General features: G+C 46.1%; 3 protein-coding genes across 7 annotated transcripts; 1 reads left to right on the top strand and 2 right to left on the bottom strand.

Moving 5' to 3' along the window:
• The first annotated feature begins 743 nt into the window (after positions 1-743).
• DLGAP5 (DLG associated protein 5) lies at positions 744-20,152 on the top strand. Of its 3 annotated transcripts, none has more exons than XM_053946646.1 (20): positions 744-776; positions 1,347-1,404; positions 3,497-3,746; positions 4,938-5,146; positions 5,562-5,666; positions 6,089-6,173; positions 7,870-7,968; positions 8,716-8,786; positions 10,426-10,718; positions 11,093-11,211; positions 11,294-11,411; positions 11,799-11,884; positions 12,426-12,586; positions 13,294-13,386; positions 14,782-15,001; positions 16,001-16,214; positions 16,570-16,627; positions 17,713-17,866; positions 18,218-18,267; positions 18,936-20,152. In XM_053946646.1, the coding sequence occupies exons 3-20, from the start codon at positions 3,506-3,508 to the stop codon at positions 19,056-19,058; spliced, it is 2,499 nt and encodes an 832-aa protein (XP_053802621.1). In that variant the 5' UTR covers positions 744-776; positions 1,347-1,404; positions 3,497-3,505; the 3' UTR covers positions 19,059-20,152. The 3 variants fall into 3 exon arrangements, with proteins under 3 accessions (XP_053802621.1, XP_053802619.1, XP_053802620.1); XM_053946644.1 differs by having other exon boundaries at positions 745-776; positions 11,291-11,411; XM_053946645.1 differs by lacking the exon at positions 744-776 and adding an exon at positions 857-878 and having other exon boundaries at positions 11,291-11,411.
• Positions 20,153-21,110: 958 nt separating this feature from the next.
• Positions 21,111-25,904, bottom strand: LGALS3 (galectin 3). Its single transcript, XM_053945656.1, has 7 exons — positions 25,844-25,904; positions 23,572-23,625; positions 23,405-23,427; positions 22,676-23,122; positions 22,437-22,525; positions 22,009-22,177; positions 21,111-21,369 (listed from the first exon to the last, which is right to left on the bottom strand). The coding sequence occupies exons 3-7, from the start codon at positions 23,420-23,422 to the stop codon at positions 21,214-21,216; spliced, it is 879 nt and encodes a 292-aa protein (XP_053801631.1). The 5' UTR covers positions 23,423-23,427; positions 23,572-23,625; positions 25,844-25,904; the 3' UTR covers positions 21,111-21,213.
• A 9,014-nt stretch (positions 25,905-34,918) lies between these two features.
• MAPK1IP1L (mitogen-activated protein kinase 1 interacting protein 1 like) lies at positions 34,919-48,649 on the bottom strand. 3 transcript variants are annotated; one of them, XM_053945829.1, is made up of 4 exons: positions 48,628-48,649; positions 39,299-39,326; positions 38,051-38,764; positions 34,919-37,611 (listed from the first exon to the last, which is right to left on the bottom strand). In XM_053945829.1, the coding sequence occupies exons 2-4, from the start codon at positions 39,320-39,322 to the stop codon at positions 37,600-37,602; spliced, it is 750 nt and encodes a 249-aa protein (XP_053801804.1). In that variant the 5' UTR covers positions 39,323-39,326; positions 48,628-48,649; the 3' UTR covers positions 34,919-37,599. The 3 variants fall into 3 exon arrangements, with proteins under 3 accessions (XP_053801804.1, XP_053801802.1, XP_053801803.1); XM_053945827.1 differs by lacking the exon at positions 48,628-48,649 and adding an exon at positions 47,535-47,603; XM_053945828.1 differs by lacking the exon at positions 48,628-48,649 and adding an exon at positions 47,143-47,244.
• Between the last annotated feature and the right edge of the window lie 12,709 nt (positions 48,650-61,358).

The following is a 61,358-nucleotide window of genomic DNA, read 5'->3' as shown; positions in this document are numbered from 1 at the left end:
AGGAGCAGGGGCTGTTCTGCCTCCAGAGGACACCTGAGCCTTGTGTGTCCCTGTCTGCAGGAAGGGCTCAGAGACAGACCAGGCTCTGCTCCGGGGGCCCAGCAATGGCACCAGAGCAACGAGCAGGAACTGACGCCCACAAGTTCCACCTGAACACGAGGAAGAACTTCCCTGTGCAGTGACTGAGCCCTGAACAGACACCAGAGAGGGTGTGGAGCCTCCCTCACGGGGGATATTCCAGAGCCATCTGGACACAGTCCTGTGCCCTGTGCTCTGGGATGTCCCTGCTGCAGCAGGCAGATGGGACCAGATGAACCACTGCCGTCCCTTCCAGCTCTGTCCGCTCTGGGATTCTGTGGGTGGTAGGAGGCCTCATCGCTATCCCTGAGTCCTGAAGACTTTGGGCTTTGCAAGCCCAAACCGGTGCCAGGCGTCCCTCAGGCACAGGCGACCCCGCCGCCATCTTAGCGCCCCCGCGCCCCGTGGGGAGCCAAGGGCAGGCCGCGCCCTCCGCGGCTTCACCTCCCTCACTCCGCCAGCCAATGAGCGGCAAGTGTAGGCGGGGCATTTCCCCAAGAAGCCAATGGAAATTAAGCGTGGCCATGGGGCGACCAATAAGCAGCTCGCTCTGGGGTTCCGGCGCTGCCAATCACCGCGCGCGGTGAGGCTCATTGGGAGCGGGCGGTCCGCGCTGGCCAATGAGCGTTGGCGGGTGAGATTTGAAAGCGAGGCGGGGCGGCGCGCGGCGGGGCTGCGCGGGGCCGGGGCAGGGACAGGTAATGGCGGCCCGGGGGGCTCGGGGGTCCCGGGCGGGATTTGGGAATCCTGGAGGGCCTTTGAGCCTTCAGGGGGACCTCGACTCGCCGGCAATGAGCTCCGTAAGGGGTCCCGGCGTGGGGGTCTCGCCTGGCGGTGGGCTGGCAGCGGTGCTGCTTCTCTGAGTTGCGGTGGGAACACCCGGGGGTGCTGAGGGGACAATCCTGGGGGCACCCCGCACAGCCGGGCCCGGGCTGTGCCCCACAGGCTGCTCCGAGCCCCGGGGCCCGTCTCGAAACCGTTGAGTCCAGGTTTTACTCAGTCTCTCTTTAAAAGTCGCGATGTTTGCTCTTCCTGTTCTGTTTTCTCACTATTCAGCCTAAAATGTTTTCATGCTCGTTTTGCTCTTTGGTTCATGGGGTGTTGTTGGTCAAAAGTGTCTCTTTTCCTTTGCTGCTATTTATCAAAATACATGATCAGCTTTAATTTTTGGTCCTATACGCTAGCCAGTCACAAATCCTTTGTGTCTCTTTCTTGCTAATAGTCTTTACTTGAGTTTATGCCAATTTAAATACCTATTAATCTTCCAGGCTCCTGTTTGGGCAAGATACTCCACAGGAACAGTAACCTGGGAAGAAGAGGAGACAGGTATTTTTGTTCTAAAAACACATCTTTGGGATATTGAGCATGACATACATTTTTAATGAGTAAGGTAACCTTGCTGTACTTAAAGAACATGGTTAAGGGTACATTTAGGAACTTTGTACTGAAAAAGGATGAGTGTAGAGAGTAAACTGCTGCTTTGAGCAATATTTATCATCCACTGGGCTCAAAAGCCTGCTGCTTCTAGGACACAGATAGAGATGTATTCCCACTGTTTTCTTTATGGCTTTCTGTAATGCCATGTAATTGCTAACAATTCTGTAATGACTAATTCTGTAATTACTAGCAGGATCAGTTCAAATGTGATTGTTGGAGATGCTCATTAATTAGCCTCCCTTAATCACTTAAATGTAAATCAGGGCAAATATGACCTACGAACTGCAGTGGAGTTTTTTGCATTCATCATTAACTGGCATTTTTAATCAATTTCTGAAAGCTGGAATGCAAGATGCAGGCTGAAGCCCAAGATATTCACACTTCAGGTGGTGCTGGTGTGGACCAGCTCTTCCAGGATTGTGTGGAGGAGATCTAGTCCCTTGAGTTTTGATTTTTATTCCCCTTTGCTCTTTAACTTCCACTGACCATTTTTCTCTCCTGACAAAAAGGAGCACAATGCACTGATTTTGGTTTCTGTCCAAGCAAATTTTGGTTTCTGTTCTAAGCAAATCCAGGGGGTTGTGCAGGTGCTGTTGGTGCAAGTTCCCCCCTCCATGAACATTTGAATGGAGTAGGGAACAGGGAGCTGCCCCTGCCAGCACTGATGGCATCTGAACAGGCTTGGGCTGTATTCCTTCTTTGAACAGCTCAAGTTCTCTCCTTGACTACTTTTCCTAGAAATATATTCAGTTTATTTATGCATTATTTACATTTTGCTGCTTTTTTTTTTTTTTTCCTTCTAACATTTGGGTTTTCCAGCTAGGCTGCTGGTTGAATTTTTGGCTTTTGGTGGCACATGGATGGGAGGGGGATGGACTTTAAGAAATCCTGCACACCCATTGTCAAGGCTTTTCAGTACAGTTCACTGATGGTGCCTTCAGTTTGATCAGAGCATGCTGTCCTGAAATGAAGAGCCTCAGAAAATTATTAATTTACCAATTAATTAACCAATTTACCAATTAATTAATAACTGTTGGATGTTTAGTTTAGCTCTGTCACCCTGCTTACTGTTGTCTGTAAGTGGTGGAAGATGAGATGTGTGAGGTGGAAAACCCTGGACAAGGCAGGTTTCAGTGGATAACAGAATCCCAGAATGGTTTGGGTAGGAAGGGGCCTTAAAGCCCATCTTGTTCCCATTCCCTGCCACGGGCAAGAACACCTTCCACTATCCCAGGGTGCTCCAAACCCCATCCAGCCTGGCCTTGGACACTTCCAGGGATGGGGCAGCTACAGCAGCATCTCTGGGCAATCTGTGCCAGGGCCTCCCCACCCTCACAGAGAAGAATTTCTTCCCAATATCCCATCTAACCCTGCCCTTTGTCTGTGTACATCCATTCCCCCTTGTCCTGTCATTCCAGGCCCTCTCCACCTCTCCTGGAGCCCTTTTAGGTACTGTTAGCACAGCAAGTGCAAACCAGCTGACAATTGGCTTAAGGCTTCCCCAGGGTAAAAAAGATGGGGAAAATTCTTGAAATAACCACTATTGTATTGCAGTTGCATCCTGGAAACATCCTGGTTCTGAGTACTCTGCTGCATGGCAAAATTCCTTGCTATCAGATAGGTCTAATCTAAATGGAATGTTGCTTCCAAGTATTGTCCTACAGCCCTGTCATTTACTTGCTCATCTCCTTAATGTGGAAAACAACTGTGGAGAAAGCATGCCAGCCAATCCCAGGCATGGGTGCAGTGTCCCCTCCTAATTCTGTGCCAGACTTGGTGACCACTCAACACCCAAACCCTGGAATGAACAAAAATAATGAGAAATTGCTGAAAGAGTCGTTGCTGAAATTGTCATTTGAGTTTTCTCTGGTCACATACAGAAATAAAGAATTCAGTGCTTTGCTCATAACCTGCAAACTTTAACAAAACTGGAAAACAAACTGGGACAGTGTTTTCCTAATCACTGTGATTGTTGTCTAAGGTCATCAGGATGGCTGCTACTTCCCAGTTTGCCAGTAGATACAAGAAGGATTTGAGTACAGAAGCCCTCAGAACCAAGGTTGCCCGCAGGAAATCCATCCTTCAGAAGGAGAACAGGCACAAGCTCTTCGAAAAGGGCCGGCAGCTCGGGCTGGCAGATGTCAATGTTCAGCCCTCCAAGGAGAGGGGAATTCCTGAGCTCAAGGAAACCAGGGAGTTGTGCTCTCAAGAGAGCAGCAGTGTGAAACAGAGTAAGTAAAGAATTGCTATAGATGTTTTTTTTTTAAGTGTTAAAAATTACAAGTAGGTTTAGTAGCATTATCACAGAAACCTAATAGCAGTCAACATTTTAATTTGACAAAAAAGTTCAAGATTTAAAACCCTGTCAGCCTTTCCAAGTGTTAAAATCAAGACAATAAAATCTTAATACAGCTGTACCCTCCTCACTGCTCCAGTGGTATGAATGAAGCTTTGCTCTGATTTGTCTGCAGCAGCAAAAGGAAGAATGCATTTTGTTATTAATATTCAATAAGAAGTGCCTTTATGATTGCTTTGTCCTTTAGGATGTGAAAAACTCCAGTCTAAAATACCACCTAGCATATAACTGATGCCTGTCACATGCTTAGAGTGTGCTTAGCAATGGACAATTTTATATTATATATAAAATTATTAATGGGTAAATTCACAGTATGATTGTATTTTGAAAATGGCTAGTTTTTGACAACTTATTTTCCTCTCAGAAAATGGAGCCTGCATATATGCTGAATTCTGCTCCCTGGCTCTCCTGGATGCTTGTGGTCTAAGAAATTGAGTTAATGTTTTAAAATGTTAACAGTGTTTTTTAGAAATACTTTCACCTTAAGTATTTTGATAGAAGAAGATTTTAGTAATTTTGTGAAGATTATTGGAGTTCAGTCTGTATGTAACAGTATCAAATATGAAATTTAATAAATTTGTCTAGATTATTTTTCATAAATTTCAACTTTAAGTGGATATTAATTGTTTAGATAGACATAATTCAAGTTTGGCAACATCTTAAGTTTTTATTCTTTCATATAACTTCTGCCTCATTTATTGTCAGCCTGAGTCAAACTTTGGTATCTAAAGCTGAGTTTTCAATGACATTGCAATTGTTTGATAGAGAAACTGGTACAAATAAACCAAATAAGAAGATCAGGTGTTAATTTTCATATCAGTAACCTTGCAAACCTGTGAAATGGGAGTGAGTTTATAGGTGAAGTCTATTTGTAAGTTAAAATTTACCATTGAATTCCCTTCTAGTAGGAAGGGTTAAAACACTTTAGAGATTTCAGTCAGTTCTGCTCTTTGACTTACGTTCCTCTTCTAGCTTGGCAAAGTTTTTTGGAAATTTCTGACTTGTGGTTGGCTCAAAAACCATCTTCATGATTTTGTAACACGTCTGTCTTGCATGCCTGCTGCAGAAGCAGCCCCAAATGCAGCCACCAAGAGGATGAACGAGCGCAGGGAGATGCTCCAGCGCTACAAGGAGGAAAAGGAGCTTCGCAAGCTGCAGGAGCAGAGAGAGAAAGCCAAGAAAGGGGTGTTCAAGGTTGGGCTGTACAGACCAGCTGCACCTGGATTTCTTTCACTTGCTGCTGAGGAACCTGCAGTAGCAAAGCCAAGAGAGAAGGTAACAATGGTGATATTTCATATCTAAATTAATTGCATCTGTGTGCTCCATTTGTGGCTATTTGTGTTATTTCAAATAAACTATTTTGCAAATGCTTTGTTAATGTTATGATAAGGGAGTAATTTGGCTCATTCTCTTTTCTAAACAAAGCTGGAAATAGTACTAATGATATGTGGATTTTTGTATTTGTGACTATGTTCAGCTCAAAAACTGGAATGATTCATCCACAAACGAAAGAGCTGTGTTATTTTAGAGCTAGTAACTTGTTCATATTTAGTCAACTCAGCTTTGAAAGCTTTCCAGATTGCACACATTTTGCACAGACATGTTATTCACATTTATGCTTCTTGCTTAGTCTCTGTGACAAAGGGAAAAAAGAGTTTATTAACTCTCATTTCCTTGGGGATGTTTCCAGGCAGCTCCTGCTTTCTCTGGGAGGATTACTCGGTCAAAAGCCAAGATCCAAGAAGGAAAAAGTATAATACCAACTCTGATACCAACTGCATCTAAGTCCTCTATGGTTTGTTTTTTATATGTATATATAACTTTAGTGAATAAATTTGGAGAAAGGGATGCAATTTCAGACTCAGAGGAGTATCTTTACAAGTTTGATTAGATCAGTACAAGCAGAAAAGAGCACAGGTTTTCTGGATCTGTTTGTCAAGCAAGTTTTTGAAGATACTTAAACTGTTGCTTAAATATTTTTCTTCATTCTTTTTCTGACAATTTATTAACTAGTTGGATAATGCACAATAACATATCCCTAAACCAATCTATTTTAACTTATCCATAATGTCTCTCTACTTTTTAAAGCCCCTTGTGCCAAATAATTCGACTTTTTCCTCTACTGTAATCTGGGATAGATAGATGAGGAAAGAAATTGGGCTACTGAATTTCTGGAAATCTGATACTTCACAAAAAACCTGGTTTTCTTTCTCATAGGTCAGTGCCCACGGGCAGAGCGTGCGCTCTACACAAGCAGGACATAAACAGATGAGTACAGCCAAAGGGGCTGAAAAAGAGAAAGGTATGGAAATACAGCTGAACCTGAAAGTTGGGGTTTTCTGGGGGGAAGATCTACAGTACCCTTTTGGGTGTAGGAAGGAAGGAGGAGATTTTAAGATGGCCATTCCTACCAAGGGCAGCAGCTGGCAGATTATCAAGTGTGTGGCTCCAGGGGTCACATGAGCTTGTTGCCTCCATAGGCTGGAGGAAATGGAATGCAGGATCCTGACAGTCCTGGTTACTGATTATTCCCCCTGGGAGAGGGAAAAGAAACAGGTCAGTAGGCAAATTGCACAACTGCCAGATGCCTCAGCTCCTGGAGCTGTGCAGAGGTTTCTGTTTGCCTCAAGAAGAATATCACAGGTAGTGACTGCTCTTAGAAAAGAACAAGTGCCTTCTGTGTCTGTCACTCTCTGTGCCACAATTATAGATATTTCTTAAGAAAAAAGCAATTAAAAATCAACAACCTGTGCCACCTTTAAGGGATTAGAATACCTTGGGTCAGAAACTCTTCTTCATAGCTCAGTGATATCCTTAAGTAGATAGAACCAAGTCATGTGGAATGCTGATGTTAATGCAAGATATTCAGTAATTCAGAGTGAAATTACTTTCACATCATTAATCTAATCAAATCAGCAAGCAGCAGACTTTATTTAAATTAATTTCAGTAGTGCCTTTGAATACTGAAAAGATGTATTTATTAGTGTTTGATATAAGAATTAAAATGTTTAATTTTTCAAAATGGTCATCCATTGATTATTTCTGTTTAAAATTGATTATTTCTTTTGTACTGAATCAAGGATATGCATTATATGTACTTAAACTTCCCTGCCCATGGCAGGGAGGTTGGAATGAGCTGATCCTTAAGGTCCCTTCCAACCCAAACCATTCTGTGATTCTTTGAAACACCAATATAAAGATGTTTGGGAAGTGAATGTTTGATAAATCCAATGTTGTAGTTATTTACCCAGTGATTTTTTTCCCAACTTTTCATTCTAGCTTGTACAGAATCACAGCTTGACAATAAAGACAGGAATAGCATTAACAGTAACCAAGTGGGGATTTCAGACAGGCAGGGAATGGAATAAAGAGCTCCCATGAAATTTGTCTGTGCAGGGAAGATGCTGTCATTTTAAAGGTCTGTTAGAATCAGTGCTAAAATACAAAGATGAAAATGATGAAGATGGGTAATACAGTGCATGAACTTGTCATATTTCATAAAATATTTCAGAGCAGATTAGTCTTAAGAGTACTTTGTTAGATTGCATTAAATTCTGACCTTAGAAATCATTCATATAATGGCCAGGGCATCACTTTGTTACACCAATGGTTTGCTTTAGCTTCCAGCTGTGCAAATAACCATGGCAAAGATATTAATCTAAAAAAACTTCATCTGTAAAACAGGGAGGGCCTTGACTCTGCTTGCAGGGAGCAGTGGGAAGCATTCCTTAGCTTTGTGCATGGCATCAAACACACTGGTACCTTGATGGAGCTGTGCAGTAAAATCACCTCCAGTCAGGTTCCCTCAGTGCATTGCCTGGATGCCAGGGCCAAGCTGTGCTCTGAACTGACCCCAAAACCACCCAACCCTGTTCATTCTGGCAACTGGTAACTGCAGGTGCATTTTTTCTGATTTCTAGAAAATGGAAACTTTCAGTTATTACTTGAGTGCAGCTCCTCATTAAACTTGGGATCTCTGGGATTAATCTCTCTTGCAGTGTTGCAGACTGCAGCCCAACCAGCCCCCAGTGTGAGAGTCACCAGAGCAGCTGCCTCTGCAGCCAGGCAGGTGCTGAAACCAACTGCTGCTACTGCTGGTAAGTGAGGCAGAGTTGTGTAGCTCAACTGTACCTTAGACTGCATTTAAGTCATGCCAAATTATCATCTAAGAAAAGGACTAAATGCTGGATCACTCAGACTCTTGGCTGGAGCTCTAGTGCAGTATCTACATCAACATGTTGAAACCAACACTGGACAGTTTCCCACAAAACCCATCAGTGTGGAGCATCCATGTCCACATGGTAATTACAAACTCAGAGAACGAAGCCAGAACTGGTAAAGATTGCCCCTTTGGCTGTTTATTAAATATGTTATTCATAATTATTAAATATGTGAGCAGGAACATCTCTGGAAGAGATGAGAGCCTTTGTTTGTCAGATGAGGAATTTCTCTTTGTGTTTGCCTGTTTACTAGAATTCAGTCCACCAACAGAATTCCTATGCCATATAGAAATGAAAAATCTAAACTCAAACTGGCTTGACACTCTCTCTTCAACCTTTTAGGAAATAAGGTGACTTTTATTTTAACTATATGGCAAGATCTAAAGATTGATGGCTTAATGAACCTGTTTTCTTGGTGATACATCTGTTACTAGGCTGTTAAATCCTAGGCAAGGTTTTCTTTTGAATGAACTTTCGCAATGCTCTTTCTTCCCTCTAACCACCTCCCACCCAAGAAATAAAACAGTCTCTATCTTTAGCAACTGGATTTTTATGGCAGTGTTTTGGTGAAAGATTACATGAATCAGCTGCCTTTTTGACCTCTGGGAGTGTCTCTTTTTGTAGGTAACCAGTCACAGAGAAAGGCAGCAAATGTAGGAAAGCAGAAGAAAGCTGTCAAACCTGATCCCATAAAGGTAGGTCATGTAATAGTTGAAATGGAAAAGCAGTAAAACTAATTTAAGAGCTAATAACTGTGTCATTGTAGTTGAAGTGCTCAAACATAAAGTAATAATTTCAGTAATAAGCTAGAATTTGGGAAGGAGTTGTATGTATTTATACTGCCATATTTTAAAAATTAAGATCAAATTTTGTGCTCATATAGAGTCACAGGATACTTGGAAGAGACCCACAAGGATCATCTCTGTCCAACTCCTGGCTCTTCACATCCAGGAATCCCACATGGATGTGGACATGACTGATGAATGATGTGATTACTAATCAGGATTTGGACAATGATTTAAAATAGACAAGAAGTTCTTGCATGACATATATCTGATGTTTTAACTAGTCCAAAAAAAAAAAAAAAAAAAAGGGCAGCTTTGATGGTTTAATCTAGCAGCTGTAAATTTTGTGCAGTTCATTCCTTTTTGAAGTGTATTCTGAATGGATCCTTTTCCTGCTCAGGTAACAATATGAGACTCTTGAAGCTAAGAAATAAACACAATTTTAGGTTTTAAACCACCAAAAAATAAAGGTGGAAATGCTGTTCTCTGCAAAGTAGAACACTATTTTCTGCTAAAGGCAGTCATTGTGGTTCTTGGTGTCATCACTTCCAGAATTTTTTATGCATTTATGTGCAGACAGTTCTGTGCAAGAGCTATCCATGATTTTTTCCTTCTTTTGCTCCACTTTTCCCTCTCACACCTCCCATCTCCACCTTGTTCCTGTAACTGGAGCTGTGCTTTAGAGTGTTTGAGATTGTGCAATCACACCCAAACAGGAGGTGAGAGCACTTGTATCTTGCTTGGACAAGCACCTCTTCACAGGCAGGAGTCCCTGCCAGTTGGTAAACTCTTGCTGTATCCACAGGCAGATCATTTGAAAAGGCTGGCTAAAAGCAAAATTCAAGGTTTACATTCCTAGCAGAGGTGACTGAAGTATAACAAGACTTTCAGTGGATTGAAGATGCATATTTTCTTGAAAAACACCCAGAGTTTTTCTGGCTGGCTTGAGCTAACAATCTCAATTAGATATCTCAGAAATGTCTTCTGTGTGACTATCTGGTCACTCATCTCATAAGAATGTGAATTATTGTTTAATTTTTTTCCTCTCTTTTAATGACATTCTGTAGTGGTAACTGCACTTGTCTTGGGTTGCATTCCTCAGCTATCAGCCTATTCCAGCTTGTTTTTCAGTCTTTGGACTGGAGTATGTGCATAAACTATGATTATTCAACAGTCCTAGTTGGATTTGGAGACAGTAATTCTGCTCTTGAGGATTTTATCACCTTAAAGCTTTTTTTTTTCTAGCAATGGGAGCAAGCATTTGTCAATTTTAATTATTGTTTTGGTTGGTAAGGTGTTCTGCTTTAGCCCCTGGAGTGAATTGTTCCATTCTATGTAGTGAAGTGTTAACTTCTGTCTCTAGAATGATTTGCAGGTATCAAAAATGGTTGGATTTGTTGGTAACTCATCACTTCTGTCCAGGTGTGCTGTTTTAGGAGCTGATTTACCTTAATCTATTCCCTTCCTGATGGCTTTCAGACACTCATGTTACAATTCAGCCCATTCCTATTGGTTTGTTGTTTTGATTTGTCTATCTATGCTGTTACAGATCATTTCTTCTACACATGAAGTGGAGACAAGTGCTGGAGTGGATCCAGGGCTGAAAAGTTCTGCAGCTGATTCCAAACACTCAATGCCAGTAGAACTTCAGCAAGAGCAAACCTCAGTGGAAAACAACAATTTTTCTCCAAGGAGACCCAGAACACGCTCCTTTGCACCTCAAAACTTTGTGTTTCAGCCTCTGAGTGGATTGGCAACCTACACTGTGACACCCATGTCTCCTTCAAGGGCAAATGCTTTTTTGACACCCAGTGCTGTCTGGAATTTTTCAAAATCTCCAATGTAAGAGTCTTCCTTCTAATGGGGCCTAAAATGCAAGTGAACCTCTGTGGGGATGCAAAAAACTTTTTTTCTATGGAAAGATTCATTTTGTAACAAAGTGTTGTGGTGTTGTAACACCTGATCCTCATGGGTTCTATCATTGCTTAAATGTGGACTTAACACAACAGCAGATATGGATATAATCCATTATTCTGTCCATGCTTGAGGAGCAGCTGTCAAAGACTCTGCCCTGTATCTGTCTGCATTGATTTATTTGAGTTCTCTAGTGTTGTGTGGAGGTTTCCCTTCTAAACTGTGCATTTCTGTGAAATTGGCCATATTTGATGTCACTTTCTCAGTGTGTCTTAACTAAACGTACTTTTGTCTTTTTCCAGCAAAATATTTGAAAAATCCAGTGAAACTAAAGCACAAAAGCCTAATTTAAAAAGTCAAACTTCACCTTTTGTTGAAGGCATTCAAGAACAGCAAATGACCACAAGCTTGAAAGGAGGAGGTAGGAAGTTCACATTTAGTTTATGCTGATGCTTTTAATTATCACCAGATTCTGATGAAATTCCTCTCATACTTTTCAGCAGGTGAATCAGATGAGAGAACTTCCAGTCAGAGATCAAAGAAAACAGCTCCTGTCTCAACAGCACTTGCAGTGAAGTCAGATGATACAAGAGAGCAAGAGCATGATGTGCCCTATTTCAGGTTTGGGCTCACTTGTTTCACTTCCCTGATGTCCATGTAAAGATTCTTGATAAGAAAAATGAGACTTCTTCCATTGATCACCTTAATTTAATGGTGATTGATGTCTGTCAGCTGTGACCTGAGCAGGCAGACATTCCTGTTTTCCTTTTTGTACCTTAACTGCAAGGAAAGTATGTAAACTTCTGGAGACTGACACCTTGTCCTAAGGATCATGAGCTTGAAAGCAGCAGAAAAGAAACTGCACCTCAGCCACTCAGCAAAATAAAACAATCTAATCTTCAGCTCAAAGACTCTGGATTCTCTGAGAGCAGAAGGATATTATCATTAACAGCCACAAGTCAGGAAAGGCTCCAAATCCTTATTTTTTCTCTACCCCTGTATTTTCAGAAACATTCTTCGGACTGAGACGGAGAGGCTGCTGTCTCAGTGCCTGCAGTGGGAAGGGAACCTTGAGCTGGACATTCCAGAGGATGGTAAGAGTGAGCTGCAATAGGCACCAGAAAGGGGGGTTCTGGGATCTGAATGGGGCAGAGAGAAGGACATGTATGTGCTGTTTGCAAAATAGCAAAAGAAATCTGCAAAGCTGTACTAGAGGAAGTTTAGAGTTGGATCTGCCCCAAGATACAGAGTCTCCTATTCCTAAACTTTGTGTAGCACTTGCAGTGATGGTGATTGATAAAGTGAATGAAGTGCACATCAAAATAGTTGTTCTATTGTCAGTCAATATTTAAATGTGTGAACTTTAACCAAGCTGAGTTTTAAAAATAAGATCAGTTTTTAATGTGGAATAAGTGCCCTTACCTGGGAAAATATAGATGATTCCGGCAACGCTTATCTTTAAGACTTGAGAGAGTAATTTTTTTTTGAAAGAAGCAACTTCAGAGCATTTCAGTGGACAGGAAAGCTCCATCTGAATTGAATTGCAGGTTTGCAATAGGTGGGACAACAAATTCCAGACTCCTCAAACACTTATTTATCCAAGATATCCTGTATTTTTTTCCTTGTTGCTACCAGCTAAAGACCCGATTCGCTCCACAGTTGGTCAGACAAGGCTGCTCATAGGAGAAAGGTTCAAACAGTTTGAAGGACTGGTTGATAATTGTGAATTTAAAAGAGGTGAAAAAGAAACAACATGTACAGATCTGGATGGATTTTGGGATATGATTAATTTTCAGGTATGTATTTGCATGTTAACTTAGTAGAATAAAACTGATGGAGTTCTTTATGAGCCAAGTATTGAAACTTTTTTGGTTCTGTTTTTTATCTTTAATGTAAAAAATGCAGGATCTTGTTTTAACACCTTGTGACAGTGAATAGTTGCTGTTGGGATGAGTTACAATTCATGAACCGGTTCTTCTGTTGTGTCTTCTTGTGGCCTGTGTGCCTTGTCTGTCTCTGGAATGACTGTTTGACCAAATCTTATTCTGTTTTGGAGTGAGGATAGTCACAATGTCTACTTGTGAAAATTCCTGAAGCTCACCTGAAAAGTAGGGGTCCTATGCTTCAGTATGAGAATAATGCAGAAATTACAATAACTCTGTTTAGGGCTGAGCTTAGGTTGTAGAAAATCTTCATCTCTTTTCCTCTGTTAATGCTTTCTTTAGTTTCAGAATGAAATATAATCTGAATTATCAAAAAAGCTCTCAACAGTATTTGTAAATCAGCACTCAACAAAGGAGTTTGTAAGTAGATAAACTAAATGCAGAGATGGATTTGTTATGGTCCTAGTCACAGGTTTTGACCTCTGCAGAAAGCATAAGAGTTTGATCTGCTTCTTCAGAAGTATTTGAGAGATGTTTCCCACAGGATGGAAGACTGTGCTTGTTTGAGTAAAGGTTATTTTACAATGTATCCTTTTGCTTTCCTTAAATGTGACCAACAGATTGAAGATGTGAATAAAAAATTTGATAATCTGGTGAAGCTTCAAGACAATGAGTGGCAGCCACTTGATGTCCCAAGCAAAGCAGTTGCTAAGGTATGAATAGCCCCTAAAGCACATCTTGCATGGTGGCTTCTTTAGATATATTGAATATTAAATGAAATTCCTCTCAGGGTGCACCCTTCTCCCTCACCTCTCTTGTATTATCTGGTGGGTTTAGTCCTAGATGCCTCTTTTGGCTGGTAAGATTAGAACTAAGTATTAACAATGACTTTTTTGGAGTCATTGATTCTTTGCTAGTAAGACAAAGCTCTTAAATTTAGGATATGAACTTACTCTTCAGATGTAAAACAATTTATCTGGGCCACTGACTTAACTGGAAAGTAAACCACACAGGAATTTGGGAGTGACTGCCAGTTTTGAGCAGGGAGTGCTGAGTTGTGTTGGTGTCCCATTAAGTCAACACCATGGGTGGCTTTAAACTGCTGCTTCTCCAAGCACAAATGGATCTGACACTCTCCAAAATAAGTTAGTGCTTATTGCAAAATAAGCTGTAATGTGAGTTGTTTTATCTACTCTTTGGTTTGAAATATATAATTGCTTCTGACTGAGTGTTGAGTTGTATTTGCATTGCCTAAACTCTGTGCAATTCCTTGAGACTGCTTAACTAATCATAACCTTGAGATGAAGGTGGATAAGAAACTCCAGGCATGGGAAAACAGAGGGAATGTGGTCTGTGGGAGCTGCTCATAAATGCCAGAACTCTTCAGGTGGCACAAAACAAAACTTCCTTTGGAAAACTGAATGCTAAGAGAGGCTTCAGTGAATGCCTGGAGTCTGTCCTGTGGTTACACTCTGTCCCTGCCACTAGGAGTCCCTGCATGCCAGTGCTTCCAAAATCTTACTGAATTTATTAGGAAAAAAGTTATATTAAGGATTTTTGAACTGCATATTCATTTGGAAAAAAAATTATTAATGTTGTCATCACAGACTTACTTTAACAGCTGGATGGCAGCCCAAGAGATGCTGGGGCTGGGCAGAGGCCTTGATGCATAAAATTGTAGAATTGTTGAGGCTGGAAAAGTCACAGAGTCCAACCAGCACTGGCAGTGCCACCACCAACCCCTGTCCCCAAGTGCCACATCACATGGCTTTCAAATCCCTCCAGGGATGGGGACTCTGCCCTTCCCTGGGCAGCTGTGCCAGGGCTGGACAACCCTTTCAGAGAAAATATTTTTTCCTGATATCCAATCCAAACTTCCTTTGGTGCAAATTAATCCAGTTCCTCTCCTCCCGTTCCCTGGGAGCAGATCCTGAATCCCACCTGGCTGCTCCCTCCTGTCAGGGAGTGCTGCAGAGCCACAAGGTCCCCCCTGAGCCTCCTTTTGCTCCTTGCTGTGTCTGTGCCAGCAGCACCTGTGTAGAATGTGGAATGTGGAATTGCTCCTCTCCAGAATTTCCAGGTGTGACCCAGCTTTCTTACCATTCCAGAAAAAAGCAGTTCCAAATGGAGTGGCCAAGCCCAAGGTGGAAGCAGCTGCCAGAGCTGCTGCCCGGAGCCGCCTGGCTTCTGTGAAAGCAGCCATGAGGGACAAAATGAAGCAGGGGGCAGCTGCTGAGGGTACACATCAGGAGAGGCTGCCAGAGGCAGAAAAAGTGGTTTTTGAAGCAGGATTTTTCAGGATTGAAAGCCCTGTGAAAAACTTTTCAGGTAGGTGAAGCTTAATCGTGATTTCTGTGTTCTGAAAGTACCAAAGAGAGTTTAATCCATTTCACTGGGGAGAGGAATTTGTGCTGTTTATACTGGCTACAACTCCAGGACTGGACACACTGTTTCAGCCAGTGACTGATTACATCAGGGCTCCAAAGTAAACTCGTGTACATGAATGTGCTGATTTGAGTGGTTATGGCAGCATGAAATCCCTGCTTAGACAGAGGTGAAATAGCTGGTTCATGTTTTTCCAGCATAAATTTAATAATGAAATTCTAATCTGAGCATTCCCAGATTCAGCTGATGAGCTTCTTCATCAAAGTCAATGCCAGCTCACATCCTCTAATTGTAGGACAGGAATTTGGATTTTTTTTAAACTAAACCTCTTGCAGTGCTGTCTTCAAAGCTGCAAATAAGTCCACTCATAATCTGTGCTCATGTGGATAAGATTGTAACATAATCCAGTTTGCTATAAAAGCTGTTTAATAGTTCAGGTTTTTTAACAGGTGCTCAAAATATAACTTCATTTTCAGCATTTTATCTTAATGACATCTATGTGCAGCCAGTATTTCCAGTACTTCTGCTTCTCTCACATTTCTAGTTCATAATTTGATTTTAAATTCCCTTTTTTTTGGCACAGATCTCTCTTCTCATGACAAAACTAGCAATTTTTTTTTCATGTGCCTCTTGTTAGTAGGAGGGAACTTCTGAAAAGCTTTGAGCAACTCTGGGTTTAAGCCAACTCCAGCAGAGAATCTGTTATAAGCATCAGTTCTAAATCTGTGTCTTTTAAACTCTATTAAAATTGCCTAATTTGAAAGATGGAAGTTAATAATTTCAATTTCTCTTTGCAAGTGTATATAAGATTTCCATCTAATATTTGTATAAGATGATTCAGCAAGCAGAAAACAATTGTGTCCCTGGTTAGAATCATAATGATCAGTTCATTTCAGCTTCTGGAAACTGGTGTAGGAATGAAATATTAAACACATTTTCCAGGTTTGCTTCCAAGGACCCCTGGAAAACTGGCAAATCCAAGATCATCCATTAGATCTTTGCTTGCTTCTCCTCTCTGTGACCCTGAGGATGCAACTGCAAAACAAACCCCATCAGGCCTCAAAGGCTTCCACCCAGCACAAAGTTTGAAAACAGACCAACTTCCCACTGAACAATCTCCCCCACTGGATAAACTCCCTGATGGTCTTGAACAAAGGTAGGCATGTTAAAGCAGCTCTTAATTAACCTTGTACAAATCATGTTAGAGTTGGAACTGAAAGACATAATGCTAAAACCCATTTAAATGTTCCCTTTTGATTTGGCAGTGATAAAGTTTGCAAAGTACTTGTGACTTTTCCTTCCCTTATGCAAATATTCAGAGCTTTGCCCAAATGTAATTTTGCTGCTGGGGTAGAAGTTTGTTTGCCCAGGAAGTTTGAGTTTGATGTAGCTCACCAGTGCCAACCAAGGCAGCAAAACTGCAGAACAAACTGTAAGATTAGTTGGACAAGTCAGAAGGTGATTGATGAAGATGATTGAGAAGAATGAAAATGTTTTGGTTTCTCTTGCAGCATTTCTGTGGTTGCAGAAGAAATGTGTCTGGTTGCTGGCACAGCAGAGGGAAATAAGGTAAGTCATGCATTGTTCATGGATGTGCTTTAAATACTCTGTTTTTACTAGCAAAGGAAAGATTCCTTTGATTACCCCAGACACTTGGACTTCTGATCAAATCCTCCCTTAGAAATCTTGTGTATTCCTCAGGGCAGTGCTTTTTACCTCTGGGTGGACAAAGGTAGGGACTGCTGCAGTTTGGGCACCTTGTCTTGCTCTTTAGAGCTGAATTTGGAGGTCCTGGCTGCTCCAGGAGGACACTTGTCACTTGGACAAGCAATGTTCCTAGAAGTCCACCACCTCCTGTTTTCTGGTGTGGATTTTTTAAATGCTTGTGCATTTATGGACCCTTACTAAAAGCAGCAGCACTCAGTCCTCAGAGCATCCTCCACAGCAGAGCACTGGACTCTTAATCTCCTTAGAGGTATAGCAAGAGCTAATCCAAGTGTCAGAAATGCATGTCCTGAAATGTCTGAAGACTTGGTGACATTGTCTGTGTTTGAGTAGCCTTAAAAAAGCAGGAATGTGGCCCCTAATTCAGATGATACTGTGCTACCAGTGAAAGTCAGTGCTTTGGAGTCAAGCATCCTGTAGTAACTTTCATTGGAAATGGAGTCTTTAAATTTAATTTGTTACTGCTTGGATGTGTGCATGACTGCAGCAGTCAGTTCCCCTCCCATCCCCCTGCATCTAATATATATTTTAAAAATCCTTGTTACTAATTTTTTCTTGTGGCTTTTACTTCATCCTTTCTCTGTTAAAATGAGAGTTAGTGATTTCACTCTCTGGGGAAACCTTTCAGTGCTGCTGATGGTTTTTTTCTGGAGGAAAAGTCACCAGATAACACTTGAAGTTCAAAACCTTTTTTTCCTGTGGAAGAAATTCCCTTATACTGTCAGAGGGTTTTTCAGGCTTTAAAGGGTGTTTGGTATATGAGTCACAGCCTTAAACACTGAGCCTTGGCCTGCCTGTGCCTTGTACAGTGCCTGGAGTTAAAACTCCATCTCTGCTGAACTGTCCATAAAATCTGTAGGTTAGATGTGTGGACTTGGTCTGACGTAACGAGGATGTGGCTGGGAACAGAGAAAATCCCTGTTTTTCAGGTCCTGGGAAATTCTAGCAGTGAATCAAAAGCAGTGGATGGCATGGAAGAGATGGAACTGTCCGCTGCAGAACAAGGACAAGACATCATCATGTGCAGCCCAGAGAAGGAGACAAACTCTGCTCAGTCTGGAGAGCCACAAATGCATCAGACAGGTGCTTATCTTAGAGCTGCATGGTGCAGCTTGGGTGGCATTGCTGAGGCCTTGTGGTTATCCTAAGGATTTATGATGGTCTGAATATTACTCTTTGAAATCAGAGTGATTTGTGTGTGCTGTTAGAAAAGCCTCCCTTAGCTTGGTTACACACGTTGCACATGAGCAAACAGTGCCCTTGGATTTCTCTGTACAGTTTCTGAGGGATATGTGAAGCAGAAAGCTAATATAAAGAAATAAATACAGTTTAGAGTTTGAATTTCTTCTTTTAATAAATACAGAAGAGAATATTGTTTTTTCAGCTTTGGCAGCATCAGACTAATTTTTTTTTAATTATATACTTATTTTTCAGATGTTTCATGCAGTGATTTGACACTCATTGACAGAAATCCTTTTGATATGGTAAGTTGACCTTCAAGTTTATTTGACTAAGGCAAGCTGTGTGTTGCAGGACTGTTCACCTTTGCTGCAAACTCAGTTACTGCACAAAGAAAATTAAACTCTTAAAGATGTTATCGAGCCAATTGATGTAGCTTTAAATACAAACCACATTCCTGCTGTCTCCTTGCTGGGCTCACACTGGTATTCCTTATTGCACATGATGAGTGTAGGATGAATCAAGTCATTTGTATCAGGACAATGTCTGATTCTTCTCAGATTGAGCCTTTAAATTGTGTTTCTTACAAATTTCCTTGTAGATATTCACTAACAGCCTTTCTTTTTCTTCCTGGAATTTTTTAAGTCTACCCCAAATCTTTTTTAATCACCTCAGCATTTAGAGCTGGAAGTAACATTCAGCAGGGAAAAGCAGGTGTGCAAAAGCTTTCACATTTAATACAATTAATAGAATTTGGGTGTAGGTTTTCTTGTGAAAAATCCTCTTTAAAACACTGATTACTGACTTGAGTAAGGAGTGTCTGTCTTCAGCACGGACCATGTGTAATCACTTTTTATTTTATGCCTGAGAAATAAGCTTGTAAAATTACTCTTGGGGAAATCAGAGTCCTTCCAGTGCTCTGTGGTTTAAGTGTTCCTCAAACCCTGACTCCACACTCTGGCTCCTCCCACAGCCAATACTGGATGCTGAGTTTCCCTTCACTCCAGTCAAGACCAAAGCCCAGAAGTTTGCAGCAGCTGAAGTATTCAGTGACCTCATCGTGTTTTCTCCTGTTGGTCCCTCTGGGGATCAATGAAAAGTGACTTGAAATGCAAAATATGTAAATTCTATGAACAGGAAGCCCACAGAGGGTATCTGGAACACAGTCTGCTACCCTGGAACTGTGTTGAGAGAGGAAGAGTACCCATGGTAATGGATCTGATACTGGGGTTTGTATCACTTGATGGTGCAGTTGTGATGCACCAAAGCTCTCTGTACATCAGTAGTGGGCTGTGTTCTGGTGATCCCTGCTGTATCCTCTGGCTGTAAATTCTGACTGCAACCTGAAGCATTTTTATGTTGGTATCATTTAATGTATTTCCTGTCTCCTCCAAGTTGTAAAACTGTTCACCTTTAAGCTTTTCTACCCTGATCTGACTGACCTCATAACTTACTGTTATTACAGGGTGCCCACCCCACCAGCTGTGCCTGTGCCCTGTATCTGCTGGGAGGGCACCTTTTGGGGTGAGACCCAGGCTGTTCCCTCCCCAGAACACCCTGCCATGCCCTGGGGGTACCTCTGCACCCCCAGGCTGCAGTGTCTGGTGTGTGAACACCTGCCTCAGCACCAGCTCTGGCAGGGTTGGATGCATGCAATTCTTTCCTGGGAAAGTTTCCCTGGTGTGTAACAACCACTGGATTTGTAATATCAGAAACTAGCTCAGAAGAAGGATTTCTAAGTTAGCTAATACCTTTTCTTGGTGATGTATTGAAATAGGCATTGATATTATTTCCTATAAGGATGCAGTTTTCTATTGAGTCTCTTAAGGACCCATGTTTTCTACTTGTTTTTGACATGTTTATGCTCAGTCTCTTCTCTCATCTTGTTCCTTGTGCATTCCCCATCCAGACTGTAAAATATTTCTGCATAAGGAGCATGCCAGTTCTATAGACTGTGGATTTGAGAAGTAGCATTACAGTACCACCAGTTGTTGTATTTTTAACAAGTACCTCACTGGACTTCTTCTTGTACTGGTGACCAGAGTGTAACACACATCCTTCCACCAGCCTTGATCCCAAACCAAGCAGAGATTTCAGTCCCTCAGCAGAGAGTGTTGCTGCCACTGCCAGGGGTTTAGTTAAAACCTGGAAGCTGTGTACTGATTACACTGAATAAAGAGAGGAAGCTGATGTGTGCTGGAATCCATTTTCTTAATTTCTAAACTCCAGTTCTAGGGATCCTTTCAGGTATCTTTTAATGACTTTTCTGCTGGGGAATGGTTTGGGTTGGGAGGGAACTCAAAGCCCATCCAGTTCCACCCCTGCCATGGGCAGGGACACCTTCCACAGACCAGGTTGCTCCAAGCCCCATCCAACCTGGTCTGGAACACTGCCAGGGATGGGGCAGCCACAGCTTCTCCATGCTGCTGGTAGCAGTGTGCTGCTCTAGACTGCTGCATCTGCTGGAAATTTTAAGGACTGTGCTTGTAACTTGGCTCTCAAAGTATAAAAGGAGTCACTGTTATAAAACAGCATGAGCCACCTCAGAGAAAGCTTTGGAAACTTCAGTGGTGGCTGTTGCACTGTTCTTGTTTTCCAGACAAGACTGCCGTGACTCACAGCAAAGGGAACATACTTCTGTTTTCTTTTTTTACCAGCCTGACTCACAGGGTGAACTTGCCAATAAACCTCCCCACCCTTGAAACTGCTCTTGACTCACACAGGGGCAATGAGTGGGGAGCAGCACAAGCCTCGTGACCCATTCATGGAGTACCTAATACTTGGAGGGATGGGATCTCCCTGGGCTGGGAAATGTTGCTGGTTTGGGCCCCCAGAAATGAAGGACAGGGATGGCTTCTCCAGCTACAGTCTACAGAGAGATTTTGCTTCCTCCAGCTCTGAACCCTCTCCTGAAATGCCTCATCCTAATCAGGCTTGGAGGCTGTCAGGTTTTCTCTGTGCTTCCTCGAGGATTGCTGCCCCTGTTCACAGGACCAGAGGCAGAATGCCACAGGCTGCTTTCCCAAGCTCCCCTCCACAGAAATGAAACTCCTTGTTGCTGTCTCTACAGCAGGAGTTCAGCTCCTTCCACATCAAAACTCAGCTTGCCTGGAGCGTGCCGTGTCTTTCGAGATATTATTAAACCAAATTTGACAGGTCAAATGTTTTATTACCTCACAGTGACATGGTGAGAAGGCACTTGTGTTACACCCTGAAAGAGCTCAGAGCTTGCCCTGAGTTCCTCCCCCCGGTTAGATCATGGTGGGCAGGACGCTGGTGAGGGCGATGTCGCCCCCAATGCAGAGCTTGGTGACCTCGCTCAGCCTCTTCTCACGGAAGTTGTACTGCAGCAGGTGCGCGTCGTTCACGGCCACCTTGAAGTGATCCGTCTCACAGAGGATCTGCAGCTGAAATAAAAACCCCAAATCAGCCCCAAAACCCAACTGGATTTGTTCGAGGAGAAGATTTAAGCCACACACCCGAGCAGGCTGGCACTGGCTGGAGGCTGCTGCCAGCTGAGTCCAGCCCTGGGGCATGTGGAGGAGCTGGTGCAGCAGCTCAGCTGCAACACCAGCGACCTTTGCCTTCCCAAAACTCTCCTGTGCTCTCCCTCCTCCGTCTTTCAGCCCAGTTTCTGCCTCCTCATCCCTATGCCAGTCCCTCAAAGCAAGCCTCTACATTGTGAACCTCCTTTGCAGGACAAAACATCTCGTGAGGAGCTGCCAGCAGGGAAAACATCTTACAGAAACCTGTCCAACCACTGTGCAGAACAACAGTGTCAATAAGGAGGGTTTCATAATCCATGGGGATACCAGAACGGGGGAGAAGTTCTGCCCTGGGCAGCTGGAGCTGCAGGAGGGGGTCAGAAGAGCTGGGAAGGTGCTGTAGGGACAGCCAGGGAAGCACATGGGGTGGCTGCCCCAGAAAAACCCCTGGGAGCTGATTCCTGTGCAAAAGCATCATTGTCCTTACACAGGTCTTGCTGCCCAAACCCTCTCAGTGCTTTTGGGGCACTGAGACTGAGCTGGGATGGGTTTTTCGGGTACCTTGAAGGGTTTTCCAGCTTCAAATGGAAACCTGGGAGCTGTCCTCTCCTCCTTCCCCCAGGTATTTTGGAACATGGAATTGCAGACGATGACTTTCCTGTGGTCTTCGTTGAAGCGGGGGTTGAAGTGGAAGGCAACGTCATTCCCTCTCTTGAAATCCAGTGCAAACCTGCAAAAACAATAATGGAGTTGCTGCTTTTGCCACAAAAGCCCTGAATTCTGTTACAGGGCTTCCCAAAAATAGCAGAGAGAAAACCCCACAGACCCCACAGGGCAACAACAGGGCATTTACACTTTTGTTTGGTGTAATATTTAATATTACACCAGGCAGGGGTTATTCAGGAATGGAAAGCAAATTCCAGCCCCCCTGCTCCAACCAGCAGTGCCCCATGGAAGCCCCCCACCCTCGGAGCTGGACCCCCCAGTACCTGTCTGGGTTGGGGTTCACAGTCCCAGTGATGGTGATGAGCAGCCGAGGGACGAGTCCTGCCTGCAGGGGCAGCTCAAAGGGCACTTTCTGGGAGACAACAGGCATTTGTTGTCAGCAAAAAAATCATGTCAAAGGCCCAATGCCACCCCTGAGGGCAGCCAGCCCCAGGCCCCTCCCGTGGCCAAGCAAAATCAGCCACTGAGGACACAGAAACCCTCATAACGATGGAGCCATTACCATTGGAGGGGTTGGTCCTCCCTGAGGAGCAGCTGGTCCTCCCTGAGGAGGAGTTGGTCCTCCCTGAGGAGCAGAAGGCCCAAATCCAGGGCCACTGGATGGTTGTCCTGGGGCAGGAAATGGCCCCGTGGCTGGTGGAGCTCCAGGGAATGCTCCAGGTGCTCCTGGACACGCTCCTGGTCCTGCTGGTCCTCCAGGATAAGCTCCAGGATAAGCTCCAGGTGCTCCAGGATATGCTCCTGGTGCCCCAGGGTATGCTCCTGGTGCCCCAGGACAGGCTCCAGGTGCCCCAGGATAGGCTCCAGGTGCCCCAGGATAGGCTCCAGGTGCCCCAGGATACCCTGGGAAGGCACCAGGAGCTGCTGGTTGGTTGCCCCAGGAGGGCCAGCCCTGGGCTGGGGGGGCACAGGGGGCCGGGTTGTTGCTGTTGGCCAAGGCATCAGATAACTGGGGACAGAGGAGAGGACAAGGGTCAGCTGGGGGAGATTCCTCCTGGGATCACACTGAGGTCTCCAAAGTCCATCTTTGGTAGCCTGCAGCGTGGCCAAGGGCAGGAGCTCAGCTCTCAGCTGCTCCCTGGGCTTTGCCAGAAAACTGCTGACAGAACTGGAGAGGGTTTGGGGACTGAGCAGCTCAGCAAGGACGTGTTCCCTCCCATCCCAGCCAAAGGTCTCTGCTTCAAGGCCACAGGCACAGCCCCCACGGTTTTTTAAAGAAATCCATACTTACAGAGAAACCGTCTGACATTTTTCCTAAAAAAAAAAAAGAAAAAAAAAAAAAAAAAAAGAAGCATCAGTCATTCTTAACCTACCCCATCCAAAAAAACAGAGAATTTTTGAGGTGAATTACAGTTTAGAGTGGGAAGTGATGGGAATTGCTGAGTTGCCATCACGTACCTGCCCAGCAGAGCTGACAGCTCCGGTGCCAGAGAGCAAATCCTGGTCCAACACCTGCGGGATAAACGGGAGGCACTGCTGCGAGCAGCCTCAATGCTCCGGGGTGGGTCCAGCCCAGCCACCCTCGGCGTGAAATCCACCACCGAGCTTACAACACTCCCTGTGTTATCCACTTCCCCAGCCCTGAGGCGCCACCCAGGATTTCCATTTCCATTAAAAAAAAACCCCAAAGGGATGCCCGGGGGGGTGCAGGCACAGCAGCAGCCAGGAGCTGCGTGGGAGCTGCAAACCCAGCACAGCACACCGGGGACACGCGGCCACCCTGTGACACACGGGATGGCCTGGAATGGGCAGAGGAGGGTGGCAGCCACCCGTACGCGTCCCCTTTCCCCTCCCATACATCCACAGCTGTCCCATTCCGGCCGGAGAGCACCGTGGGAGGGACACAGCGGCTCCGGGCCAGCAGATAAAAGCTGCTTTGCAAGTTTTGTGAGTCCACAAACACCCAGCGAACACACACCTGCCTGTGCACAGGAACAGCCCGGGCTGGGTTCCTCCCATCAAAGGGAGCATTCATAAGAGAAGGAAAAAGGGAGAGCCAGAAAGGAAAAATCCAAATTTAAGACAGAGAAGGCAAATTCTCTTTGAAAGAAACATTCGGATGCACAAATCTCACAGGAGGTGTGGCTGCCCTGCCTCAGGAGTAACAAACCCCCAAGTTTCACAGCTAGCAAATCACTCCTCTTCCTGCAAAACACTCATTCTCCTGAGCCCACGGGGTTTTTAAGGCATCCTTCCCAGCAGAATCCAGTGGCCCGGAGTGTTAGAGCAGCCCATATCTCCCAAAGCTTTTATTTGCCTTCTGGGCTCTTTCTAAAGGCATAGTTTGGCAGGTGAAGGCAGGGGTGCACACACAGCCAGGGCAGGTGTGCTCCATGCTGTGCTCCTCGTGCTGCTCCAGTGGAGGTCCTGCATGCTCCCCCTGTTCCCCTGGAACACCTCAGGGAGCAGGTTTGTTCCCTTAGGCCCCCATGGGACAGGGTGGCCAGAGCCTCGTGTCGCCCAGACAGGTCTGGGGACACATCTGGACAGTTTGGAGTCTGTAACCAAAATCCCCAAACCCCACTAATCCTCTGCAGCCAGGCTTGGAGCCCAGTGTCACCTCCCCTCTGTCACTGCAGTGCTGGAGCTCCTGGAGCTCTGGGAGTGCCCTCTGGGTTATCTGCCAGCTGCCGTGGGAAGGGGTTTTCTCCCACCTTTTTCAGCAGTGCCCCACTGATGGATTGCAGAGAATCACAGCATCAGTGGGGCTGGAAAAGCCCTCTAAGCCCATCGAGTCCCAACCATTCCCCCGGCACTGAGTCCCCAGGTGCCACATCCACATGGCTTTTAAATCCCTCCAGGGATGGGGACTCCACCACTGCCATGAGCAGCCGGGCCGGGGCTGGACAAACCTTTCCATGAAGAAATTTTCCCTAATATCCAGTTAAACTTCCTCTAGTTGTTCCTCTAGTGCAACATGAGGCCATTTCCTCTCATCCTGTCTCTTGCTCCCGGGGAGCAGAGCCTGAATCCCCCCCAGACCCACCCTCCTGTCAGAGAGTTGTGGAGAGTGAGAAAGTCCCCCCTGAGCCTCCTTTTCTCCAGGCTGAGCCTCTTTCCCAGCTCCTTCATCCACTCCTCATGGAGTACTTGAGCTCTGATTTCCAGCAGCATTTGGGCAGCTGAGCTCGAGCTCACCTGAGCTCTCCCTGCCCCGGCAGAGGATCAGCGGCAGGGAACACCCCAGAGCTGACCCCAAATATTCCCTATGTTCACATCAAGTGGAAAAAGATTTCTGTTTGGGAAAGAAACGCCAGTTCTCTCCCCTTCGGTCATATTCCTGCAGAATTCAAATAAACCTATTCACTCCTAAACGTAACTGGCAGAATAGGAAAATAAAAATGGGTCATATTAAAAAGCATTTCTTACAAAGTCCAGTCAGTATCCTCTGTCTTCCAATGTCAACTTATTATAATGGACTTCTGTCTTCATCCCGCAAGGATTTTGGGGCACGGGCAGGGCTGTCCAGTCCCCCCAGGAGCTGCAAACACCCTCGGAGCTCCCCCACAGTCACGGTCCCTCCATCACCCCTAAAACCAGCCGGGGCTTTCCGTGCGCCCCAAACCGCACTCCCAGGGCACGAGAGCACGCCAAACCCTTCCCTTCCAAGGATTTTTGTCCCTTTCCCCCCTGTTTCCCCCGGGATCCCCGCGGGAGCCGCATCCCTCACCTGCGTGCGGCGGCTCCGCGGCGGCTCTGCGCTCCCGCACCGGGACCCGCCCGAGGGCGGGGACGGGACGGGGCGGTCCCGGCGCCGGGGACACCCGTGACAGCCCGCAGCATTTCCCTTATCAGCGGCGACATCTCCAGCGGGAGATGTTAACAGAGAATATTCGGGTTTTTCTGGCGGTTTGTGCCTTGCGCGGGTCCGTTCCCGTTTCCCTGCCCTGCCCACCTGGAGCCGCTGCCAGATGTTCTTCCTTGCCAGATGTTTGCCCCTGTGGCCCGCGGCTCCATCCCTCCCCCCAGCTTTAGTGCAGCTCGGTAAAACGCCAACTGGATTTTAAATTCTGAACGTTTTGTCCTCCCCCAAGAAAAAAATAAAAGCCACAGAAGCTTTGCTTTCACCCGAGGCAGCGAGGCCGGCAGAGGATGGGCTCTGGGAAGCTGCTGGATTTGTACAAGCCCGACTTTATTTGAGGTTGAGGGTGAACAAGCCCGATTTTATTTGAGGTTGAGGGTGAATCATCTCTGGTTTGCTCCATGGGCTCCACGGCTTAAAGCACTGGAAAAGAAAATAATGTTTTTGTGCTGAAATCCTGACCTGCTGCACTGTGCTGCTGGGAGAAGGGAAAGGGAAGGAAAAGAAATGAAAGGAAGGGAATTAGAATGGAATGGACTCGATTAGAATCAAACAGAAGAGAGGAAGACACCCACAACGAGCATCTAATCCAACTCCCTGACCAATTCAGGGCTGGCCGAAGGTTACTAAGGGACGCACCCTGTAATTGGTGTCATTACCGAGGTGCAAACTGCTGCTTTTAGGCAGCAGCTCAGCTGAAGGGCTCAGCTGCAGCTGATATCCCCAGAAAAAAAAAAAAAATCTGTTGACTTTGGCTCTGATTAATTTTAGTATAAATTCCTCTGGTTCGACTCTGCTTTTTTAAAAGATTTTGCTTAAAAGAGGGCAGCCTCCTCTCCACTGGGGCTCCAGCCTGGACTTTAACATCCTTCAGCTTCATGCAGTGCTTGTCACAGGGATTCAGACCAAACTTGAGGGTATAAAAATGCCAGGGACGCTCATGAGAATGGCTGGAAATTGAGCATTTCAGGGAAACATGTGTATTATACCTAATATGTATTAAGTAATAGATATTAAAAATATTAGTACGTAAGAAATGCACATAATTAGGGAGTGCTGCTTCACCTGCCTCTCACAGCAGCCAGCCCGCAGTAAACAGACACTGCAATGTCTTTGGAGGTGTTTCAGGGCAGAGGCACCCGGAGAGATTCAAGCCAGTAAAGCTGAAGGATCCCTGGTGATCCACGAGGAGCTGCAGCTCCCTGAGCCTGTGAGGCAGACAGGGCTGGATGGATTCCTCAGGGCACAGGTCTTTCCCTTCCTCCCTGAGACTCCCTCAAGATGTCTTTGGGAAGAAAGATTTTCATGGAAAATGTGTATTGCTCTTTTCAGGATTTTACTCAAAGGCTTCAAACATTAACCAAAAAGGTCTGCCTGTTTTTGGTTTTTTTTTTTTTTTTCCTGCTCCAATGCCCCAAGGTTTGTACTTTCAGGATTCACAGAATGACCAGGTTGGAAGAGACCTCAAAGATCATCGAGTCCAACCCAACACATGATGATAAAGAAAAATATGTGTCCAAAAGTCAGTGGATAAAGAAATCAAAACCAGATGTAATGAATTCCTTAATTTAAATAAGGAATTATTTAAATGTTTATATAATATATTATTATATAAAATATATTATAATATATATTACACATCACATATATAATATATAATATATAATATATAATATATAATATATAATATATAATATATAATATATAATATATAATATATAATATATAATATATAATATATAATATATATTATATATTATATATTATATATTATCATATCGTCTATTATTATATACTGTATTTATTATATTATATATATTTATATTATAAATCTTTATAAATATTTGTAATAGATAAAATACTATAAATATTTATTATTTATATACTATATTTATGTATTATTTATTTATTTATTTATTTATTTATTTATTTATTTATTTATTTATGTGGTTTTATTTATTTATTTATTTATTTATTTATTTATTTATTTATTTATTTAAAATAAACCAAGCTGCAGCAAGGATGATGAGTGAGGCTGGATGGGGCTTGGAGCAAGGGGACCTGGTGGAAGGTGTCCATGCCCATGGAACAGAATGGCCTTTAAGGTCCCTTCCAACCCAATTCCAGGATTCCATGATTCAGCATCCACGGGGTGGGTGCTGGAGCCCTTTGCACACACAGCCAGCGATGCTCCTCTTCTGAGTCATCCCATGGTGACTCACAGGACACCGAGGTGTGGCCACTGAGCTTCACAATTCTGCCTGCTGGGATCCAGGGAAGTGGAAGGTTGTTTTATTGCCAGGAGTCAGCAGAGCAGGGCTGGAACACCCCGGCTTTGAGGGAGATGTAAGGCACAGATCTCCTCACTCACAGCCTTGTGATGCCTGGCCAGGCAACCCTGGCTCTTCCACAGTGTGTGAAGAATTAGTCATGCCTCAAAAATCAATATACTCTGTGGGTTTGGATTTTTTTAAGCACTCCCAAGTATCTTGTTTTCTTTAGAGAAGCCTCAATGTAAAACAAAACCCTCCTTGGTAGCATGGATGATTGAAAGCCCCAAATTGCAAACCCAGGGGGTGGGAGATGGAGGGCCCAGGGAGGTGGATCTGCCATGAGACCACCCCATTTCTGGGGGATGTGCTCTCAACTTGCCCTTCACTGCAGCCAAACACTCCAAGCACGAGTTGCTTTCCCCATTTTAGAATTCCCAGCATTTCTCCAATGGCAAGAGCCAAAGGATATCTGACAGTGGCTGGGTCTGCTTGGGGGAGGTTGGTGTTCCTCACTGCAGCTGGTTCAGGGCTGTGGAAAAACACCCCGCTGCAATAGAGAATTGATCTCCAAAATTTAAATAACTTTAAAGCATTATTTCCAAAGTGCTCAATGGAAAATAACAACCAGAAAGCTGCTCCTCTCTTCCTGATGGTAAATTAACTGGGGCAAACCAACCTAGAGGTCCAGAAGCTCCATGGCGTGAGAGATCCACTTCCCTTCCCAGAGCAGAACAACCCACATCCACATTTCCCTGCCTTGTGATTTCTGTGGCCTGGTGTGTGTGGGACTGGCAGCACCCACAGTGTGCAATGTTTGGGCTGCAGATCTGCCACGGGGGCCGTGCTTGATTCTAAAGTGCTAAATCCAGCCCACCATCTCTGCCTGTGCAACCTCCCAGGCTGGGGAGCTGTGACAGCATCACCTCCTTTCTCAGAGCTGGGGATGAGGCTTCGAGGAGCCTTTGTGGAGCCTCTCATGGCACTTCCCGAGGTGTCACTGCAGCTCCAGCCCCGAATTCCTGTGGCTGAGCCACCTCTGACTCTCCTCGCAATAAAAAAGGGCACCACAGCAAAATCAGGCAATGGGAATCTCCTCTGTGACCTGCCAGACTTGAGCAATATCATCCCAGGACTTCTGAGAGCAGGGATTGAAGAGTCTCCTTCCTCCTCCTCCTCCTCCTCCTCCTGCAGCCCTTTTGGGGACTTGGTTCATCCCAGAGCTTCCTTGGCTGCATCACCATCTCCACCTCCCCAAACATCACTTTGCCCCAGCACTGGGGAAAAACTCCATCAGAGGAAGGTTGAGAACTTCAGCAGCTCGAGTTTGATGGCAAAGAAAGGAAAATCAGTGGATAAGGAGCACCACCCCTGCTGCTCACAGGAACCAGCACGTCTGGGCTTGGTCTCTTTATCCTCCTTTTATTCTTTTTATAAAGCACCAAAGCAAAACTCCTGCCTTAGAAACTTCCTCCTCCTCCTCCTCCTGGACAGCACCAAACTGCAGCTCAGCCAGTCCCCTCCTGCTCTGGCAGCACCAGGAGAGATGCCAGTGCACCCCAAAAATCTTCACCCAGCTTCTCATGCTGAGGCTGTAGATGAGCAGAACCCTGCTAAGGCCTGAAGCTTTTATAGGATTAAAGATGAGGAAATGAGAAGCACTTTGAGGCTGACATTCAGATCTGAGCACCAGTTGCTTGTTGAGCATTAAATGAATCTTGTAGCACTTTGTGTCAACAGAGGTTTTACAAAAGTCCTCACACTCCCCCTGGCTTTGAATTTCATAGAAATTCTGTCCTCCTCTGCAGCCTGGTGCCCAGGGGCCCTTATGGAACATGCTTCATGCAAGTATTATTAAATAACTGCAGGAGAAATGCCCACAGTGACCCCAAATGCTGGTGCAGATGGGACCAAAGAACCCCATGGCTCGTTGCCATCAAAATCCAAGACCTTGGTGCTTTTCTTGCCCAACCAACCCCTCCAGAAACTCCTCCAGCCTAAAAAGCTGAGAGGAATAGTGCTGTGCTGAAGGAAGGGATTTCATCAGTTCATGGCAATCCTCACTGAGGGCAGGGAAAACCCTCCTTGTCCCTGGGACAGATGCTCCATGAGGAGAGTAAAATCCCTGTGTGACACCACACTGAGCACAAGGGGTTGGGAAAAACATGAAGGGCAAAGAAAGCCAGGACAGCTTCACCCAGCAGAAAGTACCAACCTCAGTACCAACCACTCTGAAGAGTTTAAAACAGCTTTATTACACAGCAATCCCAGAATCTTTGAGGTTGGGAAACACTTTTAGGATGATTAAATCCAGCCTCAATGGGTGGCTTTTGCCAGATCTCAGGAAACCAGAGGCAAGGGAAAGGGAAGAGCTTTGGAGGAGTCCTTTTCCTTCTTCTCTGCACCAGATTTTTGCAGAGCACAGAAATCCATCCTGCTGTGAACCCTTACACTAAGCAGGGCCCAGGTTTAAACCTCCTGTGTTTGTGTTCTTCCTGCAGCAGCCAGAGCTCAGGCACTGCAATGTCTGTGCAAAGGAGCAGGCTCTAACAACCTCTCCCAGCAGCGCCATATGTCACTAAAATGTTGGCCTTGCCACTTTTTTATCAAGTTCAGTGTTAAAAGTAATCAATACCAGACGCAGCCACCTCTCCCAGAGGCTTTGCAGGGCAGGTGGAGCAGCAGCAGAGCCCTTTGGTGATGAGCAGGATGGTGGAGCGGCAGCTACCAGCACCGAGAGCAAAATCCAGAGGAACCTCATCGTGCTTTGCTTTCACACAACACTTCAAAAACTCGTTTTTCCAATTCTTTTTGACCCACTCAGAGCAGTTTTTGCTTGATGTCACTCCACTCCCACGCTCCTTTTAGCAGCTCCCTGCACTGCCAGCCAGAACAGAGCCCCAGGAGAGGAGCACCAAGACAAGGATGGTGACAGTGGCAGCACAGAGCCATGAATGTGATCAGCCCAGTATTCCAGGTTGATGTGGTGCTGCTTTCTGAGGGGAAAACAGGACAGAATCCAGGCAGAAACGCAGAAATGAAAGCCTGGCGTGGAAGCTGATGAGACTTTGAAGTACCTCAATTAAAAAACCTTCAAGATCAACAGCTCTGTCTCCTTGAGGAGTGCCAGCAAACCCTGGCTTTACAGAGCTTGGCACGCAGTGAGAGCAGCACCAGGGTATTAAAGCAGTAATTTTCCCCACTTTAAGTGATTTTAAACTGTGATATTCTGCCACCTTCTCTTTGCTGGAGGGTGTTGCCTGTAACTGAAGGGAACACAGGCAAATTGGAAACAATCCCTCTGAACCATTTCTGTCACACAGAGCACTGGAATGTGAAGATTTCACATTGTGCAAATGAAGCACGTTCCTTTGAAAAGGCACCACAGCACAGGGTTACTTTTCATTGTCCTTTAACAACTCAGAAAAGTGGAATATCCTGACAAAACGCCCTTGTCAGCACACACTTCTGGGGTTCTCAGCATGGATCTACCCCAGGACAACACTGCATTCACGAGCCAGAGGTGTCACAGAGTAGCCTGAGTGGGAAGGGACCCACGAGGATCATTGGGTGCAGCTCCTGGCCCTGCACAGACCCCCCAGCAATCCCACCCTGGGCATCCCTGGCAGTGCTGTCCCAATGCTCCTGGAGCTCTGGCAGCCTCGGGGCTGTGCCCATTCCCTGGGGCAGTGCCCAGCACCCTCTGGGGGAAGAACCTTTCCCTGATATCCAGCCTAAACCCACCCTGGCACAGCTTCATGCCATTCATGCCAAGACCAGGAATTCCCAAATTAAATCCAGTGTCTTTTGTCATCTTCCAAATTCATTTACAATAATGGATGAATTCCATATTTGCTTTTAACCAGGCATAAACCAGCACTACTTTCTTAGAGTGATGTGTGATTCTGGTGGGAAGGGACACTGGGAGGTTCCTAGTTCTCACTTGGAATGGAACTGAGCTGATGCAGGAGTTTAGGGGTTAATTTCTACAGGAATTCCCTTCCCTAATCACAAGAACATGAATGTGCAAGAGCAGGTAAGATCTTGCACAGCCAGCAGGAGGAGGACCTGAAATGAAACCCGAGGTGTGCCAAGGGCTGCTCAACACAGCCCTTCCCTTTCTTGTCATGAGAAAGTTGGGAAGAGGACAGGAACACAGGCACTGTGATTTTATCTCCCTGTCTCTCATTTAACAGGGAGGGTTCCCTTTGGAAACTGATAACAGGGAGCAGAACTGTTCCTGCTGCTGCACTGACTCCCCTGGTCACTTACCTGGGTGTAACTTGGAACTGCATCTCAGCTCATGATCTGCAGCTCAGGGGATACAAAGTCCCATTGTCATCAAACAGGACAACCTGGCCAACCAGCCAATCTCTGAAACAAAAGCATCACAGAATCCCAGAGTGGTGTGGGTTGGAAGAGACCTTAGATCTTAGATCCAATTCCACGCCCTGCCATGAGCAGGGACTCCTGCCACTAGACCAGGTTGTTCCAAGCCCCATCCAACCTGGCCTTGGACAATTCCAGAGATGGGGCAGTCACAGCTTCCATGGGCAACCTGCTTCCAACAAACCTAAGAGATTCTGCAGGCAAGAGAGACCAAAGTATGTTCCCTCTCTGCTATCAGCTGGCATTTTTAGTTAACTCATTCCACTGAGAGCAGAGGAAAAGTTTTATGTAGCTCATCCCACTACATCAACCTTGGAAATGGGAAAACTGGGCCAGCAGGGAGTGAAATAGGGGAGCATCCCACGAGTGGAGCCACCATCCCTCTCCAGGCCATAGCCTGGGTCCCACGGGATACCCAGGGATGGGTGGCTGCGGGTGCAGAGCTCACTCCCCTGCATGGCACAAACACCTACAACACCCACCCAGGGACACATCTGGGTCCAAGTGCTCTTGGGATCCTCCTGCAGCTGTGTCACACCCCGGTGTGACATTGGGAGTCATTCCTGCTGTGTGGATGAGTTGGTTGGAAGCTTTGGGTAAAAGCTGAAACTTGTGTTTTTTCATTGCCCAGTTGACACTCAGGCACCAGTGCCTGGTGAATAAATGGCTGTTTGGTGTGTATGGAATTGCCCTCTAACAACTGGAATTCTGAGCTGAACTTTAGAAATAGGGCAGCCAACATTAATAAAAATACACATGGAACGTTTCAGCCTTCCACAGATGCCAAAGGGCTCTCACTGCACTGAGGCTCAGGCCACCCTTCCCATCAAGGTGGAAGGGGGCCCTGCCCAGAGCAGGGGTGCAATGAGATGGTTTTTGAGGCCCCTTCCAACCCAAACTACCCTCTGATCACCATCTCTCTCCTGGGACAGTTTGGAGAGGCTGGGCAGTGAACCCATTGATGGCTGGGCACAGAAATGGATCTGGGCTCACCTGCAGGACTTTGGGCACCTTCCTTCACAGGAGTGGAGCAGGACTGACACACCCACAGCGGGATGGACCCTGCACTGACCACTCTGCAGCACCCCTGAACAGCTTTTACTCCTCTCCTAAGAATTATATAGATAAATATCACTTGGAACCACTGAATCCTTTAGCGTGGAGAAGACCTCTGATGCAGAGTTCTAGTCCAACCTTCCCCCCAGCACTGCCAAGGCCACCACTGACCCATGTCCCCAAGTGCCACATCCCCACGGCTTTTAAATCCCTGCAGGGATGGGGACCCCACCATTTCCCTGGACAGCTGTGCCGGGGCTGGACCATTCTTTCCAGGAGGAAATTTTCTCCAACATCTAATCTAAATCTCCCCTGGTGCAGTTTAATCCCGTCTCATCCTGTCCCTTGTTCCCTGGGAGCAGAGCCCAGGGAATTGTGCAGATCCAGAAGGTCCCCCCTGAGCCTCCTTTTCTCCAGGCTGAGCCCCTTTCCCAGCTCCCTCTCACAGGACTTGGTCCCTCAAAAACACTCAACTGAAGTTTTCTGGGTCTGCAGGGCAGCAATTAACATAACTGGATCTGCATGGCCACTGGATGCACTGGAGCTGCAGACAGAATTCATTTGAGATTTCCAGAGGAAGGGACAATCCCACAGCTGAACAGTCAGGATAAAGCACTGCCCACACTTCCCTGTTCTATTAACAGATGTAAGGATTATTTTTGGACCATGAACTAAAATGAGCTTTTCTCAAGCCTTAAGTGGATAAATAATTTTGTTTATCTTATTTCCTGTTCACTGCTGCCATTTTTACCTTCCCTGAAGAGTGAAGGTGTGAACCAAGGCAGCAGCATTGGCCAGCTCAGTGTGAACTGCTCTGCAAGCCAATTTATGGAAATGCAGCCACAAGTGATGCCCAAATTTAGTAGTTCACACTGATGCCAAACCCTGGAGTTTCTGTTATTCACTTTATCCCATCAAACTCCTGGGAAGTGTGTAAGAACAGTGGTTTGGGGGTCACTTACCACATCCACGTGTGTCAGTCTAGCACAGGAATTGTTCAGAGGCAGGGAAAACACACACACAACTCTCCACAGGTAAAAACCAGTCCCACTCCTCCTCTGGAATGAGCAAGATCAGATCTTTTCTCTCCTAATTACCAAGGAATTTGTGAACAGGCAGTACCTAGGGCTGACATGCTACACCAGAGCCATGGTCGCATCCACATTTAATATCCCTTATGTACAGGCTGCAAATACCACAAAAGGAAGAGGAAAAACACTCACAGAAGTCAAGTAATTCTGATTTTATATTCAGGCTTTGCAAATCAAGGATGTCCTATTTTTACTATTCATTCAAGGCAAAAGTCTACACAGGCATGTCAAAAGCAGGAATTGAAAAACAGTGAACACAACAGTCTTGAAAATACGTTTAATGTCTAATCTTATACAAAAGTGACAGCATTTTCAAAAAAATATCAAATCCTGTATTTATAGCTTCTCACTATCATACAGCAATATTTGTTTCATCTAAAGAAAATACAGCAGCAGGTGATAATCTATACTTTAAAGATGTGATTGCTTATATTTCGTATTGTAAACAAATGCAGTATGTCAACCTCAAAGCACAAGTCAAAACGAACTCCTCAGCAACTGAACTCAAAATGATGCATAGAAATGTACAAATTCCATTGCAAAAGCTTCAGGCCAGAAGTTGCTCACACTTGACATAACATGTGATAAAGTTACTACACGGTATATAGTGACACCTTGAGTTTTTACACAATAGATTAACAGGAATACCCTTTTCACTGCTATGCAAAGAACTCTGCTCACAAAAACAAAGGGGTTATGAAACAGTTTTTCATGACCTCAAGAAATACGAATATACATTGAAAAACATCCCATATATATTGAATTTTAGCCTAAATGTTCTAGTAATAAATCCTGCCTATTTCAGGAAGAACCTAGAAGTCTAGTTACTTTTACAAAACCCCTTTCCAAAAATCATTACTTGCTACTTTTGCTTTATCCTTTCCTACCTTTTCCCATTCCCTGCAGAGACATATGGCCAGTGCAATTCCAACTGGAGGGCTGCTACTGCATGATCCATTCATTTGGAATAAATGTTTTTTTCATTACAATGATTTACAGTCTAAGGCTGCAGGTATCAAAAAAGCACTTAAGCAAATGCAGTCAATGTTGCTTATGTTAATTTTTAATTAGTCTTGCCAAGTCTGCTAGGGGGGCAACTGGGGTTTTTCTTAAGGTTAGTGAAGACTTGCACTTTTGGTTCTTATTCCAAGGGTTAAGTTGCTGGGGTTTAAGTTGAAGTGTTAAAAGTATTTTTGTTCAGCTCCAGTATTGTCTTCCTAAAAGAAAAAATAGACATTCCTTTGCTATCAGCTTTCATGACGTTGGATTAAAGCAGCCACAGCTCAGCTGGCTGCTTTCTCCTGCAAAAATACTGTAGGACTTTGCCATAAAGGCTATGACCAGCAAGGAGCATCACCACCAGGTCACCCCATGTGCTTTTAGAGTGTCATCACACGCATGCAGGAAGCCACGAAAGTACTGGAAGAGAATTAACTCGTGTTCACAGTTCCATGATACAAAGACTCCCTAATGAGCTACCATGTGAAGCAAAATCTGTTCCTAATTCTACCCACAGAGGCTAAGTCAGGAGATCCCCAGCTGGGGAGGAAACAAACTGTCCGTGGTCCAAGTGTAGGCCATGAAGTACCACCAAGAGACGTGGCTGCGTCTCGGCAAACCCCTCGGATGTGCTTGGCACAGATATGGCAAGAACACGGAAACTTAGGCAGTGCCCCTTGGGAGAGGCAGCTGCACAGCAGTGCACAGGCTTCCTGACATTCAGTTTCTCCCAAATTCCTCCTACTCCGTGAGGTATGCAGACACCCAGCTGGGAACAGAGGGCTGCTCCCAGCGACAGCGAACGAGAGCCCCTCGCGCCCAACGGCGGCAACGAGGATCTCCGTCGTGACACAGCTGTGCCAAAAACTGCTGGGAAGGGAATGCTCAGGTTGGGTTTTAAGCTCAAGTTCAGTTTCCAGGGACTCTGAAAAAGTCTGCCAGGTTTACACAACCCAGCAGCCAAGTCAAATTTGAAATGACTAGAACCCAGGTCAGAAATAGGGAAGTACCTACGTGGGGATCAGTTTCTCTTTACACAGACCAAGCCAAACTTCCAACCACCACAGAATGAGAACTGGCAACAGGATGTCCTCATTTGCATGCATAAAACTCACATTTTGCTGATTCAAAGTTAACTGCACATCCAGGTTATTTCACTTGCACAGGAATTGCCTGTTTGTGAACACCAACAGTGTGCTGACCAGTCACACCAAGGCTTCCAAACGTGGCTCTTCTCCTCCGTAGTCCCAGACCGAGCAATTGGTTTGAGTATGTACAAAATGCTGAGAAAACCTTCGAGTTCACATGCTCTGTCTTGTTAGTTTGAATTACTGTAGCACGTTCAGAAATTAGGTTTCTTGACTAAAACGTTGAAACACTTTCTCTATTGACTTTTTAGAATAACCTGAAAATAGACAAAATATGACTATCCATCCGTTCAATGACCAGCAGGAGTCTGGCAACGAGACTTAAAGCATTAATGGAAATTTAAGAATTAACTTTTTTAAAATTCCGTGGGCCTGATTCTTTATAATCCTTACATGGCAACTCCTGTTTTTCCAAGGAATACTTGCCAACATAAGAACCACAGGTGTGTTAGTTGATTTCTTCTCTTTGTATTTCATTTGATTAAACCAAATAATTATGCCAGCATATGAGCAAGGTAAATTGATGTAAACTGCTCCTTCATACCTCAAATGCACACACAAGAGGCAATATTCTTCATAGCCCCATACATTACCGAAACAAAAACTGTAAAAATCTCTGTAAGTAGTGGATGAAGGTGGAAAACTACAGTATTTTGTTGCCCAGAACGTATTCAGCGGTAAGGCTGCAAGAGACAATAAGTCATGGTCAATACAGGTTTTTCACACAGCAGTTCATTCACAGTTACAAATATTGTTAATTAATCACAAATTCATCCTTATATTTTGTTATTCCCTCCCTACTGCTCTATCAGCAAGCTCTCTTGATGGAAGAGATTAGAATATTTTCTCTTTCAGAATTATTACAATGCTTTCCCCCCTTTTTTGGCTTTCAGAGTCTTTCCAAGCAGTGGAAGACCACTATAACGTGAGACATTAACATAATTTAGCCATTCTGGTATATTTAATACTTAACAAGTTGCTGCTATCCCATTGACTCGAGGAACAAAACTTGAGGTGTGCTGAAACTCCCTACCTGGCACTAACGGGTTTTACGCTACTGAAATTTCCCCACTTAAAAGTGAAACGCTTTAGAGTAATTTGAGACCAAAATTAAATACTCACATGGGGACCACCAGGCATTGATGGAGCACCAGCAGGACCAGATGGCACTTGAAAAGGATTAGGGGGCGTAGGATATAGTCCTGGAGCTGGGTATGATCCTGTGGGTGGAGGGAATGGCCCGGGCGGTGACGGTCCCCACGTTCCAGGCGGGACCGTACCCCACGGTACTGTCGGCGCAGCCCCTGGAGTCTGGGTAGGAGCGGAATATGGCCCTGGGGGTGGATATGGCATGCTGGGAGCAGGATACTGCCCTCCCATTGTTGGTCCCCATGCTCCAGAGGGCATGGATCCCCATGGCCCAACAGGAGCAGGAGGTGCAGCTGGCTCTGTTGGACCTCCGTAAGGTCGTGGAAGCTCTGGAAAGGGCATATTTGGTGGAGGATACTGCCCTGGCGGGACAGGACCTGGCACAGTTGGGGGTGGATATGGACCACCAGGAGGAGGGCAGGAGGGTCCAGTAGGAGGAGGAGGAAATGGAGCAGGCGGTCCCGGGGGCATTGAAGGATACATTCCCGTGGGAGGAGGTCCGAAGGGCACGCTGGAAGCCGATGTGTTTGGTGGCAGTCCCGTTGGAGTCATAGGGGGGGCGCTGGGGTTATTCCAAGGGTTGGAAGCCGGCCAGCCCTGCGGAGGCTGCCCGGGCTGCTGGCCAGGCTTGGTGCTGCTCACTTTGGAGGTTTTAGCGGGCGACTGGTCTGGTAAAGCATCTGCCAACTGAAAGACAAAGCGCCGGTGAGAATGGAATGCGCGGGCCGGAATTCCCGGCTGCAGACATCCCCCCACCAGGCGGCTACACCGCGTCCCTCTGCCGGAGGGAAGAGAAGAGCTCCGGGGGCTGCACAGAGATGATTACATTCATTTTTGTGCAGCTCCTATCACTAAGGCAGCAGAGGCATTCTGACAGGCCGCAGTTAAAAAGCCAGAGATAAAAGGCGACCCACCACACGGAACAACAGGCAGCTGCGGCACGAACCTGAAAACATTTCCCTAGATTTCCATTACAGCTATCCTGATGCCATGAAAGCACAGCTCCTTTGTTAATGTCACAGGAGAGAGGCCACGAGGCACCCAGCAGCTTCCGATGTTTAGTCCAGGGATTGCTACATCTACCCAAAAGGAAAACGCCACACTGCGACACAGAGGAAATCTCTCAGCTGTCAGCTCCCCTTTTCCTTCAAAAAACTATGTCAGCTTTTGGAATAATCAACACAACTGGCTGATCTTCAGGAAAGAAAAACTGTTACTTACCGAAAAATCATCAGTTCCAGACATTGTGCTGAAAAGTAAGGTAAGATAAAGTGAAATTTGTTGAAAATAATAAAGGTATTTTTAAGCAAGACTAAATGAGACATCTACGTTTGTCTCATTCAGAGCACAGCAGGTGCTGGACCAGCAGCACCTCGTGGTGCCTTGGTTCCAGAGCCTGTGGCCCACACCAGCTCCTGGAGCACGGATCAGGGTGATCAGTGCTCATGAACACCTGTGCCAGGTGTTGCTTTGGGGATCTCCAGTTAGTGAGATAATGGGAATAAATTAACTCCTTGTGTTTTAGCCCTTGGGTTTATTGCTGTCCCAGCTGCCTCCCTGTGCTCTCAGAATGACCCAAACCTTTCTCTGGGTAAAGTTCCCATGAACAGGAAAGCCCTGAGCCTCCACCTGCCTCCTCCCAGACAGGTGTAACACAGGAGAGCAGTGGGTCACACTGCAATAGGAAAAAATATTTAAAGCATTCATATGGAGCCTGCCCAGACAGGGATGCCTGGGAAGGATTCCAGGTGTTTTCTAAAATGGGATTTGTAAAAGGTAGAGCATAATTCTTGTGGGTGAAGTCAATACCTCTAAACCAAAACATGATTAAATCAGAGAATCATGGAATGGTTTGGGTTGGAAGGGACATTAAAGATCACCTAGTTACAACACCCTGCCATGGGCAGGGACACCTTCCCCTATCCCAGGGTGCTCCAACCCTGTCCAGCCTGGCCTTGGACACTGCCAGGGATCCAGGGGCAGCCACAGCTGCTCTGGGCACCCTGTGCCAGGGCCTCAGCACCCCCAAAATTCTTCTCAATCTCCCCTCCATCCCTGCCCTCTGGCAGTGGGAGCCATTCCCTGGGTCCTGTCCCTCCATCCCTTGTCCCCAGTCCCTCTCCAGCTCTCCTGGAGCCCCTTCAGGCCCTGCAAGGGGCTCTGAGCTCTCCCTGGAGCTTCTCCTCTCCAGGTGAGCACCCCCAGCTCTCCCAGCCTGGCTCCAGCCCTTGGAGCCTCCTCTGGGCTTGTCCCAACAGGTCCATGTCCTTCTGATGTTGGGGACCTCAGAACTGGAATCACACAGATCTTATTGCCTAAAATAAAAGAACTATAGCTTGCTGATGGCTTATCCTCCAATTATTTCAGAATAAATAACAATATCAAGGGTAGAGGATGCTTTTATTTGCATTCACCAATTCCAGTAATTGACTGCAGAGGTCTCACTAATATGTATCCAACTTCCAACCTCTCCACACTTCTAAAAAAAAATAGGCACCAAAAAATAGGGACCAATGAGACATATTAACACATAACCAGAGGTGAGGAACTGTTAAAAAATTACAAAGAGGAGCCAAGTTTTAGAGGAGAGTGTAGGAGCCAGAAAGGAACATAAGAGGAGGGAAAATGTAAAAGACAAGACAAGTTGGTTCTCACAAAACACAAGTTTTGTATTTCCCTTGTGGATGGTGAAGAACTGACTTCTAAGACAGAGAAGGGTCTCGGGGATGGAGGTTTGTACAGAAAGCCCAGATCAAACAGGTTTATAAGCTCCCTTAGGTTAATATATATCCACGTTACATTATATTATTTATACAATCTTCTCTGAAGCTGTATTGTAAGTTTGCTACTATCTACACAATCTCCTGACCTCAGGACAGTTGTGGATCAGACAAGGGGCCATTCAGCTCAGCATCCCATTTTATCTTAACAGTGACCAGTAGAGAAGAACAAGAACAGGAATGACACCCCAACACTTCAATGATTCCAATCTCAGCCACTTCCTAAGCTGTAGACAATTTCCATGGAGTAATAACCCTCAAATAATTCCTCTTCCACAAACACATCCAGTTTCCTCACTTAGATGAGAGGATGTCTCATTTGCCCACTTCAGAGTTGTTCCTACAACACCCACTGGCAAGGCACTCCACAGGCTGCTATTTGTTGCACAAAAGCTACCTCATTTTTTTGTTCTAAACCTGGATTTTACTACTTTCACTTGTTGCTCCTCCATTCTTGCAGCTGAGGAAATCAGCAAGTCTATTCTTATCCACCCTGCCCATGCTGATCATTATCCTACAGATTTTTACCATTTTCTTTCATCTCTCCCTTCTCCAGGCTGAGCTCCAGCTTATCCCCCTGACCCTTGTGCAGCAGCTCTTCCCTACCTTTGATTATTCTCCCTGCCTCAATTTGAGGCTTTTCCAAGTCTTTTCTATCTTTTGGGATGAATGACAAGAAAGAACCACAGAGAATTGAAGATGTGGGATAACCATTGATTTATACAGTACCATAATTATGCTCTGGTTTGTCTTCTATTTCCTTCCTAATACTTCTTCATTTTTCAGCTGCTTTTAGGTCCCTATGGAACTGACACTTCTGTGGCAATATTTCACTCCTCAGTGGCAAGGGTCAGCCCAGCATTTTATATGTGAAATTATATGCACCACTCTACATTTATCTACTCTGAATCACAGCAGATTTATTGCCATTGAATTATTTCTGCCAATTTATTACCTAATCCTTACTTTCCTGAATGGCTTTGTATCAACAAGACAGTGCTCATCTCATTTCCCAAGTTATTTATGACCACATGGAACAACCCAGACCTCTGTGGAAACACAGTGAACTTTTCAAGTTACACCTAATAATTTAAATAACCCTTTTAAGAAATACCTAGTAATTTAAATAAACCTTTCAAGAAATACCTAGCAATTTAAATAAACCTGTCAAGAAACACCTAACCATTTAAATAAACCTTTTAAGAAATATGTATCTACAAGGTTGATGGAATTCAGTGCCTAATTGCACGAATACAAAGGTTTGTTAAAACTCCTGTATTAATTTATAAAAAGCAGTAGTTCTTTCAAGTAAGGACTCTGTCTCAGATGAGGAACATTTCAGATCAAGGACTATTTGTTTAAAAATGAGAAACCAAGTGAACTACATCAGGGAAGTGGTTTCTGCTCCTGTTATTAACAGCTCAGCTGTCTGAGATGTATCTACCACAAACTCAATTTCTCTTCAAGAAATACCTCTTCTGCTAAGAATTCATTAATTTTTGCAATTAACCACACTCAATAATAAGCTGGCAGGGGATTTTGGGTGGTACTATAGTTCAATTTACCTCCATGGACAGAGAAGCTATTTATCAATAACCCCAAAAATAAAGGAAAACAATCATTACTATACAGACAAGTTCAAAAAACTTTTACATAAGTGCACAGACAATAATAACCATCATCATAATCAGGTTATTTAAAAAATCACCAAAACAGGTCAAGAGAATCCTCATTTCTTTAGGCAGATGGAGAGATGGGATAAGACCAACTGAAAACCAGATCTACAACAGACTGAAAATAGTCCACAGAAGAAGTTGGAACATTTGCTGCGAGGGAGAGAAGGAAGAGAAGAAATGAAACTAAAGGAGAAGTCAGAAGAAAATCCTGTGATCTGTCACAAAAGTGTCAGAGAGGAGTAAATTCAAGTCAAGCAGTGGGTGAACATGGTTGAAACAGGCCTGCTTCCCAAATATCCCCAATATTTGTTAGCAGATCATTCCCAAATATTTCTGTGCCATGAAAATGAAGATAACGATTCTGCTGCATTATTTATAAAAAAAAAAAAAAGGAAGAAAAAAAGTAGTTAAGCATAACTTAAATGAGATTTAGTGGCTTTTTTACTTTGGCAAGCAGACAAGAGCAACATTTGTTGGCAACATTTGGGATAACTGAGCCCATGCCAAGCATGTCAAGGATCCTCCTGCAGAAAGGATGCCCTATTTCAGGGATGTTTCTTAAACAGACATTTAATCTGGGTACTGCCACCTTCATTTCATAAAAAAGAAACTGAAATTACCCTTAACATTCAGACAACATATGAACTCATCTGTGCTTAAATCTGGAATCTATATTCCATTCAGGTTGTTCAACACTAGTTGAAGAATTTCAGTCAAAACCTTACAGGAATATCAATTATATTATTACAACTATTGCCCAAGGCATTCACATGCTCACCAATCAGACTCAGAGACAGGGTCAGACAGAAGACCTCCAGTAACTAAATTTTAAAGTGCCTCCAGGTCACACATGGGCTCAAGATTTTAGAAAAAAAAAACAACAAAAACAACCCACACTGAATGGTGGCTTGATGGGATTTTTAGAGTCATTAGAATTAACAAATGGACTCCTGAATTAACCAGTTATCTCTTGAAGCTTTCCTGGTGCACAAGCACTGATATCAGCAGAGAAACCCATTCATGTAACAGACATTCATTCTGCCACATTTAAACTCTACTCCAAATTATCTTCCCTGCAGTTGGGATGAAGAAAGAACAAATGCAAGGAGGGTTCAGGAGTTGAAGTTATTTGGCAGGGAGCAGAAAGACAACAGAGCTGGCAGCATTCAGAGTGAAGTCCTGCTTGCATCCACTGTGCTCTAAGATAAGATTCCCTTTGTTTTCTGAAGGCCAACGCCCCTGGAAACATCTCTGGCTTCCCAGAGGCTGCCAGCTCCAGCTCTGCTGCTCAGGGCAGCACCTCTCAGCCACCTCAGAGCACCAAACTGAAGCCAGGGATGGAGAGAGATGACCAATGCCTGCAAAAAAAAGGCTGCCAGGAGCTGAGTCCCTCTCACCCTTTATCCTGAAGAGCCATGAGAGGCAGGAAGGACTTCACTGCACCTGCCCAGAAATGATATCCTGCAAAACCTTCAGGCCACAGGCCAAGGCCTCCTGGAAATCCTATCCATGAGCTGCTCCCAAAAATGACCAGCAGGTAGGTGAGATAGTGAGGCTGCTGGGCTCACGCTGCCCTGGGAAGGGAGAAAGGCTGGGAAGCACAATTCCAACCCAGCTCTGGCAGGAGAGCTCTTCCAAGAGTGTTCCCAGCCACGGGGTGACTCTCAGGGGGGTCTGTGAAACGCCTGTTTCTGGCAGCCTGGTGCTACGTGTGCCGTGCTAAATCCGTCCTACTGAACAGCTTCCACAACAAACCAGCTCCACGCTGCTTCTTCAGCTCCAAACCCTCTTGGATTGCATCCATCTCACTGAAACGATGGGTGTAGTAGCAATTTTTCCCATGCTTTTGCCTCTCCTGGCTTTTATCCACCATCAGTCCTTACAGACCCTCATTAGGAAGAGCTATCCAAAGCACTTCTTCTAACCCAAAACTAAGCATCAACTGCTTTCCTATTTTTTCTTTTTTTTTAGTTGTATGACATGATTCCAACACTTGATGTGCCAGATTTAGTTCCTGTCTCCATGATCATCTTTCAAACACAGAAAAAGGATTTCTGGATATGCAACAGGCTGTGCTGCATTTCCACTGGGTGGCACGGCTGCCTCGGCAGAGAGGTTCCTTTGTCACTCTAACATGACTAATTCCTACCAGCATCACCTCATCCACAACAGGATTTCTGCCCACATAAGTGTAACTACCCAACATAGCACCCGGAGAAAATGGAAGAGACACCAAGTCTTTGACGGCTTCTAAATGTTTTCTAAAATATGCAAATTCCTGCAGCTTCAGGCGTTAAATATCAACACTTCAGAGTCGGCCTTTAGAGAATCCCAGAAGGGTTTGGGTAGGAAGGGACATTAAAGCTCATCTTGTTCCACCCCCCCTGCCATGGGCAGGGACACCTTCCTCCACAAGACCAGGTTGCTCCAAGGCCCATCCACTTCCAGGGATCCAGGGGCAGCCACAGCTTCTCTGGGCACCCTCTGCCAGGGCCTCACACCCTCACAGACAAGAATTCCTAATTCCCAATCTCCCCTCCATCCCTGCCCTCTGGCACTGGGAGCCATTCCCTGTGTCCTGTCCTTCCATCCCTTGTCCCCAGTCCCTCTCCAGCTCTCCTGGAGCCCCTTCAGGCCCTGCAAGGGGCTCTGAGCTCTCCCTGGAGCTTCTCCTCTCCAGGTGAGCACCCCCAGCTCTCCCAGCCTGGCTCCAGCCCTTGGAGCATCCCCATGATTTCCTCTGGACTTGCTCCAGCAGCTCCATCTCCTCCTGATTTTGGGAGCCTCAGAGCTGGACACAACACTCCAGCAGGGTCTGAGGAAACTGGAGCAGAGGGGCAGATTCCCCCTCTCTCCCTGCTGCTCACTCTCCTGGGATCCAGGGGCAGCCACAGCTTCTCTGGGCACCCTGTGCCAGGGCCTCCCCACGCCCACAGGCAGAATTCCTTCCCAATATCCCAGTGAACCCTGCCCTCTGGCAGTGGGAAGCCATTCCCCCCTGCCCTGGCACTCCATGCTCTTTTAAACAGCCCCTCTCCACCTTTCTTGCAGACTCTCTTCAGGTCCTGGAAGGCCACAATTAGATCACCCCAGATCCTTCTCTTCTCCAAGATGAACCATCCCAGCTCTCTCAGCCTTTCCTCACAGGAGAGCTGCTGCAGCCCTCTGAGCATCTTGGTGGGCTCCTCTGGCCCCTTCCCCATCCTTAAAGCCTCCCTGGTGCTCACATACCATAAAATAATTTGGTGTGCCCTGGGTGTTTATCCATGGGGAAAATAAAGTTAATTGACAAACTAAACCAACAGCTACATCATCAGCGGCTATGAGAGGTTTGGGGATATTTCTGCCCCTTTCCCTGTCTGTTATAAATGAAAAAATGACAAAAGTCAGTTTCCAGATTTTCAGGACAGATGTCTTCAAAACTGACAACCAAATGGTGACATTTGCTGTAAACTGCCAACTACCAAAAAGAAAAGAATTCTTCAAAACAGAGGACCTGGCAGCTTCCAGGACCTGTAAAACACAAAGCCACAAGGATCTGTGATCTGTGCCAGCTCTTCACCCTCACCAGCCCATTCAGTTCTGCAGCTGATCCCTTCACCAGGTCCCCAGGCCCAGCAGATGGGCACGGAGCACAGGGAGGAGCCCAGTTGGTGTGCCAGCTGTGACACAAAGTCACAGCAGAGAGTCTTCCCTGCCACAGATCCCTCCTGCCCACACCACGCAGCCCTGGCAATCCTGACAAAGATCTGTTAGTCCAGCAGCCTGGAACGATTAAAACTCATCTTTCAGAGCTGCCTCTAAATTATCTTGAGAGCTACAGAGCCTCACCTCACAGAATCCCAGAGTGGTTTGGGGTGGAAGGGACTTAAAGCTCATCTCATTCCACCCCCCCTGCCATGGCAGGGACACCTTCCACTGTGCCAGGCTGCTCCAAGCCCTGTCCAACCTGGCCTGGAACACTTGCAGGGATCCAGGGGCAGCCACAGCATCTCTGTTCCCCTCTCAAGCATTTATTGTAATTGTTTTGGATGGAATAAACACGCTGACTCTGAGGAGTGACTATCAGACAGCTTCGCTGCAGGGTTTTGGTGTGCCACCCCCTAAAAAAACACCAAACCCACGTGTCCCATTCCATTCTGGCACACAAACCCAGACACCTTTCTGCCCCTTGGCAGAGGCTCTTTCCCAGAAAAAAAACACTTTTCAGGCCTGACACCTGGCACCTTTCTTCAACTGGCACTGTTCAAATGCACTTGGATGAACTCAAGCTTCAAGAATATCCAAAATGCATCCCAGGGCTGGCCTGATATTCACCACGAATTTTTCCTTCAGCCTCTGATCTGCACAGCTCCCGGGAAGGGCAGTTTCAGGGCGTGTCATTTTGGTTTCAAAAAGACAAAGCAGCTACTTTTTGTTCTTACACCCCTGGCAACGAGGCTGAGCACCAGCAGATCAGCACCGTTTTCCACGGAATTCTCCTGGAAACAAGTTTTTCATCAGAAACAAAACCTGTCAGGCGGGCAGCACTGGCACCACGCGGTGCTGGCCCTCCCCTGTGCGTCAGCTGCCTTAAAACACGTTAAAATTTGATAAACCAACTTCTCACCAACTCTGAAAAAGCGGCTTTCCCGAGCCTTTAGAGAGGAAGCTTTAACCTGAAGTCACTTATGTGCAATCCACGCTCATTGATGTGCTCATTAATAAACTACGGCCGCACAACGCGAAAAAAAAAAAAAAAAAAAAAAAAAAAAGCCGAATAAATATTTAACCCAGCCAAGACAGCGCCGCTACAGAGCCGCCAGGCCCCGCCACGAGCGACCCCCGGTGCTCGGCGGGGACCAGCACCGCCCGCCCCCCGCAGGCGGGGCGCCACCGCCGGGATGTCTGAGGCGCGGCCCGGCGGCCCCGCGGCCGCAGCCCGCCCCCCCCCCCCCCGCCCTCCCGCGCTCCCCGCGGCGGCGCAGGGCCCGTGCGGGCGGCGGGGCCGGGTGCCGGTACCTGTGCGGGGGGAGCCGGCGCAGGCCCGGAGCGACGCGGCGGCCGCAGCTGCACCGCCACCGCGACGGGCACCGGAACCGGAACTGCGTCACGGCGGCCACGCCCGCCACACCGGAGGGGGCGCGCGCTCGGCCACGCCCCTCTACGGCCGCCCGCGTCACCGGCGCCGCCCAACCGCGGTCTGGCCACGCCCACCCACGGCCGCGCCCCGCCCGTAAAAAATCTGCATAATAGACCACGCCCATCGTCCGTGAGGCCACGCCCACCTCCTCCTGGATGAGCTGTGCGGCGCGGGTGGTGTCACGTGACAGCGCGCGCGGCCCCGCCCTTGCCCCCGCGGTCACGTGACGCCTCCGCTGAGGGGCGGGCGCGGCCCCTGAGGGGACCCGGCCTGGCGGCCCCGCGGCTCCGGGAGCGGCTCCTCAACAGCGCTTCAGCACCATTTCCACCGCTCTCGTTTAAAAAAAAAATAAACTTCCACCTTGATTTGTCGCCCCTCCTCGTCCGTGAATCAGAATCTGCGCCCTGCGGTTCAAGACCTGCAGCAGAAGCTGGCAAAGCAAAGCTTACTTTCTGTCCCTTCAACGGGGGAAAAAAAAGTCGAAATATTCATAGTGTAAAAAAAAAAAAAAAAAAAAATCACTTTAACTAGTAAGAAATGAAAATGTAAATTCTGTGTGCAAGGTGAATTGCCATTGATGGTTCCAGTAAAAGCTCCAAGAGCATTGATTTCTTTAGACCTACAGCCGCCAGCACAAACACTTCAGCAGAAGCTGCACAACTCCTGTCACATTTAACAGTGTAATTAACAATCATAGAAACAGTGTCATTAGTAATCATACAAACAGCTGATCCTAATGGATCTATATGACTGCTGAAAATCCAATTCTGATTTTCTTCTCGCCCAACAGGAGCGACGGAAGGCAATCCCGACAGCTCCAACAATTCCACCGCGTTCCTGAGAGCCTTGTCCAAACTCTCCCTGAGCTCTGTCAGCCTTGTGGCCGTGACCACTGGCTGGGATTTCCCCTCATCTTACACAAAACACCACGAAATTTTCACTTCACGTGATCCCAAACCATCCAATTTTCACCTTTCAACCCCTGAAATCTGCGTTTTCCCTCTGCCCTCTCCCTGTGTGCCTCCGTGTCCGCAGCCCCTGTGGCGGGGCCCGGACACACGGCGTGGTTCCCTGCCCTGCCCTTCCCAGCTATGGCACTAATCCCGAGCCTTTCCGTGCCCGGCTAATTCCGTTAAACTCAGCAGAAACGCGGGCACGGGCGATGCCCAGCACATGCCGACCCGGCCACTGGCGCCCTTCCCTTGGGAGTGAGCATCTGTTTGTGCTTTTCAAGGTCATTATTCGGCCGTTTCTGAATTAACAGGGAAAATTCAGCAGCAGGAGCAGGAGCGGGGCGCTGGCAGCCCGGAAACCTTCCCAGGCGAGTGAGCAGCAGGGAGAGAGGGGGAATCTGCCCCTCTGCTCCAGTTTCCTCAGACCCCGCTGGAGTGTTGTGCCCAGCTCTGGGGCTCCCAAAATCAGGAGGAGGTGGAGCTGCTGGAGCAAGTCCAGAGGAAATCATGGGAATGCTCCAAGGGCTGGAGCCAGGCTGGGAGAGCTGGGGGTGCTCACCTGGAGAGGAGAAGCTCCAGGGAGAGCTCAGAGCCCCTTGCAGGGCCTGAAGCGGCTCCAGGAGAGCTGGAGAGGGACTGGGGACAAGGGATGGAGGGACAGGACACAGGGAATGGCTCCCACTGCCAGAGGGCAGGGATGGATGGGAGATTGGGAATTAGGAATTCTTGTCTGTGAGGGTGATGAGGCCCTGGCAGAGGGTGTCCAGAGCAGCTGTGGCTGCCCCTGGATCCCTGGAAGTGTCCAAGGCCAGGCTGGACAGGGCTTGGAGCAAGCTGGGATAGTGGAAAGTGTCCCTGTCCATGTCAGGGGTTGGAACAAGATGGTCTTCAAGGTCCCTTCCAACCCAAACCACTCTGAAATCCTGTGGGAGCTGTAACAGGCATGAAACTGCAATGTTTTTACTGACTAATTTTCATAAGTAATTACTACCAAAACTAAATGGGCATTTGCTATATGTCCCATAAGGACATGACAACCTGTTCTCTGAATTTAAATAAAAGCCACGGGAACTTTGGGCTGACTTCACAGCTCTTTCACAATTGCCTTTCCGAGTCCAGCGATCACTGGGAGCTCCTGCAGGAGCAGCCCTTTCGGCGTGGCCTCCTTGGGAGAAATGAGCAAATAAGAATGAAATCAATCCTCCTCCCAGCCGTGTTCAGGGCACCTTTGCTTTTCCATGCTTGAAAGGGCAGCGCTGTGGGTGGCTGCTGCCGTGTCCTGGGCTGCCAGTGATGACAGCAGGAGTCCCCAGAGCTTGGCGTTTCTTCCTGAGCAACCTGGTAGTTAGAAACCCTAATTAATGAGCAAACATGCAGCCGACAACAGCGGTGATGTCTCACTTTAAATATCAGACTGGGACTGCAAAAGAATTTTTAATCAATAATCTCACCAGCCAACCTCTCCGAGCTTCACATTAGGATCATAGAACGTGTAGAAGTAGAAAAGGATGATGAATATTTCAACTTTTTCTCCCCGCCTTGGGCAATTGCAGCTTTTCAGCTGTGTGTGTGTATCTGCTGAAGGCTGTAAAATGAATCCCAGAATGGTTTGGGTTGGGAGGGACCTTAAAGCTCATCTAGTTCCAAGCCCATGCCATGGGATGGGACACCTTCCACTAGACCAGGTTGCTCCAAGCCCTGTTCAACCTGGCCTGGAACACTGCCAGGAATGAGGCAGCCACAGCTTCTGTGGGCAGCCTGTGCCAGTGTGGAATTTACATTCAATTGATTGATCTTAGTGCCAGGAATAGGTCTTGGGGAGGGCTAACACCGAGCCCTGGCCACATCCTCTTGGAAGATGTTTGCACTTTGCACACTAAATTATGTAATGAAAGAAACGTTGGGGTGAAACAGTGAATTTAAATTGTTCAGAAAGGCTGCTTGGTGTAATGATGTGAGGGCAGTTCTTCAGCACAGGCCTGCATTGCAGGGCCTGCACCCTGCCTGTGCGCTACAAGTGTTGGCCGCTCTCTTTTTAGCTCAGCTTCATGTAAATATTTGGGTTGGAAGGAAGCTCTGGTCTAACCTCTGTCTCAAAACAGGGATAGCTGTGAACCTTGCCTGCCTGAGTTCTGAGTGTCTCCAAAGTCGGAGATTGCTCAGCCTCTGGATGTTCCATCCCTAAAAACAGCCCCTGTGAGTGCTGCCATTATTCCCTGCGTCCCTCAGACTTTCCCTTGCTGGACTTGTGGCTTGTCCTCCTGCCACGTACCTCTGCCCACTCAGTACCACCCGCCTGGATGGCTGGAGGCTGCCGTGAACTCCTTCCTACCCTCTCTTCCCAGCTCAAAAATACAATTTCCACAGCCTTTCTTCATGCTCTGACCCCCAACTGTGCCAGTGGCCCCTGCTGAACTCACTCCGGTTTCAGCATCTCTCTTGTCTTTCAGTGACAAAATTGGGCATAATTGCCTGCCTCAGCCTTTGTTTTGGGGTAAAAGACCAACAGACAATACTTAAATTGTCTGATTCAGTACTTTTCAGGGACAATAGCACAGATCTTGAGTTGTGACAGGCGTCAGAGGCAGGGGAACTTTATCACACCCGGAGGGCTGTTCATGCCGTGAACAGTAAATGCAAAGGAACAATAACAATATCTTTGTTGTACCTCCCTTTTACATCAGCCAGTCAGGAGGAACAGCACACAGTGGATGCATCACTTTGCTATCCAACTCAGGAAAAAAAAAGGTTTTTTTGGTTTTTTTTTGGTTTTTTTTTTTTGTTTTTTTTTTTTTTTAATCAAGTTTAAAATTCTGAAACGTAACGTCAGCTTTCATTAAGAAAATGCCAGTCTCTTGCTGATGGGCTGGAACAGTGAGATATAAGATATTAATCTTTAGTTCCAGTGTTGATTCTTACAGGGCGATGTCACTCGCTTTTCAATTCATGCCTCAGTGTGCTCTATGAACATCAAGCACTCTGAAGAATTAGCTGAGCCACCCTGAAGCTAGATTTTAAAGGATACCAGATGGTATGTTCAGTGCATGTGGTAAGCTTTTATATGCTTTTCCCCTATGGCCAATCACTGACTGATCATTTATTTCAAAACTCTCATAAAATAAATCACTTTGAAAACGACGCTGTCTCTAGTTAATAAGTGCTCTTCCTCAGAGCAGAGGCTTGTTGCCATGAAGATAAAATCATAAAACTGGTTCAAAGTGCATGGGGATGGCAAATTCACCCTATTGAGGAGAGGAGATAAACTGGATTGAACTGGAAAGGAAGCGTAGCTGTCTGCTTGTTGTGAAATTATGAGCAGGTGAACTGTCATTAAAGGCACTCCGACAGTCACTTTGGTACTAGCACATGAGCTTTCTGTGACAACGAGTGAATTTTTTGGGTACATTTTCTTCCCACAGTGGTGGATATGTAAAGCCTTGATCATGTGTCAAGTTACTGTATGAGTTTGTTTTCAGGTTTTGGAGTTAGTGATTATGTCTGGCAGCAGAAAACAGAGCTCTCTTCACTTTTTTTTTTTTTCTTTTTAGTGAATAAGAAGTAGGAAATTCCTCTGTGGGTGACAGCAATGGAACCTACCCCATCATCTGTCCTCTCAGAGAGGTGCTCACCTTCTCCTCACCCCCAGATTGAGAACCACAATTTCCTGGGGGGTTCCAAACCTTTGTCACTGCTCTCTGTCATGCAACCACAGAATCATTTAGGTTGGAAGGGATCTCCAAGGTCATTGAGTCCAACCTGTGACTGTCACCACCCTGTCACTACCAGACAAGAGCACTGAGTGCCCCGTCCAGTCATTCTTTGAACACCTTGAGAGACGATGACTTCATCACCTCCCTGGGCAGCCCTTTCCAGTGTTAACCATGGCGGAATTCCTTCTGATATCCAAAATTCCTTCTGATTCCTCCTCCTGATCCCTTCTTGCCCTTCCCCTTTGCTCCACATGGCCAGTCCCAGAGCGTGGCTCCCAGCATGGTGTTGCAATCCTCGCAGCCTCTCAATGAGTTGTGTGACATTTGCTGTCTGGCTGACAGCCATGGCTCCAACAGGCAGATGATAATATAGAATTATGGCCCTTCGTTCTCTGAAGGATCATGTTTTCAAGTGCTCAGTGCTGTGGAGAAAAAGCTGGAAAACTTCTTTATCCGAAACCTTGAAAAGAAGATAAAAGTACCCCTTGTTTTATTTCACTCTGATGTTGCAATTGTAAACAAAACTCTTTTTTTTTTTTTTTTTTTTGGAGAGGAAGGAGGAGGAGGAGGTGAGGAGTAACTGAACTGGCTGTGGAAGCTTTGCCCTGGCAGTGAGGGTAGAGTTGATTTTCCCTGTGGTCCAGATGCTCTGACAGATACAAACACACAGGCACATTCACAAATCCCTGGGGGAGAGATTTTAGAATAGTCACAGTGGGACAGCCCAGAGGTCCAGCTGGCCTTATGACTGTGGGCAACACCAGGTCCTTAGGAAAAGGAGAAAGACAAGGAATGTGGAGTGATCCTCCCCTTGCCAAACCTCCAGGCCCCTGACATTTGGCACTCTGGGGTTACATCTGCAGCAGCAGCCACGGGAGACCCACGCAAGGCAAGGCTGTGGGACAGTGTCATTTGTGCCATGGGATGGCTGCTGGTGATCCCTGCTATCCTGTGAGCAGCTCCCAGCAGGAAGGATGTGCCTGGATTGCTAAAATCTCGATCACTCCATTTTTCATCACTTCCCCGTGACACCGGTTGTGGCTGTATCGTTGTGCCTCGTTTTTATCTTTCTGTGTTGGGATCCTTTTGCTCACCGTGAGGCTTCTGTGCTCGGGCACTTTTCTCTGCAAACCTCTGAGGGCCTTTGAGGTCTCTGGTTTAGCACAGCCACTGCCACAAGCCCTGGGGACATGGTTTAGTGGTGAATATGGCAGTGGTGGGGTAATAGCTGGACTCGATCTTAGAGGTCTTTTCCGACCTAAATGATTCTAGGGTTTTGTACATGACATGAAATGCTCGATACCAAGTTGTTCTCTCTGATTCAGATGGGTATTGATGGCGTGGCCATACTGGCAAGGTCAATGATCCACTGATGGGTGCCAAAGAACACATTTACAGGCAAATGGCTTGTAGTAATGCGGGGAATGAGGCACGGAAGGACCGTTTGAGCTCGTGAAAGATCTCTAAGGCATTGATGTGACAAAGGTGCTGCTGAAGGGCATGTGATGAATTATCGACAAGAGTATTGAGTAAAAAACACTCTGCGCAAAGTGTTACATCTAGAGCTGATCCGGGGGTGGGGGCGTGTGGCAGCGTGGGCTGAGCTGCATTCTCTGCTTTCCTGATGCTCTTCTGGTCGTTTCAGTAGTTTTAGGAATCTTTCAGGGTGGGAGATTTTTTCCCCAACATTTCTTCGCTAAACTGGGGTGGGCATTTACCAAGCACCTGGTGCAGCTAAGAGAGTTTATTCCATTCCAGAACTGGGTTTTGTATCTTACCTCTACCCTCCTCGCTCGGGGCAGGGATTTGATTGATGGCCGCAATTCCTTTGCCAGTTTTGGGCTACCTCATCAAAAGAACCCGAATTTCACCCACTGTTACTTCATACAGTTAAATCTTGTCCCATCAGCTAATAGCCATTTAGTGCTCCAAGAAATTCTGTGGGAATAACACCCATGCTATTCCTCCTCCTTCTCCTCAGCTTTCAGGCCCTGATTAAGCAAATAGCTTAAGTGCCAGGCTGAAGTGGTGCCTTTTAGTTGCTAATGCCATGCAAAAAATGCCCTGAGAATAAAGCAGTTTTCATGATCACTGTTAAGAATCCCGCTTCCTTCTTTGGGTCTTATTTTTCCATCAGCCTGCTGGAAGAGTACAGCCAGAAAACAGATTAGCCCGGGACGGACTTCTCAACTAATAAACAAACCACAAATACACTTCTTAGTCACATTTTAGGTCAAATGGATTTGTCAAGTCAATAGTCGCCCAACTATGAAGGAGTCCTATAAATAAATGAGACTTATATATTTTTAATATCTGCCTAAAAGAGATTCTTTAAAGTGCAGATAGAGCTAGAATTACTGAAGTCAAGATCATTTCCAGAGTCATAAAAAAAACAAAACAAAACAAAACAAAACAATAATTTGAACTTTTTAACCTTGGGCTTGTTTCCAGCCACATCTCTCACAATGATAATAAATTCAGAAAATTCCATGAAAATCTCTATTCTTTGGACTCTTGTGGCATTTAGCATAATGCTCTCAGTTCCTCTTTCTCTTATGAAAACAGGAAGAAATTATGCAGGGTAGTAGCTGTTTAAATACTAGAAATTCTCCCTGGGGAGAATTACAGCCATTTCAGTGATAAATTGCAAGTGAGATAACGGAAGGTTGGAAATTAGCCTGATCCAAACTTCATTTCCAAGCTTCCTCACTGATTTCAGGGCTTTTTGGATGAGGTTTCAGACGAGAAGGTCTCAACCCTGCTGAGTTTGAGTGGCAGGTTTGCCTTTGTGCAGGCATACGCTGGGGAGTTCTCGTTGAAGCAGGGCGAAATAATGTCAACTCAGCACTGGATTTTTTATTTTTTTTTTTTTTCGCATGGAATCCTACATCTAGGATTCATCCCGAGCCTTGCCAGCAGCCAGGCTGCTCTTCCCCCGCCGGAGCAGAGCCTTACAGCCCCAGGCTGTGAGTGAGCATCATCCCTTACCTCAGCTCTCCCTGCCTGGGGGCCAGCACTCCTCCTCCCGTGAATGTTTGCATTATTGTCTGAAGAAACAGATTCCAAATCCCCACCGTAAGCTCTTTCCCCCCGCCAGGGGCGAAGGCATCCTAATTAATTAGCGGGAATACGCCTCTCTACGGCCATTTAGAAAGCAAAGGGACTGACTGTTGTGATAAAGTGCGCGGCAAAACATCCCGGGCTGAGCTCTAACAGCATCGCAGGGACCTGAGGACGTAATTGCCTTGTTATTTCCGTGCTCCCCAGGGCTGTGCTGGACACACTTCAGCAGAACGGGCACTTAAAAAGTGCTTCCAGCAAACTCCGCTCCCCACTGCCTGCTTTCCCAGATCCCTCGTTGCCTTTGCTCCGCTTGGCAGGAACTCGTTTTCCTCCTCCTCCTCCTCCTCTGGGAAATTCCCGTCCTTTGATTCCCCACGCCGTGACTGCAGCCCCGGCCGTGGTTAACGCTGCAGAGCCCGCCCGCCTCCACCACGGCTCCCGGAGCCATCTCTTGTTTCCCACTCGGAATTTCTTCGCGACGTGGAGCATCTCCTTGGTCTGGTTTCGAGGTCTGCAGCACCGAGCGCCTATTGCAACACAAATGAAGTGAATAACACTTCCTCGGTGATATTCTCAGCGCCCGGGCCGGCTGGTGACCTGAGAAAACCAGTCTTGTTCGGGACCGTGTCACACTCCTCCCTTCCCTCGGCGCTACTTCGGCTGAACACATTCTGGGAAAACAAGAAGATATGCTGCCAAAATAGCAGAGAGGACCAACTCCCCAAACAGGAGGCCTCCCCCCAGGTTGAACCACGGGTTTAATGAAGTAACAGGAGGTAAAAACAACCAGAGCAGTGCTCTTTAAACTTAATAGTTCCTAATCGCGCACATTGTTTCTGAAGAACACGTAGGTAGGAGCAAGGATTGCAGGATAAGACTCCAGCGAAACCATTATGCTGAAGTGCAGTTAAAAATGAAAGGACTCTTTCCCTCAGCAAAGATTTCACCGAGGTTAGGTCTGCAACTGCTAGGAATTGTCTTTTAGGCAATGTATACATTACACGTGTGCTAAAATGTATTTTCATAGTTAAAAACGAGCTGTAATTAGGAAATTAATTAAGTGCACTTTTCTGGAGATCCACTCTCATTCCCTCACTGATTTCCAGACAGTTGTTTGCAATGACTCTCCCTACTGACAGAAATTCAGACTCTTTATAACATTTAGCCCATAAATGCAGAATCATGGAATCAAAGAATATCCTGAGCCTGGAGAGACACAAAAGGATCATTGAGTCCAAGTCCTGGCCCTGTGCAGGACAGCCCCAAGAATCCCAACACATGCCTGAGACCATTGTCCAATGCAAGAATTCAGTGTTTCATTTGAAGCAACTTCATACAATAGTGCTTATTTTTATTTTGAGATGAGCAAAGCACACACTGAAAAATTGGCCACTGCCTGAGCTCTTCCTTGGGCCTTCACTCGTGGCCCCTCTGGGGTACAGAGGACTCGTCCATATAGACTTTTGGCCCAGCCTGGCATGGCCATGGATGTGTTCTGCTTTTAGAGAAAACCAAGTAAATCGTGTCTTAGAGTACCAGAAGGAATTTTGGATGCTCCTGACAGCGCTCCAGCCAGCAGGCAATAGAGGGAAGTGTACATGGGTTTTTTGCTTTACTCCCTCCCAGTGAGCATTTCAGGTTAAGGTGAATAAGACCCACTTGTGATTTCAGCTGTTACGGTATTAAATTTCATTTGCTAATGCCATATGTTATTTGTGTACTAACAAATGTGCCGTTTTTAGCTCGTAAAGTGCTGAATGAATTTATCTGGAATAACTTCCACCCTAACGTGGCCAAACATTTGGCAAGCAAAGTTCCAAAGTGAGCTTTTGGGAGTTGTATTTGATGACAGTGTGTGGGTATCGAAATAATTAGGAGTGCGGGCTGGGGGGAGGAGGACAGAAGATTACAGAGCAGGGACACAACTCATAGCTTGGGAAGCCCTTGGAAAGAGGTGACTCCGGTTCCTCAGTTTCCCTGTCTCCTCTTTCTGCCTCCTTCTTCCCCTTCCTTTCCCCCTTGATAATCCTGCCTGTCTGGAATCAATAAGAGGAACACATCAGATAAGGCAAGGGATTATTTCCTTATGCTTTTGCTATTATATGAAGCACAATATCAAAGTATTCTGTGCATCCTCCCAGCTCCTTGTGAAAGAAAGGATCCTTTATTCCCTGGCTGGCCTTTTGTCTAGCCAAGTATCTGCCACCCACTCAGGTAATTTGTACCAACAGATCATACCTGTGGTAGCAGAAGATCCTGTCAGGAGGGAATATCCAGCAGAAACCAGGCATTGCTCATGTGTGAGGAAGGCTGGCTGGAAAGGGGAGGAGAGCTGATTTTTTTTTCAACTCCTCTGGAGGAGGGGGAGACTTGGGAAGAGGCCTTTGCTCAAAGAGGGGACTTTTTTTAATCTTACCTTAATAAATGTGTGTGTTCCAGTGAGATGATGAAGTGCCTCATCTGCTGAGTGCTCAAACTCACACCTTCCCACTCAGTGTCCCCCTCGGCCATATCTTCCCCAATAAAATATTCTCTTATTCCCCCTTCATATGTGCCCTCTCCTTGGGCACAGGACCCAGATTCCTGGTGTACAAGGACAGCAGATCCAGCAGCATCACACTGGGATACAATTTGTCTCGGAGAGTATAAAAATGACAGGAGTGCAGAAATGACAGGATGTCCCCGTGGCCAGCCCTGCGGTACCTTGGCGGCGCCGACATCTCAGGCAGCTCCCAGTCTGATGCCAGAGGTTCTGCTGGGAAGAGAGGGACAAAACCAGCCTTCAGCTTGTCCTCAGCTTCCAGCTTGCCAGGTCAAAGATGTCAAAAAACCACCAGGGTGGGGGGTTCCCATTCCCCCTGCTGCGAGGTCATAGCCAGCCCCACAGAGAAGAGGCTCTGCTGCACCCCAGCACTGGCTTTTTGCCTTGCTCCAGCTGTTAACCCAGTTCCCCTCTCTTGCTCCTCTTTATCCCAGTCTGGTTATCCTTCCTGCTCCTGCAGACACCCTTCCCTCGGGCTGACAGCACCCTTTGTGTGTTTGTTGCATGAGAGGCTTCTGGAATAATACTACAATGCTGATAAAGAAATTAAGTTTGGGGGTGTGTGGGTGGATTAATTTCTAATATGCTAAAACCATCCAAAAAATAGCCACAAACCTGAAATTACCTCAATTTGCAACAGTGCAAATGTCATATTTGATAGAGTTACTCCCTTTTCACTGTCCCAGTGTTCATAAAGTCCTTTCCTCCTTCCCCTGACTCAGAGGATGAGAAGTTTTGGATGGCTCCTAATAACACAGCCAGTGCTCAGACTGATTATTCTTGACTAAAGTTGCTTAATTTTTTTTTTTTTTCGGGCTTTGGATATCAATTAAAAGAACACAACTCTTTTGTCTTGTGTGTTGCTCCCCTCAAAATAATGAACTGTTTAATACACCAGAGGCAATTTCAAATTATCTAGTTTAATGAGGAAGGTTGTGACGGAAGATTTATTACCCGTTCTGATCTGCTAATGTATTTTCTCAACCATTCCAGCAGAACCAATCACTGTATTTTCATTATACACTCTATTTTCAGGGCTTCATTAGTTGTAGACTAAAAATAACAGTGAAAGTCTCAATCTGAAAGCTAATTCAATTTTTTTAATTGGAAACAAAATTTGATCAGACAACTTTCTAATCATAACAGCATCAAGCATCAAGACCCTTACTAGGTGTTTTGTCCAATTTGAAACTTCATTTGGCTACACATAAAGACCTGACCTAGAAATACAATTGTGTAACTGCTTGGAAGGACAAACCCTTTTCCTGAACAAAAAAAATCCCATGTTAGCACAAGCCATGGACTGTGGTCTAGTCCAACTGACACATATTAAAAATAAAAGGTCTGGCAGTGAACCTGCTCATCTGAAACAAACTCAAGAGATGCTTTGAGCTACTGGCTCAACATCAGACTTAAGAAATAACTAAGACTTTTTCCCCCCAATGAATTAAAAATAAAATTAAGGAAAATAAGATGGAAGAGCTTCTAGATAGCCAAACGATCTCCTACCTTCAATCTGGATTCAAATCTGTGGGTTGGCACTTCCCAGCAATGTTGGATTTTAGGACGTAACACGGGCCCAGTGTTTTTCCTGCTGCATCATTTTCATGTGCAAGAGCCACAGGAATAACAAGAGGACAGGGAAGAGGGATCCATATTCCCAAGGCCCAGCTTTAGCAGAGGGACTCTGGCTTTGGCCCTCTACACAGGCCAGGCATCCTTCCTGGGAAGTGATGGCAATTATGTTGTGGGAATGTTCTTCACAGGACCATGGAGTGGTTGGGGCTGGAAGGGACCTTAAAGACCATAACATTCCACCCCCTGCCATGGGCACTATCCCAGGCTGCTCCAAACCCTGTCCAACCTGGCCTTGGACACTGCCAGGGATGAGGCAGCCACAGCTGTTCTGGACACCCTGTGCCAGGGCCTCACCACCTTTACAGGGAAGAATTTCATCCTAATATCTCATCCAAACCTACTCTCTGTCAGTTTGAATCCATTCCCCCTTGCCCTGTCACTCTGTGCTCTTGTGAAAAGTTCCTCTCATGTTTTTTGTAGGCTCCTGTCAGGTCCTGGAAGGCCGCAATTAGGTCACCCTGAAACCTTCTCTTTTCCAAGCTGAACAATTCCAATTCTCTCAGCCTTTCCTCACAGGAGAGCTGCTCCAGCCCTCGGAGCACATTGTGGCAGCCACGGGAGCTGTGCTTGCTGCAGGCATCCCCAGACTGGTCCCAAACCCCCACTGTTCTAGGGATTCTCCACAGCAATAAAATATCTGGGATGCCCACACAAGGCCTTCCGTGGGGCACTTGGCAGTCATTCCTGAAGGATCCCCACAGGAAGATGTTTGCAATGACCTGCCTGTGGGGAGGCTGGGCTGAGGATGTGTTTTGTCCAGATAACGCATCACCCAGACGCCCAGGGGATTTTTAAAAGGGATACAGGGAAGTTATTGCACCTCCCGCCAGCCCCACGCTATAGATTTTAGATGCATAAATTATATATTTACGTTCAAAACTCTATTATTCATAGAGTTGAGTAAACAAGTATTGATTTTTACACTGTAGTGATGCAGAGGCTCCTCTTTCACCCTGGGTACCTCGGACCTCATCGGTGCTTCCTGAGCAAGGAGCATCCTTTAGCGAGGATGATCAAGTTTAAAACCAGCTGGCTGCCAGTGCTGCTGGGAATGGAAATCAATGTGCATTTCCTTCTGAATGGACACCTCTCCACCCACGCCGCGTCACGTGCAGCTCGCCGGGATGCGGGGCCAGACAGAGCGGGCGGAACGCGAGGGAAGGGAGGATGTGTGAAACCATCTCAGCTCACACACAGCAGCCTCAGCTCTCCCACCTCCCGGGCAGAGGCTGTGCGACTAGAGCAGAAAAAAAGGGAGCTTGAATGCATTTTAAAAGTGATACTACTGCAGAGATCATATTAAACCCTTTGTGAAGGGTCTTGTGTTTAAAATTAAATATTTCTCTCTATTAAATATATGATGCCACCATGCACATCTAGGGGTGGCAGAAAAAACAAGTCCTCCAACTGCATTTTCCAGTGCTCCGTTGTTTCAGAGGTTAACCAAAATCACTTACTTCATGGGTAACTTTGCTATATTGAATCAATGAACAAGTTCCTTATTGGATTTTTATTGCAGATAAAATTGACAGGGAAAATCACTGGGATATACTTAAAAATGGGAAGGAAATGTACGTTTACAATAAAAAGGTCTCTGAAGGTCTCTTGTTTCATAGGAAGGAAGCTGTCTTTTTAGTGCATGAACTATAAAAAATGATTAAAACTGAAGAGAGACAGGAAGCTGATAATTTGATTTATCATCTTAATGGCTATGATTCATGAATAAATAATATAATGGTTTATGTCTCTCTTGTAAAAGAAGTAGAGAAGAGCAATTTGTCTAATAAATGACTTCAA

Source organism: Vidua chalybeata, chromosome 6 (genome assembly GCF_026979565.1).
Source record: "Vidua chalybeata isolate OUT-0048 chromosome 6, bVidCha1 merged haplotype, whole genome shotgun sequence".
Classification (NCBI taxonomy): Eukaryota; Metazoa; Chordata; class Aves; order Passeriformes; family Viduidae; genus Vidua; species Vidua chalybeata.
The sequence above is the reverse complement of the archived record's forward strand: the minus strand, read 5'-3'. Positions and strand labels throughout refer to the sequence as shown.

What these genes read in the sequence shown, in the direction of transcription:
- MAPK1IP1L (XM_053945829.1), bottom strand. Translation starts at nt 39,322, where the DNA reads ATGTCTGGAACTGATGATTTTTCG. An exon ending in CTGGAACTGATGATTTTTCG is followed by an intron (nt 38,765 to 39,298) that starts GTAAGTAACAGT and finishes TTTGTCTTTCAG; the next exon opens with TTGGCAGATGCTTTACCAGA.
- LGALS3 (XM_053945656.1), bottom strand. An exon ending in GAGGACCAACCCCTCCAATG is followed by an intron (nt 22,526 to 22,675) that starts GTAATGGCTCCA and finishes GTTGTCTCCCAG; the next exon opens with AAAGTGCCCTTTGAGCTGCC. An exon ending in GTGAACCCCAACCCAGACAG is followed by an intron (nt 22,178 to 22,436) that starts GTACTGGGGGGT and finishes TTGTTTTTGCAG; the next exon opens with GTTTGCACTGGATTTCAAGA.
- DLGAP5 (XM_053946644.1), top strand. Translation starts at nt 3,506, where the DNA reads ATGGCTGCTACTTCCCAGTTTGCCAGTAGATACAAGAAGGATTTGAGT. An exon ending in CACAAGCTTGAAAGGAGGAG is followed by an intron (nt 11,212 to 11,290) that starts GTAGGAAGTTCA and finishes CATACTTTTCAG; the next exon opens with CAGGTGAATCAGATGAGAGA. An exon ending in CAAGCAAAGCAGTTGCTAAG is followed by an intron (nt 13,387 to 14,781) that starts GTATGAATAGCC and finishes TTACCATTCCAG; the next exon opens with AAAAAAGCAGTTCCAAATGG.